Source organism: Hordeum vulgare, chromosome 1H, assembly GCF_904849725.1.
Source record: "Hordeum vulgare subsp. vulgare chromosome 1H, MorexV3_pseudomolecules_assembly, whole genome shotgun sequence".
NCBI lineage: Eukaryota > Viridiplantae > Streptophyta > Magnoliopsida > Poales > Poaceae > Hordeum > Hordeum vulgare.
The window spans coordinates 137,531,010-137,603,098 of record NC_058518.1 but is presented as its reverse complement, the minus strand read 5'-3'; the positions used below and the strand labels follow the sequence as shown (position 1 = coordinate 137,603,098).

Here is a 72,089-nt window from a genome sequence, read left to right as displayed (position 1 = left end):
CTCTCCACTTCCCTTCTCCACCCGCGGTCAAACCTGCGGCCAAATCCTTATCCACTTTCCCCAAACGACTCGCGACAACGCCCGACGACGGCGGCGATGCGCGGAGCGGCTACTGACGACGGCGACGACGCGGGGCGGCTACTGACGACGGTGACGATGACTTTGCGGGGAGACGACGCGGGGAGACGACGCGAGGCGGCTACTCACGATGGCGACGACGCGCGGAGCAGCTCTCGTAAACGGCGACACCTTCTTCCTCAAGATCTTCCCAGGTCTTCTCTCGGTTGGTCACTCAGCCTTCAGCTCTCGATCATGGCGTTAGGGTTAGGGTTTGGGTCATGGCGTTAGGGTTAAGGTCAGGGTCATGGTGTTAGGGTTAGGGTCAGGCTCATGGCGTTAGGGTTAGGGTCAGGATCATGGCGTTAGGGTTAGGCTGGGGGATGAGGAGTCTTCCTCACGGCGTTAGGGTTAGGCAGGGTCGTGTGGCACGAAAATAGAGAAAAACAGAGGGTGTGTGGAACTTTTTACTATTGTGGCTGCTTCACTTTTGGTTTTGCCTCAAGTGTTTGAGTGCTTCACTTTCGGTTTTGACACAACAGAATGACTCATGTGATGTGGCCTAATGTGGCAATTGATACATACACTTGAGTAGATCCATGAAACTGTATACAGTACTCTGGTATTACTTGCTGTGGATGTTAGTGTTCAGTTTGGTTCGTTAAAATTTGGTTCTTATATGATGCTTTAGTCTTCCTCAAGACTCTGACTGATTCACTTTCATTTTAACCAAATGAGTAATTAGAGCTTCTTTTTAAGCTTGCAAGTATCATTCCAGTAGTATTTAAATCACTTGAGTTGCTGCTGTGAAGCTATGTGCCATGGGAGTTGTGTTACTGCTGTGAAGTTCCTTCTCCTGTTCCGCTATGAAGCTCAAGTTCCTTTTTCCAAAAAAAAAACATTTGCCTCTGGTTATGTTTTGCTCTTGCCTTGCACTGTCATGCTGCTGCTACTGGAATTCTATATGCGCTTGCCATATATTATATTGTAATAAATTTTGCAAGTCTGACGTTAGTTTGGGATATGACGAAGGATAATTGCTCCATGTTTCTGATAATCATGTGATGATCTCCATTGAAACACCTTGTACTTCTGATTCTATAAAAGCATAGGATTGAGTTACTCTCCATTCTGTTTATTTTATCAGGCCTTGCTGTTGTGTTCTCCATGTGCACACAACATTTCTGTGTACTGATGAGCCAATTGCTCACTTAATTCAGTACTGCTTTAGATTCCTAGCATGGGATGTGCCTTAGATATGTAAAGTGTTGTGATAGTGTATATTAGGCCACTACTCTTATTTTGAGAAGACGGAATGGATAGCTCATCGTGTCAGTCAAGTCTAATTTAGTTTTCATTCTGTGTTAGATCGACTATAGTTTGTATTCATGCATCTTTAAAATATGTCATCTTAAGCTGCACATGACATCTTAAAATATGTCATCTTAAGCAACAAGTTTTCATTCTGCGTATTATATATAGCAGCTATTTTGGGAACCTCCGATCTTTTTATTGATGCTTAAGAATTAAATCTGCAAATGATTGCTTGCATTCTCAGTTGAATGTAGCTTGAGTTTTTGCTGTCAACTACTAGCCATTTTATTCCCTGAATGCTTAATAATAATGCTTAAACAAATTGTTTGTGGACATTTTTTGCAGCTGGGTACTTAGTAATATTTCTTATTCCATTGCAGGTGCCAAGTTTTGGAGTCAAGCTGATGTGACCGTGTGATATTGTGGTTATCTAGCTTCCCTAATTTATGTTACTTGTGATTCTGTAAAATTTATGGTGTGGAACACTTATGTAAAGTTGTGAACTTATATGGTAGTCTATGCTGTATACGGTAGTGCTCATTGCCATTGCTCATCACCTTGCAAATAATAAAATCCTGCGCGTAATTTTTTTGTTGTAGGTTTTGATTTGTGCATCTACTAATTCTTGTCGATCTGAACACAATTGTGGATCTGAAGCAAGTGGTCATGTGGCTGGTAGGCTGGTAGTTTTAGTTAATCTAAAGAAAGTGTATATGGTTGTTGGTTTGTTATTAACTATTAATGTAAATAGTCTATTGTTAGTAACTCATCTTTTACTTTAATCTATATTTTGCACGGCATCACTAGCCTGTTATTGCATCAAGCTTGATTGGCCCTATTGTATAAGCTTGTTATATAAGTGCTTCTTCCTAGATATACTGTTAATTGAATCTGTTGAGTTCTTGGCCCTGTTTATGGTGGTTTTGTTCCTAAAATTGATTGATAAAATATTAGTTCATTGGAGGATCATTCTACTTTATCCCCATTGTATCTCATTCGTGTTCATTCTGTTTTGCAAGCTATTAGGGCAACCTGATACCATCAGCACAATCAGCACATATACTGCCCCTCGAGATCAGCCTACAGCCCCTCAAGATCAGCCATGACAAGGACGAAGCAGCCGTCGTCTGGTATACAACTTGCTACTTATTGTACCGCTTGTATTATCAGCCATGTTAAGCTACCAGGATGCATGGGACATTGGGTGCAATACTGTTTGTTTGTAAGTTTCACACAAAATATAGTATTATGTGCCTCGGTGTGTCTATGTACTAACTATAGAAATGTGCCTAGCTCATGCTTGTAATCTGGTAATTGAAATGTATTGTTTTAGTCCAAATAATTGGTTTATATTTTGCTTGTGCCATTAATGTACTAGGATTAAATAAAACTAAGATCTTATAGGATACCTTAGTTGTTTGAGTTGTCTTGCTTCCCTATGCATTTCAACCATTCATCTAATGGTTATGTTTTCTTATTCATGTAAAGAAGAACCCCTGACTGAGATTGAGAAGATTAGGGCTAGAACTATGATGAGGAACAACCGCATGTTCCAATCGCTAGGTATTGGTGCGATAGTATCAATGATTAGGAAGTCAAATGCACGTGAAGACGGTAGTCCAACTACTTGTGATGAATCGGCATCTGCCATAACACAAGGTGGAAGCTCAGACTACAACCCTAAAGATGATGAAGTTATTGATGGAGAGGAAGTTGATGACAAATTAGTGAAGAAGAAAGGAAAGGTGCAAACTCTATCTTGTTTGGGGTGGGAGTTGTATGTTGTGTGCTTTCTTTTTTCGTACATTGCAGAATTTTCTTGTGATCTAATTCTACCGTCCTTGCCTTTTATACGACACCCTACAGGTTTCTAGGAAGAAGAAGTGTGCTAACAGAAACAGGAGGAAAGTTTTAGAAACATCTAGTCCAATGGCTCCAGGAAGGGTGTTAGATCTATCTCCAGAAGGATCAAAGAGGCTTCTGACACCTGATGAACCAGTTGTGGCTAGACTCACTAGGCAGAAAGTAAGGGAGGATGTTGACAAGAGCCTGATGCACAAGGGTCAAGGACCACTGCGAACTGATGATGAGTTGGCCTCCATGGAAGAAGGAAGCGGGATGTGCATGGACCTCAGCCCCGTTGCACCTTCTGTGGTCAGCAATCATGGCCATGAGTTGAACTTGGCAGTCCTTTCTAGAGAACCTGAGCAGCCAATGGGCGATGAAGGCATGTTCATCTAGTTTTCTTTTCTTACTAGTTCATTTTCTAAATGTAAGCAATGCATGTATGGGTGACTACTAGTCTTGACTAATGTTTGAATGTATCCTTTTCAGGCGGTGTTGATGTGATCAAGAGTTCTAGGAATGGCAAAGGGCTAGAAAAGTTGACACGTGCAATGGGAGCAAAGGTGAGAATTGAAATCGCTAAAGGGATGAGGCGTCCGGAGAAGCCCGTGCAGGCTGCAAAGCTAGCATCTGAGGGTGGCCTCATTGTGAGAGCTCATATGCCGCTGCTTCCTCACTTCAAGGAGTATAAAAAGAACCCAAGTCTTGTGCAAAATTATATAGGAAAAGTATTTGTAAGCTAAATATCTTGCTGCTGAATGTGGTCTTTATTCCCTATTATTATACATCTCATATGATGGTTAATCTTGGTACTCATCTTGTTTGCTGCCTTTGTAGGGAAATTTTGAGATAGTCACAGAATCAAGTGTCATTGAGTATGCATGCACTGATATCTTGAAGAATTCGTTGAGGAACAGACGCCATCATGTCAAGAAGGACTACTTTGACAATGTCGAAGCAAGCAAGGTTAGCATCAAGTCCCCTATTTCTGACATAACGGATACTGAATGGCAAAGGCTGGTCGAGCTGTGGTCAACTCCAAGACACAAGGTATGTAAATGCTTGACGGTTGCTTTACCATGCCCATGCAAACTATGTGATTTGCTTTATTGTATGGAAATGATGATCTGATGTGCACATATGTAGGAGACATGTGCCAATAACAAGGTTAATCGAACAAAAGTCAAGTTTGCGCAGAAAACTGGTTCAAGATGCTATGTTGCTCATGTGCATGCAACTGTAAGATCAACATTGTTGTTCCTTTAGTTGTTTTCCTTTAGACATAAGCATCAATTTGTTGCAAAAGCTAATGGTTGGGTTGTTGTTGAAAAACATTTCAGCAAGAGCAAAGAAAGGGTGAAGTGTTATCTGCATTCGACGTTTTCAAGGCGACACACAACATCACCAAACATGGATTCTCAGAGGATGTTCAAGTTTCTATAGTAAGTAATCTTCCTTGGATTTGTTTCTGGCCTCATGTGCTATACCGTTGTATGCACTAGGAGTGAAAAACATGGATTTGTTTCTGGATGAGCCACTATAAGTAGTATATGCATCAGCTCCTTTTGTGTCCAGAATTTTATTGTAACAACCAGTAAAATGCATGTTTGACTTTGTATTATTATCCTGCTTTGTGCTGATACATGCTTATACATGTAGTTTGCTGAGTCTAAAATAACAACCAGTATATGGATGAGTCTAAAATATCTTGATTGCTCGGCTTATCAGAATATGGAATACCACACTTTTTCTGTGTTGATACATGCTCCTCTCCCTGGTTCTATTAATATGAACCAAGTATTGCTGATACATGCTTGATTTGAGGAAAATATGTTCCTATCTTAGTTTCTAGAAGCATATGTATATCATTATTCTTCATTAATTTCTGTATAAGTAGTTTCTGTATGTAGTTTCATTATTTCATTAGTTTCTGGTTTTATGTAGTTTCTAGTTTCATTAGTTTCTGTATGTAATTTCTGTATAAGTAGTTTCCTCTCCCTAGTTCTATTAACATGAAACAAGTATGTCTGCTTATGTTCCTATCTTAGTTTCTGTATAAGTATTGTCGATACATGCTTTCCTCATTATTGGGTGCTTATTTTGCTTTCTTTCTCATGGATTTAAACTGTTTCTCAATGCATTCATTATCTTTCAGTCTGAGATGGAAGAGAAGATGACTGCTCCTGTACAAGAAGACGAAGAGCAAAAGTCTTCTGTTTCAGTTGTTGCGGAAGTTCTGACCAAGCATCGCCCATCAAGCAAATTCTTGAAGAATGTTGGTCTGCAGCCAAACTCTACTGACAAGTCCATCATGTCGGGACCCCGATCCTAAGTCATAGGAATCCAGCCTGTAACACATCGCATCTCTTTGCGGTCTCACGCACGGTTAACTCCACGGTTGCAGCCTTACCTTAGCCGGGACCGTTTGCGTCTTTTGACTCACGTATGCAATAGTGTCGCTAGCATTCCAATGTCAAAGAACCCGGATCGACAAGTCTAGTCACAAACCAAAGTGGCAGTACCGCACAAGGACAGGCATACATGACCCAACAAAGCAGGTGTCGGTCACCAGCAAGTGTAGACGAGTCGTAGCAAGCTACAAGGACTCCATTACATCGCGTGACATTTCCCCAAAGGGGACAGACACAACAGCTAAGAAGGACACATGCCGGTCAACCAATGTGTCCGGAGCAGTAGCGAACTACCAAGGCTCGTTGAATCACAAAGGGGCATTTCCTTGTAAGGAGTGCTACTAAAGTTCACGACTAGGTAACCGAACCCCATACATATCCAGTACGTCACACGTACGCATGGCATACCGATATGTATAGATACATCGATGGCATCACAACATAACCATAAACATACAAGCTTTATTTAAGAGGCTCGGAAGAGCCACACACATAATATTACACATTAAGGGTCTCACGACCCATAATAGCAGTCATTCAGTTACAAGCCAGCGGAAGAGTTTAAACTGTCTGAGTACAGACAGGGCAACTAGAAGGCACATGGCCTGACTATACTACAGACCCAATGCAGGGCCAGATCGTAGCTGGGACACCAGCTACTCGTCGTCGTCGATGTCTACGAAGAACCCTCCATTAGGGTTATTAGCAACCTCTGCAACATTTATTAGGCAAACATGAGTACGAAGGTACTCAGCAAGACTTTAGGATAACTAACTACTCATGCAATGTATCAACAAGGTATGGTGGGGTTTCATGCGGAAAGCCAGCATTTGACTCGTGGCTAGACAACTTGCATTTTTTAAATAATTTTGACAACTTGATTTCTCGCACACGAGTCCACTAACACCACAACAATACACCATCGTGGAATCATCCCGTCTCCATACGGAAATGTCATCCACGACACTCACGCTTATCTGGACAATTTTATGAGTAGCTATTGAAGTTATCTATGAACAACGTATGTCTCCAAGTAGTCCATATCCGCGGACAAGGCTATTCGAATAGACCATAACCCTGCAGGGGTGTACTTCGTCACACACGCTCTCGCCACTTATCGCCATGTGCACGTCATGCACCTCGGCAACCTTCAAGCGGAAGCCTAGCGAGGGAGTCGGCCACGACCGTTAACCACACTAGTACCTAGTCTAGGTTTATCGCCTATGTGACAGTAACCCGTACGGAAGTCCGGCTGAGGTTTCCGCCACGACCTCAAACGATGTGCGCAGGGTTCCCAAGCCCACCATCCGGGTGCCACTTGGTATACCGTGCCACTGCCTACCGCATCACGGCCCACCTCTCAGGTCAGCACCATGCACGGCCTCCAGCATGACTATAAACACCAGAAACTACTTGCAACTCCTGGACCGAGTACTAAGCGATTAAAAGGCCGAGCGGGGTCATATTTCAGGGCCCAGCATGTGGTAGTATCTAGTCTTGGATTACATACACGGAACTCAGTTCCCAAGGATGGTTCCAATGAAACAACCCGCCATGTACTCCTACACAGCCTTTCACCGATACCTTTACCAAATCAGATTCAACACACAACCTTTGCTTACCGAACGCATTCTCACAATTCTGTTCATCTGCCAGATGACAGACCATACACAACTCTAAGCATAGCATGCATAGCAGGATAAGTCACATCATAGCTCAAGCAACTACCAGGTATGCTAGGTTGCAAGGTTCGGCTATTTACTGTGACAAGGTTAGGTCATGCAAAGGAAGTGGGTTCAACTAACGTGGCAAAAGCATTTGAAGCATTTGATCCTAATGCAATAAATAAGTGCAGGAGCAAGAACATGGGATTTATCGGGATGATCAAAAGGGTTGCTTGCCTTGTTGCTCAGAGGAGGGACAATACCCGCCAGACGGATATTCGGTGGAATCCGGGGGAGCGGAGCCTACCGAAGGAATGACAACAATAAATAACAAACATATGCAATCAAGATGATGCATGAGCATGGCATGAGAATGCAAGGTGATAAACTAATATAGCTAGCATGTATTAGGTTTGAAGTTGATTTGAATCAAATTCAAATATCACTTCAAACGAGGTATTCTCGGATACCGATTTAATTGATTCGACCTGATGCTCAGATCAACTTGATGTTAACATGCATGGGATGACATGTTAAGTTGCTGGTTTGTATTTGGAACAGTGTTTGACCATGTCATTCATAATGAAATTTGAATATTTTCCAAATTCCATTTATAAAATAATTATAAGAATTGACTTATTCATTAATATACATGTTTGGGCTCTTTAACTTTTTCAAACATGATTGAAAATAGCATATTCAGATTCCTTGAATTTTTCTGATACTTTTTCATATATAAATTATTTTCATTGGAGTTACAGATTAATTTCTATGAATTTTGGAAGTTTTAAACATTTCTGAAATTATTTTTATACTGGAAAATCCTTTTACTGCATCAGCATGACATCAGCAGGTCCAACTGGTCGTTGAAAGTCAAACCTAACCAGTGGGACCTACTGGTCAGTGTCTCTGGTCAGTTTTAGATTAAGATTAAACTTAATTAGCTGATTAATCTTACTGGACCCACATGTCAATGACTTATTAACTTATCTAATTTATTTTTATTATTTCTAAACTGTCCAGAGGCTGGCCCCACCCGTCAGTGGCTCAGGCCAGCTGAGATCCACCGGCGGCGAGGTCGTCCTCGCCGGCGGGGAGCCTCCGGCGAGCACCAGAACGTCGGGGGGGCTCGGAATCGGCGCACAGAGGGCCAAACGCTGCGCGGAGAGCACCAGAAGAACGACACTTCTCCCGTGGTTCCATTTCTGCACTTAGCCGGGGCTGATCTGGCCGGAGATGACGTCGGCGACGAGCTTGGCGGCGGCCAAGGTTCGGGCGTCATCGGGGTCTTTGATATAGAGGGAACTACGCACGGTTCTTAGCTCCTACAGCATCTACGCGACGGCCTGAAGCTGCTGGTGCCCTCGGAAGGACGAGCTGATCACCGGAGGGCTACCGGCGATGAGCTGCAGCGGCGGATCTTGCCGGGCTCCAGTGGAACTAGGCCTAGAGGAGGGGGTCGACGGGGAGATCTTAGGGGAAATGACCGCATGCTCACGGGGAGTGCAGTGGTGGCGCTAGTTTGCTCGGGGACGGCCTGGAGAGGGAGAACGCCGGCGACGATCTTCGGTGACCCGAGGAAGAAGACGACTGTTGCTTGTCGTTTCACTGCATCTGGGCGTCGGGCTCGTGGCTAGGGAGCTTCAGGGGGATGCGGCGGACCTACTGCGTGGCTCAGGAGGGAGAAGGGTCGGCTAGATCGACGGCGAGCTCGAGCTCTGCTCGGGCTCCAATGGCGGCAGAAGGAGGGAGGAGAGATCCGAGAGGAGGGGGGAACTGGCGCTGGGAATGGATAGCCACGGGCTCGGGGAGCTTATCCCCGGGCTTGGCAGCGCGAGGCGGCGGCCAGGCAGGCGCACAGGTGCGTGGCCGCGCCGGAGTATGCGGCGGCCACCTCCTGCTGCCCACTGGCGGGGAAGGAAGACGACAGGAATTGCTGGGCCGGGCCAGGTTAGGCGACATGTAACTTCTTTTCTCTTTTTTCTGTTTTTGTTTCTGTTTTGCTATTTCATTGGTTTTCTATTTATTTCAACTCCCAAATAGTTTGTAAAAACTATTTTAAACACACCAGAATATTTGTTGGAATATTTCCAACCATTCCTAAAGTTTTCAACATTTTTGAAAGTTTAAAGTTTCTGATTTCAAATTTAAAACTTGAAACCAGTAGCTTTTTGCATTTATTTAAAATGCTTAAAGTGTCAAGAAAATGGTTTTCTTCATTGCTCATTTACTTTCACGATTTATCAGAAAGTTTGAACTTTTCTTGAGGCCATTTTGGGTTCATTGATTTTGGCTAGTTTGAATTTTCCCTTACTTTAAGAAGTGGCTAGGGTTTTAGCATTTTCCTTCATCTCTTTCTTTGTTCTTGTTGAAAGTTTCTTAGATGCAATGCAAAGAAAACATGAGCACAAGACTAACTTGCTTAAGGTGTCAGGGATGTGACACAACAAGTCAAATGCTGCTGTCAATGCTCGTGTGCTGGATCTACAAGAGCAGCTCGAGATGTCGCGTCAAAGAAGTGAAGTCATGCGTGAAGAGATGGATGCTATGAAGAGGAAGGCAGCAGAAGCTGAAGCTGCACAAGCTGAACGCGACAAGTCCTATGAGGTGCTTCTCAACAAGGCGGAAGAAAACGATGCGAAGTACGCTCAGTTGATGGCATTGCTTGGAGCCAAAACAGGAAACTAGTTGGTTTTAGAATTATATTTTGGTAGCAGTTCTTGTGCACTTGATAACTATGGTGCGGGCTGAAATTTATTTTGGTTGTGCTACATATTTTGGTAGCAATTCTTGTGATATAGATTTATGGTGTGGGCTGAAATTTGTGGTTGTGCTACATACTTTGTGATGTGGGCTATATAATATCAGATTTTGGTTGTGCTTCATACTTTGTGATGTGGGCTGAGATGTTTCAGAATCTGTGTATGGGCTTCAAAGTTCCATGGGCTCAGATTTATGTGTATGGGCTTCGAATCTCTATGAGCTCAGATTTATTTGGACATAAAATAAAATAAAATTTGCTGAATTCAAAAATAAAAAAAAGGCCAAAACTGAAACTGGATCAAATGTATTTGGGCATGAAAAGGCCAGGGCCCAAATTAGAATGATAAAAAATTCGAAAAAACTAAAGTGGCTGTAAATAGGCCAAGGCCCCAAAAGAAGCCCAATAAGAAAAGCCAAAAAAAAAAAAACGAGCCCATGTGATCAATTGAAATGGGTTGGGCTGATTTCAACCATGACGTTTTGATTTTGTCGTAATTTTGCCACGTATGACTGCCACTTAGGACTGGGTTTGATTGTCAGCGACGATTTAGGATCATCGTAAAAGTTACGACAATCCAGGAATCGTCGTAAAAGGTACGACGATTTTGATCAAAACGTCGTTGCTGTTCATTTGTGACGCTCCGTTTTCGACGCTTGGTTTTTCGTCGTGAGATCGTCGTAAATGAAAAACCGTGACGATGTAGCGACGAAAAAATAGCGTCGTGTATTAGCATATTCCTTGTAGTGACTTCGTGCCATATTGCACTCGATTAAGGAGTGACGCCAAGAATCCTGGGATCCACATAACCCACATGTTGATTGTGTTGAGATGTTTTATGATGCAGTAAATCAGTCGTCGACAACGATTGTTGAGCCAACCTCCATAGTGACACTTTTACCTTCGAAGGGACGTCAACTTTCCAGAGCCTGGTCCATGCCTTCTTCTCTTCCTCCAAGTTTGAATTATCCTCCCTACCTTCGAGCCATGCCTCATGTCTCATTTTTGTAGCAACGAGCATACGGTAGGCCGATCGGACGGAGAAGTTTCTATTACATTCATGCGGCCATGACCACAAATCCTCAACATGGGAGTTGCACAAGGGGATGTTTAGAATGACATCTATATCACTGCGTAGGAAAACTTCCTCAAGCCTTGTTTGATCCCACTCCCGCGAAGGAAGGATCAATTCGTTGACCAGCTACGGGGGGTCTTGAACCAACGATGTTATGGGTCACATATTGTGCTCACGAGGAAGCTAAGTATCCCGCCATATGGAGGTAGTACTTCCATCGCCGATTCGGCGTATCATCCCTTGTACCATTGTGTCTCGTTGTTCCATAATTGACCTCCAGATTTAGGAAAGGGAGCTCCCAAGTTCAGCTTGTAGAAGATCAATGGATGGAAAATATTTTGCCTTGAGGACTCTCGCGCTCACTGTTTGTGGCTCCGTAAGGACTCGCCAAGCATGAGAAAATAAATTAAAAAAATGCTAGTGAAAAATAGGAAAATGATTATTGTCCTAGTATTTGTCGGCATCATGAATTTATAGGAGTGATTCTTTTGGAGAGAAAGATGGAATTTGAGGCGTGCAATTAATCCCATCGGCACGGGAAAAAACCCAGAAAGAGACGGTAAAAGGTGAGAAGGCTGGAGCCACACAAAAATACAGGCCCAGAAAGCCCACGCACGGAGCCGAATCGGAGAAGTTCTTTGGAAGGCCACAATGGCGATGAGGTGCCTCTCTTCTCTCCCTCTCCTCTCCGCATCCGGCTCCGGAAAGGCCTGCGCTGTGGTCAGAACGCATCACACTCCCTCTGCCGCCGCGCACCGCCGGATCCGGACCCACATGTCGGTGGCCACCGGCAGTGAGCAGGCCCTGACGGCCAAGGAGCAGTCCCAGGGTGAGTTTTTTTTGTTCCTGTCTAGTACTGATAGCACATCTGTGTAGACAAGATGTAATTTAGGCTGTATGGAGTGCAGAAATTGTTTCTTTGTTATTTTAATTTCTGCGCTACCGCTACTAAATCTGCGGAGTGAAAATATTGGCGACGTTTCGTCGTGGAGGAAAAATGTTTTGCTGCCTCAGTTTGGGCCTGGACTGTCCAAGAAATTCTCTGTCCGCACTTACATCGATACGACTAGCACTAGTTAGATCAGTACCATTGTCCAAAAGAATTTAAATCTAGTTCTAGTTAGTACTAATTCTAAGGTTGTAGATCCAATCCTAGAGGCTACCTGTGTTTGTCTTTTTTAGTGGAGGTCTGGAGGAGCATTTGGGAGTAGAGTATACAACTACACAAGCAACAGCTTTAGAATTTGTTCTCTGGAAGGAGAAGTATATTAATATGTTAGGCATTAAAACCCAAACCGCAACATGATTTTAGTAGCTGGTACTGAACTGCTCCCTCCCTTCCCTAATATAAGACCTTTTAGCTATTTCAAAATAGGGAAATTTTTGTTTTTGTCACTCTAGCTTTTGCGAAATTTCCTTATGCCACTCTAGATTTTGACATTTCACTTTTGCCACACTTAGCTTTTGATAATTATCACATTTGCCATTCCGTGGCATAAATAAAAGTTTCAGAGTGGCAATTTTGATATATTTTCAAAAGCTAAGAGTGGCAAAAGTGAAAAAAAATTATTTTGCTTTTGCCACGGAATGGTAATTGTGATAACTGTCAAAACCTAGGAGTGGCAAAACTGAAATGCCAAAATCTAGAGTGGCATAAGAAAAATTGGCAAAAGCTAGAGTGACGAAACAAAATTTTCCCACAAAATAATGACTACATACATACTAAAATGAGTGAACATACATACTAAAATGTGTCTAGATAGATAGGGATCAAGAAAAAGCTAAAAGGTTTTATATTAGGGAACAGAGGGAGTAGCAAAACTGTAACTAGGCAGATTTTTGGCTTAACAATCAAAACGAGCCAGGGTTGCTAACCAGACCAACCAGACCAACCTTGGTCGATATTTGCATTCACAGTGTTCATTTTTCCTGAAATTATAGGTGCTCACTAGATTTTGCTTGCATGTCATAGAATAATATGTTAGTGCATGCAGCATCAAAATATAAGTGGCAGGTAGGTCTTGATCTTTATGTGCGATGAAAATTGCCAAGAGCTTAATTCGCATAACGTCATAAGGGTATTCTGCATTCCTATCGTTGATAACCAAGTTTTTGTGTCAAAGTCATTTCTTCTTTCATATGACTTAGAAAGGCTGGGTTCCACTACCTGAAGATAACAGAGCAACACATTTTGGGTCAAAGTTCCATGATTATTCCTCAGTGTCTAAATGAAATCATTTCTGATGTCCACCGCAGAACCTGACTATGGAGTTGTTAGTATGCACCATGTTGGAATACTATGTGAAAATCTTGAAAGGTCGATGGCATTCTACCAGGACATCCTTGGTGAGTTATCTGCGAGTTGTATATGTTTCACATGTATATGCACTGCTTATAAATTGAAATGATACTGTTGATCATTAGGTCTAAAGGTGAATCCTGCTAGGCCAAATGACAAGCTTCCTTACAGAGGTGCTTGGCTCTGGGTTGGTTCTGAGATGATCCACTTGATGGAGCTGCCAAATCCGGATCCACTGACAGGACGCCCAGAGCATGGCGGGCGTGATCGTCATACCTGTATAGCAATCAGAGATGTCTTGAAGTTGAAAGAAATCTTTGACAAAGCGGGTATATCTGAATTATAACTCTGTTTGTTTCCTGCTGTGTACAACAAACACTGGCTACAGTGCGTGGTAGAAACTAGGGTTCTACCGGGTCTTGGCCGGAGGTTGTAGGAGAAGGAGGGGATCGGCCGTGGTCGCCGGCGCAGGGGCGCCGTCTCGCACGGATGGGGGCGGCGGCGCGATGGAAGAGGTGGCTAGGGTTAGGGCACCGGCTCCTAGTTGGAGCTGATCAAAATAGATTGATCTTTGCTTAATCTCAAAAGTGCTGATTACATGACTATATATAAGTTCCCTAGGCTATAATAAACTGGGCTAAGCCCCTAATATTATTACGATAACTGGGCCAGTTTGGCTAACTGGGCCTCTGGTCATAACATTTCTCCCCGCCTGCGCAAACAGCTCATCCTCGAGCTGGACATCTAGAAAATGTTGGGGAACTCCTTGAGCTGCTCCCAAGGTGCCTTCGGAGGGTTTAGCTGGTCCGAAGTACGTCGTGCATCAAGGCCTGGAATGTCGCCGGCGCATTGGAGAGACCGGAAGGCAGAACGCAAATTGAGCGTAGGGAATAAGCGTGGCCCTGGCGGCTCTTCCCGGAGCTCCTGCACGACCGATATAGGAAAATTGACAACTTGGCAGTGAGAGCACGGTAATCGAGGTAGAAATGCCATGAGCCCTTGGGCTTGTGAACAAGGAGCACCGGTAAAAGGTCGTCGTGCCGCTGTAGGGGATGAGCCAACAGGGGCGGCTTGGAGTCTGCTATGGCGGTCGACAGTTGAGAGGGAACTGCTGGAGAAGTGCCACCCTCGCCCTTCCACTGCACCATGCGCCCTTGACGCCAGAAAGTCATGGTTAGTGCGTCGAAGTCCGAAAGGATGGGTCCGAGCATCTGCAAGAAGTCGACACCGAGGATGAAGTCGTAGTCGCCCAAGTCGATGCCGACGCACGTGATGGCGAAGGACTCGTTGCCTGCCGATGAGGATGGGAACCTGCTGCGCAATTCCGTGGCAGCGAAGATGGTCAACATTAGCCACGGTAACTCGGGGCTGCTCGCCGCCCGTCGGCTGGAGGGCCAGGCGACACATAGTAGACGCGGGCAGGAAGTTGTGTGTAGAGCCCGTGTCCAGGAGAGCTAAGAGGCGCTCCCCATTAACCATCACTGACAACAACATCGTTGTTTCCGCTCGTATGCCGGCAAGGGCATGCAGGGAGACCACGAGAGCGGTGGCTGACGCCGGGGCTGCCCCCTCGGCAAGCTCGGAGGGAGCTGTATCCTCCGCGACATAGTCGTCCGCCTCCAGGTAGAAGAGGCGCGGACAGACGTGTCCTGGCACGTAGGGCTCATCGTAGTTGAAACATAACCCCTGGCGACGACACTCTTTTTGTTCGACCGGGGTTAGCCGACGGAACGGTCGAGTTGCTGCTGTGGCGGGCTTCCCTGTCACCGGCTGGGCAGGTCGGCTGGGTGCAGACATAGCCGGCTGAGGGGGTGGGCGAGGTGCCTGGGCCGGGAACGCCTGCTGCATAGCCACCGTCCGCTGCTCGAACGCGCGGGCATAGTACATGACCGTCTGGATGTCCTGCGGTCCCCGAAGCTCCACGTCCACGCGGATATGATCCGGCAGACCGCCGACGAAGAGCTCGGCCCGCTGACGGGCCGTCACGCCGGGCGCGTGGCACGCCAGGGCTTGGAAGCGGTCGGCGAAGTCCTGCACCGTGGAGGTGAAGGGGAGTCGGCCTAGCTCCGCCAGCCAGCTCCCGCGTATCGGCGGCCCGAAGCGAAAGAGACAGAGCTCGCGAAAGCGCTCCCATGGGGGCATGCCGCCCTCGTCCTGCTCGAGGGCGTAGTACCACGTATGCGCGGCACCTCGGAGGTGATATGAGGTGAGCCAGGTGCGGTCCGATGCGAGCGTGCGTTGCCCCCGAAAGAACTGCTCACACTGATTAAGCCAGTTGAGGGGGCCCTCGGTGCCGTCGAAGGTGGCGAAGTCGAGTTTGGCAAAGCGTGGCGGTGTATGAGTATGACCGCCGTGGCCGTACGGGTCGGCGGTGTGGAGCAGCATGGGGGGCGGCGCCGGGTCGGTGGACGCACGGGTCCCCCGTGAAACGGCTGCCCGTCGAGGCCGGCGTAGGGACCCACGGAGCTGGAGGGCCCGCCGTACTGCAGGGCGGGCGCCGGCTGCGGTGACGACCCGGCCAACCAGGCCGGAAGCGGTGACGGCGAAGGCGGGAACCGGACCTGGTGGATCGGGACTCCCACCGACGCGGTCGTAGCCGGCCCGGAGTGGATCGGCGGGGGGGGCCTGCAGCGGCTGCTGCAGGGGAGAAACGGGCGCGGCGGAGGCCGCGAGGGTCGGCGACGGCCACTGCGGCCAGGGCGGGTTGGAGGCGGCTGCAGCTGGGGCTGCAGCGGCCCAGCGAACGCCGCGGAGGCCGTCGGGTGCGGCGGTTGCCACGGCAGGAGCAGCGGCCCGTAGGGCCCAGCCAAGTAGAGGCGGATGCCCTGGACCGCGGTGGCGAGATCACGGAGCGCTGCGGTGACTTCCTCCGGTGTGAAGACGGTGGGAACCGGCGCGGCGGAGGTGACCGACACCGGTAGAGAAGGGGTGTCGGCCGTGGTGGCCAGCGGGGCGGTGGTGGTGGTCAGCAGCAGGAGGGTTGAGGTGGGCGGCGGCGAAGACATGAGCGCACCGAAGCTACCTGATACCAAACTGGTAGAAACTAGGTTTCTACCGGGTCTTGGCCGGAGGTTGTAGGGGAAGGAGGGGATTGGCCGTGGTCGCCGGCGCAGGGGCGCCGTCTCGCACGGATGGGGGCGGCGGCGCGATGGAAGAGGCGGCTAGGGTTAGGGCACCGGCTCCTAGTTGGAGCCGATCAAAATAGATTGATCTTTGCTTAATCTCAAAAGTGCTGATTACATGACTATATATAAGTTCCCTAGGTTATAATAAACTGGGCTAAGCCCCTAATATTATTACGATAACTGGACTAGTTTGGCTAACTGGTTTGGCTAAGTGGGCCTCTGGTCATAACAGTGCGCACATACCTTTTTGCTCTACTTGCCACCAACAACAGTAATAGCTAGTAGAGCATTTAACCTTACATTACCGGGGGGAGTAGCACAAAGTGTCAAGAATTCAACAACTAAATACACAAGCTCCAAAAGGATCTGTATTTACTCATGGATCAAACAACTAATTAAATTTTAAGGTGACCCACGAAAACCCATGGATTCGTAGTACAAATTACTAAAAATCAAACTTATAAAACTGCAGGATGGCGTTTACAATGGTAGATATGGTTGCAGAGATATACGTATTCATTGTTTCAACTATATCTATAAATTACTGTTAATAGAGCGAAGTTATTCATAGTATGTTATGGTTCTGCCTGAATTGGTAACTGTAGCTGTAGTCAGCTATTTGTGTGACAGACATGGCAAACAAAACCTCTGAGGGGGTAAAGTTAGAAGTGTCTTGACTGTGGAAAAACATGTCCTGGGTTTAAAATAACCATTCTGTAGAAATTGCTGCGAGGTGTCAAAAAGGGAGGTCTGATGTTATAGTTGATTCAACACTTGAACAGTGATGTTGATCAAATAATCTTCAAATAATCTTTTAAAAGACTGGCCAATCGATTTCTAAGAATCTCGAGCATATTACGTCCACATGACTTTAGCACCCACATTCCCATCTCTTTGACATGAGAACCAAAAAAAAAACTCACTGTTCCGTGTTTTATGTTAGAACTTAATTCTCTCAGTTGACATTACCGTGTCACCTACTATGACTTTATAATGTTAATTAGTCTGCACTGCACTTTTGTAATTCATTATGCTGGATTCTAATTAGCCTCACACAATTTCTCTATCGTCCACTGTCCGACAACACGATGACCTTTTACGGCTTGACTGTGATGCAGAAATCAGCTACACACTCAGCAAATCTGGGCGTCCAGCGATCTTTGCACGAGACCCGGATGGAAACGCGTTGGAATTTACACAAGTGTAGCAAGTGAGAGTCAGATTTCCAACCAGAACACCTCACAGAATGGTGCTTGTAAGATTACTGTACGCAAGACCTTGTTGCAGGTCTTACTGTCTAGCAAACAAGATCTGGCTAGGGCAATTCTGCTTGTGCCTTGTACATACTACCAGTCAAGAAAACGAGGTGTATCACATGATGATAGACTGGCAGTATTGGGGCACAGAAAATGTTGCCAATGACATGGATATGGACAAATGAATATTGTAAATTCCTTCCAAATTATGATACTGTACTTACATCTGACTTGAATGCGCTACATTTTCTGATATCATTGTCAGTGCCTCTTGGAATAAGCATGAAAAGAAAGAAAGAAAATCCTTATCCTATCTAAAATCTGAACTGGGATTCTTCCTATGCTTTCATGGAAGATCAGTAGTTCGTCGCATTACAGTAGCCCGAGTTTTGATATGATGAGGCAGACCCCTAGAAGAATGTAACGCTGGGGTGGCCGCCGTGGAGGAGGTCGTGAGAAATCCTGTCCCGCTCCTTGTCGGCCGTTGAGGACAGCACTGGATTGGCAGCGGTGACCACGTCATCCTCGTCCTGCTGGGAGAGTTCGGACTGGAGGTCGGCGTCGAGCTCCTCGCCGCTGCGTTCGCAGAAATTGTGCAGCACGCAGCAGGCGCCGATCATGTTGTGGAGGTCCGGCAGCTTGGGCTCGGTGCGGCGCTGCAGGCAGCGCCACCGCCCCTTGAGCCTCTGGAAGGCGCCCCGCGCTGCTGCGCGCGCGGCAGCGATGCGCTCGTTGAAGGCGTGCTGCGCCCATGTCAGGTTCTGGTGCGCGTACGGCACGAGCATCCAGTCCGTGAGCGGGTAGCTCGCGCCGCCCACCAGCCGGCGCTGGTCGTCTCCGAGCATGCCGGTCTCGCAGCGGGCGTGCAGCGCGGACCTCTCGAGCACGGCGGCGTCGGACAGCGAGCCAGGGAGGCCGATGCACACGTCCGTGAAGGCTCCGTCAGCGTCCACGACGGCCTGCACGGCGACGGAGTAGGAGGCCTTGTTGTTCCGCTCCGTGAGGCGGCGGTTGTAGTACTCGGCCACGTTGTCCTTGGGCGGGCCGATGGGGATGTGGTCGGTGTACACGGAGCCGACGACGCCGGGGATCCCGGACAGGGCCTGGAACCTGGAGGCGGGGGACTCCAGCGGCCAGCGGACGGCCTTGGGCAGGAGGACGGCGGTGAGGGCGGCGCAGACCTGGAGGACGATGTTGTGGCAGGTGGAGATGCCGAGGCCGAAGCGGCGGGAGACCTCGCGGAGGGGCTCCCCGGTGGCTAGGCGCCAGAGGCAGACAGCAACGCGCTGGTGCACGGGTATGGCAGCGCGCAGCGCGGTGTCCTCCTTGGCGACGGCGGCGCTAAGCTCGTCGCAGAGCACGTCGAACGTGGCGCGCGACATGCGGAAGGCCTGGCGGAACTCGGCGTCCGGGCACGCCGGGCTGCTGAGGCGGTCCCACCATTCCGTGCTTCGCTCCCTGACCCACACCCGCCGCCCCCCGCCCCTCGCCGCCGGCGCCGCGTCGCCGCCGCTGTGGGCAGGCGAGGTGGGCGGCGAGCCCTGCACCTTCCTCCTGACCGCCGCCGCCCGCGACGAGCCGTCGTCTCGCGCGGGGGCGAAGCCGCGCTTCCTTCCTTGACCAGTCATTTCCGCTGGCGGTGGCAACGGCGCGGCGGCGTGCCCGAAGAAGGCTGGCCCGGCCAGATTACTGTCGTCGCCGCCGTAGTGAGGGAAGGCGCCGGGCGCCGCGGCAAAGTCGTCGTTCATGAGGAAGGCGAGGAGGGAGGAGTGGTCGTCGGCAGCTGCTGGTCCGTCGAAGAGCGATGGGAGAGGGGTGAAGGGCGTGAGGTAGGTGCTCATGATCTGATAGTCTCGAGTCTCGGCTGGCGGGGCTAGCTCGATCGGCGGCGGCACTCCGATGTACTGTGCTGCTTCAGTGAGACGCGGGAGGAGGATGATTGAGGAGGAGGAGGAGGAGGAGATGGCTGAGGTGTGATGGAGCGCGGGGGCGAAGTCATATATAGGTATGGGGCCGCGGGGGGAGCTGGGGACGCGGTATGCGTGACGGGAGACTAAAATGATGGGGGCGGAGAAGGCGCGCGGAAGGGCCCGTCGCTCGCCCGCGTGTGTGGCGTTGTACCGCGGCGTACGCGGGTGCGGAGAACGGACGGAAAGCGAGTAGCCGAGACGAGTAGAGTTGCTCGAGTGGTGGGCCGCGATTCGCTGCCGGGTCCCGCCGCAAACAGGTAGAGGGGAAATTGGAAAAAGGAAAATATCGTCTGTGGTGTGTGTGTGTGTTTTTTTTCTTTTTGAGGGGATCGTCTGTGGTGTGTTGGCCTGATTTGGGGGCTCGTCGTGCCCGCCTGGCCGTACCACCGTGTGGAGTGGTGGACTGACCGGTCCGTGACGGCTTCTTTCTCTTTCCGCGGGTTTCTTTTGTCGCGACCCGACCCCTGTATGGCCGGCCAGTCTTTTTCTATGGGTGCCTACGCGTCAACCGGATCGCCAACGTGCGAACCTTTGTTGGATGTTCAGAGCGGAAATTGTTTTCGAGACCGAGCTCCATGAAGGCTTTCAAATTCAAACTTTAAACTTTGTGAAAATTCGTATTTTAATATTTTTTAAAATTATAAAAAAATACATAGATAGACGAAGGTATAATATACAAGTGTGTAAATTTTCAGAACTAAATACGTTGAAATGAGTGTTATGAAAAAAAAATCTAAAACTTTTTAACATATAACACTATTCATCTTTTAGACCATGATTTTGTCTTTTTTATACATGTCGCGTCTCAAAATATATTGACCTGAAATTTTACACACATACATGGATTACACGCTTGTTTACTTATACAATTTTTTCAGATTTTTTGAAATTAATTTTTATGAATTTTGTTTTTTTGAAAAATTTCGGCCTTCATGGCTCCAGGTGCCAAAACGCATGCTCTAGAGCGGTGGTGGTGGTGGAGAGGGGGGACTATATCCCTAACCTAGAGGGTTGGATGCTTAGAGGGACTCGTATTTGTTATTGAATTTATTTATATTCTTCAGCTATGCGCATTAGTGAAATGAGATATTTTCATCGACGACGTGGTGTGTAAGATGACTTCATAAATCTCAAAATAATATGATGGTTCGGACTTTTAAAGATGTTTATAGAGATGGGATATATGTGTATATAAGAATGAATGTATGCAAAAGGATCGCCAACGTTGCAATACAAAACTACGCCTATATGGAACGGGGGCTTGGTGACGTGTGTTTCTAGACAAAAGTGGATTGCCGTAATATTTTACGCTCAAATATTTGTGACCACACGCTCTTCTTTTGGATGGCAATAAGAAAGAAGTATTCATGTACCGTGATGCGTAGGTTCACCGATTTAACTGTGTACGGGTGAGAGGCAATACTAGTTAAGTGCATGTGCATGACAACGGCACAACAACTTAAACATAGAGACATTTATTAAAACACGATTGTAATGGTAAAAAGATAAAGACATGCATGGGTCAAAACTTAAAAGCATCAATTAGCCAAACAACATCCTTTGCCAAGGCTTACGTCAAGAATGTGTGGTCATTCATTGATGGCTTCCTCATGGCGTTCATATATTCCGCTTGGGATGGGATTACTAGTCAACCTAGTAAGCTGGAACTCAGTCTTTCGCTAGCTTACGCCTCTCCTAAAATAATATAACAACATCCACAACATAGTTTTAGAATTATGTTGACCTTGATTCTTGATGAGGAAGTTGCCTCATATCGCTCTACGTTCTTTGAATATGAGGAAAATTTTCATGCAAATTCACTCCATTTTGTTCTCTATCACCATTGGTCTCCTTTAACAAGCATTTTCATCATTAGTTTCAACCCTAAATCATCTCTGCAGCCCGACACATGCAAAACTAAGTGTCAAACATACATCTCATTATTACACCATATTATGTATCACACAAACATAAACAAAATTTTCTGTATCAATTATTCCTTTGTGTGTGCCATTTGCATATGAATATAAGTTAAACTTCTATGTTATTAAAACACATACTCGAATTCAGGACACAACGGAGCGTAGAACTGAAAATGTAAGTCCACGAACATATATATGCTAAAAACCAATGCAAATAGTAAAGAAAAGCTACAGAATGCACACAAGTATAACAATAAAATATGCAAAGGAAAGACACACCATGATCACCCAAATAATTTGGCATGCAAATATCACTTTGTATAATATACATCTTTTCAAATAATCTGATATGCAAATATACTCCAAGCTCACAAGCCAGCAAAGACCAATGAACTACTGGGAACATGGATGCCCTTAGGGTTGGTTAAACAAAAGTTACAATGATACATACCTGAAAAATACATTTCACTATGTCAAACATTCAATTTAGAATCATTGGGATTCAGATGGCCTCTCCCTCTTCCCTCCCCTCCCTCCCGGGGACCAAGCCCACGATGACTAAAAATCCCGATCGCACCCAACCCCCACAACATTCTCCCCCTTTCTTGGTCCTTTCGTATGACACGGGCGCGTCGTCCATGGTTTCGGGTTCGACGGCTAACTCCGGTGATGCGAGTGGCAGAGCCGGTGGCGCCATCATCCCCGGCGGTTGACCCACTGCCTCTGATCGATCCCAACTAGCTAGAGGCGCGCAGGGAGATGAGACGGGTGCTGCATCAGAATCATCAGATACACGACGTTCGCCAAGTCCTGTGTGTAAGGGCATATTTATCCCCTAGTAGTTTTGGTGATTGATGACAATACAAGTGCGGACTACTCGTGTGTGATAAGCCTTTCAGGTAGTTCCTCGGTTTTCACAAGGGCGATTCTTGCCCCTCGGTGTATTGATGTGAAGTCGGTTTTCTCTCTTACGCTTCGTTGTCGATGGACCTGAGTCTTAGGAAAAACCGTACTATTAAGAGGGGATCCTCTTTGGAAAAGTATGGGTGGAATCATCACATACACTTTCCTCTCACCATCTTTTCTGCTTCGATGGAGCTATCTTCTCTCCCAGATCCCTGCCCTGAAAATTCCAAGTGGTAGTATCGCTCCTAGGAGCGGTACTACCTCTTATCACCGGTAGTACCACCCGGTTCGGCGGTATTATCGCTCACAGTGGTAGTGCTCGTGTTGGTACTGCTGCTCAGAAGTGCGAACATTTTTGTGGGCGGACTTTGCGGTAGTGATGGGCGGTAGTACGCCCATAGGGCGGTAATACCGCTTGTTACTACCGCTTAGAGCGGTACTAGCGGCCCTGCCTCTTCTCTGGTCCGGCCTCCCTCTATGCGGGCGTTAGTACCGCTCCCGTTAGCGGTACTACCTCTTATCATCTGTAGTACCGCTCCCAAGAGTGGCAATACCGCTCTGGCTCATGCACAGGGGGTGGGTAACGGGCAGATTCCTTCCCCCACTATATAAAGGGGTTCTGCTTCCCTAAGAACCCTACCTTTTGCCCCCAAAGCTCCATTTTTGCTCCAATCTCCATTTGAGCCCGATCTCTCTCCCTAGCCAACAAAACTTGTTGATATTCTAGGGTTTGGTTGAGAGGGCCTTGATCTACACTTCCACCAAGAGAAATTTGATTCCCCCCACTAATCCCTCGCGGATCTTGTTACTCTTGGGTGTTTGAGCACCCTAGACGGTTGAGGTCACCTCGAAGCCATATTCCATTGTGGTGAAGCTTCGTGGTTTTGTTGGGATCCACCAATTAAGTTGTGGAGATTGCTCCAACCTTGTTTGTAAAGGTTCGGTCACCGCCTTCAAAGGCACCACTTAGTGGAATCACGACACCTCGCATCGTGTGAGGGCGTGAGGAGAATACGGTGGCTTTTGTGGCATCTTGGGGAGCATTGTGCCTCCACACCGCTCCAACGGAGACACACTTCCCCTCAAAGGGAATGAACTTCGGAAACACATCCTCGTCTTCATCGGTTCAACTTGTGGTTATTTCTTACCTTTACTTGTATTTACTTCTTGCTTATTATTGTTGTTGTTAGCATCTTATATGTTGCTCACTTAATTGCATATCTAGACAACCTATTTGTTGCTAAACCTAATTTGCTTAAAGAAAAGTTTAAAATTTGTTAGTTTCCTATTCGCCCCCCTCTAGTCAACCACATCGATCCTTTCAATTGGTATCAGAGCCACGTCTCTTTATTAAGGGTTTTACCACCCAAAGAGTATGGCTAACGATGGGGGTAGTCCGAGAGTGTTTCCGGAGGCATGTGTTGCGAACTCGGTCTCCCGCGCGGATCTAAATGAGGCCATGTCCACATTTAGATCCTCAATGACGATCGAGGTTAAGAACGTGCTTAAATATTTCCTTGATAATTACAAACCGTCTAACGACTCATTGTTTGTGGCTATTCCCACAACTTTGGATACGGGGGCCAATTCCGACAAGGAAAATGCTAGTAGTGAAAAAGATAAATTGCCTCAAGGAACGAGTGGGGCAAATACCTTTGCCTCTGTTCCTCCTCCCATGGTCTATGGAGGACCGGTTCCCCCATCGCATATTATTAATCTCGGTCCTCCGCCTAAGCTTCTTAAGAATGAATTTGCTAACTAGGTTTTTCGTATAAAGGCCCATTTGAATCACAACTCAAAAACTTTGGAGAATCATCGAGCAAGGCTACTACCCTTATGATCCAAGAAACCTCACTCCAAGAGAAGAGGTTGACAATCAACTCAACCATTCAGCCCTGTTCATCCTTCAAGCGGGTGTTCCTATTAAAGATCTTGCTCATTTGCATCCCTTCGGTCGTGCCAAAGATTGTTGGGAGCACATTATTTCCATGTACAAGGGAAGTTCTAGTATTCAACGGTCAAACTATGAAGTGATACTTGATCAGGCCGATGAATTTGTTATGATTGAGGAAGAAGATCCTCTTGAGCTATACCGAAGGGTGACGACTCTTGTTGTCGCTCTTCAAGATCATGGAAGCAAGGATGTGGATGATAATTGTATCAAGCGTAAGTTTCTCAAGGCTATTATGCCCTTCAACAAATCCATGTCATGTGTCATCCGTGAGAGGCCAGACATTCACTCCTTGTCTTCAAGCGATGTGTTGGATGAGTTTATTGCCATGAACATATTGGACAAGACCGTTGACAATGCTCTTGCTCATGTTCAACGGACAAGAAAAGACTCTGCCAACCTTGCCTTGAAGGCCAAGGTTGAATTGGAGAAAGATGAGGAAGAAGAAGAGGACTTGTGCCCCAAGACACCAAGTATGCTTATCACGAGCATATGGCTCTTGCATCAAGACAATTTTGGGGAAACAAGAGAAAATCAAAGCCAAATTTCTCCAACAAGAAGAACTTCTTCAAGAACAAGCCCCAAAAGGTGTTGGTGGCTCAAGAGGAGTACCTCTCCGATGAGGATGAGGACGATGATGCAAGTGGTGAAGTGATGAGGATGGCCACTATGGCCATTGCATCCTCTTCTCCAAGCAAGGTGTCCCTCTTCAACGCCCCCAACGAGAACCTAATTGCCAAGTGCCTTATGGCCAAGGCATCCAACAAGGTAACCTCCAACATTAAAACTTCCAACCTCAATGCTACCATTTCCACTACCTCTGTTAGTGGTGATGAAAAGGAAGAGGTAGAGGATGAGGAAAACCCCTTTGATAATTTCATGAGAAAAATCAAGGGCAAATCCAAGAAGCAATTTGTTGCTCTCTTGGAACAACTAGGAGAGGCTAATGACCTCATTGAATCTCTCACAAGCATCCGCAACTACGAAAGAAGAATTAAGATAAATCTAACCATAACATTAAACATATGGATCCAAATTAGCCCCTTATGAAGCAACACATAAAATAGGGTTTAAGCTTCTGTCACTCTAGCAACCCATCATCTACTTATTACTTCCCAATGCCTTCCTCTAGGCCCTAATAATGGTAAAGTGTCATGTAGTCGACGTTCACATGACACCACTAGAGGAGAGACAACATACATCTTATCAAAATATCGAACGGATACCAAATTCACATGATTACTTATAACAAGACTTATCCCATGTTCTCGGGAACAAACGTAACTACTCAGAAAGCATATTCATGTTCATAATCAGAGGAGTATTAATAAGCATTCAGGATCTGAACATATAATCTTCCACCAAATAAACCAACTAGCATCAACTACAAGGAATAATCAACACTACTAGCAACCCACAGGTACCAATGCAGGCTCTTTGCTAGTATCGACCAAAGTAATCAACAAAGCCTCGTCCCATAAGGGGTATCGTGGTTGCACATGTAAGGTTGGGATGGTCGACACGTCTTAAATATCTCCTTGTTTTCGAAACCACACACACACACACAAACCTTCTTCTGGTACACCAGTTCTTTCTCAAGTGGTCACCATCTCAACCCATCACCCTCAAGCATTAGTGGCAGCCGACGGGGTTTTCGAAAAGCATTTGGAATCACCTCCGTGTTACCATCACCATGCAAATGCTCATCCTATGCATATCGTTACTATCAATCTATTAACTTTTTATCTGCATGACCCTCATAGATGGTAGAGTCATGCTTAAATGCAAGTGCTATCGAGGAACCGTCGGAAACACCATATCGAGGATTTTACCGATCCAATCCTGATCATATGCATCGGAATGAAATAATAAACATGGCATGCATGAAATATTTTTCTTAGACATGGTCAAAGGGCTGCTTGCCTTGCTCAAATAGGTCTCTCGGGTCTTCAAGGTCTTCCGGTCCAACATCGTGTACTCAGTCTATTTCGCCAACTATCATCGGAAACAACCACAGTAAGCCACATAGCAAGAAGAAACAAAAGTGTCCCAAAAATAGGAGTTTTATTTTTATTGGACATCTCTGGTCATAAGAAAAATGCCTAAAGTTGTTCTAAGGGACTTGGATCATCACAAAATTTTGAATGGTGGAAATGGAGGCATTACTAGCCCCACAAGAAGTCTACAGAAAATATACTGCTAAAAATGAGTGGAGGCAGTCATTTAATAGGGCATTATTTTAGAAATATTTAGGAAGTGGTTCCACTAGATTTGGAGTTGGTATGAATATTCTAGGGTTTTACAAAATGGAATAAATAGGAATAGGTGTTATTTAATTGATGCAATAGAAATATCGCAGATAAAAATGTTGACTAAGGCTGGAAAAATAGTGATGGATATTTAAAGTCTCTGGAAATTGGAATTACTCCATTTGGAGTTGATTTGAGCTCTCTAGGAATTTTACAAGGTGGAGTTCTAATCAAATTTGAATTTGAATAATAACACCACGAAAAGTTTCTTTGGAAAAATGTGCAATGCACATATTTGGATAGGCCTGGATTTTTGGAGCATCTAGGAATTTAAATTATTGAATTTGGGGCTAGGATGATTTTTCTAGAGTTTTTACAAGTCTCTGTAAAAATAATAAAAACAAGGTTTTACCTATGGGCCAGCCTCGCCTGAGCGCGTCTTAGTGATTACTAGACTACTCCGGTGTGACAGCCCAATGCAATTCCTTCCCCCCTTGTAATTCTTCCTTGTATGGCAACCTTGATATGGTATGATATGTGGTGTGAGCCCATCTTTGTATCATCATTTCATGTGCATCATGCCTTCATGCATTGCATCTTTTCCTTTTGTTTTTGTTTGTGTTGTTGAGTGTGAACCTAGATGTGTGAGTGCATGTGTGGAGATGCTTTTGTGTTTGTTGAGGTGGGGTGCAACAAGTGCATGTCAAAACTAACTAGTTGCACCATGGGATAAAAAACCTTTCTCGTATTTCTTTTGAGACAGATTTTTAAGTTTCTGTTTTACCCCAATAAAAATGTTCATCTTTTCCTATAAATCTTCTTATTAATTGTGGAGGCAGCCTTGTGGTTTTATTTTATTTTCCCCTTTTGATTTATTTTAAAAACAAAGCCTATTTTAAATAAAAAGGTTTTATTTGAACTCTTCAAAAATGCCCAATTTATTTTTATAAATTGGAGCATGATTTTACAAGCCCAAATATATTTTTATTTTTGTTTTGTCCTTTTATTTTGACCTATGGCTATTTGATTTAAAACATGTGTTTGTTTTATTGTCAAGAGTGCGAGAGAGTTAAAGTGGCCGAGTAGTGAATACTTTGGGTCCCAACCCACCATCCCTCTTCTCCCTCCTCCCGACGTCATCTCTGTACGAAGCCATGGCAGCCACCAGATCGAGCCCCGCTCGCATCCAGTGGCCACCCAACGCCTCACGGGCTGATAAGAACCGCCCCAGCGCCTCCCTAACCCTAGCCGCACCTCCATATCCCCTCCTCACCCCTCCTAGCGCCGTAAGGGCGAGGCCCAGAACTACACCACGCCATGGCCGGCTCTGGCAAGAGCTTGGGGCCGTTGTGATCTGACACCCTCGACCTCCCATGCAGCACCAGGAGCCTACAAAGGGCCGTGGGGTTCCATTCCCGCGACAACCGTACGTCAAGGACTCCTTCCCCGACGTCCATGACGGCGACTCCTTCCTCACCTCCGACGAGCAAGAGTGTGTGAGTCTGATCAGACCAAGTTCATCTCCTTGGGGTTGTGGAGTTCTTTTTGTCAAGAAGAAGGATGGCACGGATCGAATCTGTGTCGATTATCGTCCATTGAATAAGAAGACAATCAGAAACAAGTATCCACTTCCCAACATCAATGAATTGTTCGAGCAATTGAAAGGGGCCAAGATTTTCTCTAAGCTTGATCTTCGGATGGGCCATCATCAGATCCGCATTCGCGAAGAAGACATTCCCAAGACTGCTTTCAGGACAAGCTTTGGCTCTTATGAGTACACAGTGATGTCTTTTGGTCTCGCCAATGCTTCGCCGACCTTTTCTTGGATGATGAATTATATCTTCTCCCCATTCAAGAATGAATTTGTCTTGCTGTATCTTGATGACATTCTGGTCTTTTCTGAAACTGAGGAAGAACATGAAGAACATCTCCGGCTTGTGCTTGATAAGCTAAGAGAGCATAAGTTCTATGCTAAGTTTTCGAAATGTGAGTTCTGGTTGAAGGAAGTTGTGTACCTTGGGCACATCATCTCTGCCGAGGGCATCAAAGTTGACCCTTCAAAGGTGCAGACCATTGTTGAGTGGGAACCTCCTCAGAATGTGAAGCAGCTTCGAAGCTTTCTCGGGCTTGCAAGGTATTGCAGAAGGTTCATTGAGAACTTCTCAAAGATTGCTAAGACTCTGTCCAACCTTCTTCAGAAGAGTGTGAAGTTTGTCTGGTCTCCAGAGTGTCAGTTGTCCTTTGACACACTCAAAGGGAAGCTCACATCAACTCCAGTCTTGACTCCTCCTGATGACTCCAAGCCTTACCAAGTGTTCTGTGATGCCTCTCTTCAAGGTCTTGGTGCAGTTCTGATGCAAGAGAATAAAGTGGTAGCTTATACCTCGAGGCAATTGAAGCGAAGTTAGAAGAACTATCCCGCTCATGATCTTGAGTTGGCGGCAGCGGTCCATGCTTTGATGACTTGGAGACATATCTTGTTGGGAAGACATGTTGAAGTCTACACCGATCACAAGAGTCTGAAATACATCTTCACCCAACCTAGTCTCAATCTTCGGCAAACTCGTTGGGTGGAAATGATAAAATATTACAATCCGAGCATTGACTTCACTCCAGGCAAAGCAAATGTCATTGCAGATGCTTTGAGCAGAAAGGCTTACTGCAACAGTCTCACTCTGAAGCCTCTACAGCCTGATCTTTGTGAATCTTTCAAGAAGCTCAACCTTTAGATAGTACCTCAGGGATTTCTTGCTAATCTCCAGATTTCTCCTACCTTGGAAGACCAAGTACGACAAGCTCAACTTCTTAATGTGATGGTTAAGAAAGTTAAGATTGGCTTGGCAAAGAGCATTCCAAAAATAGAAGTGCTTCTATCTTGATGACAGAGATACCTTGTTCTTCGAGGACCGCCTTGTCGTTCCAAAAGGAGAGCTCGGGAAAGTTATCATGGATTAAGCCCATAATTCCCTCCTCCCGATACATCCAGGAAGCTCGAAAATGTATCAGGATTTGAAGCAGACCTTCTGGTGGACAAGCATGAAACGTGAGATTGTTCAGTTTGTGAAAGAGTGTGATGTGTGTCGCAGAGTCAAGGTGGAGCATCAATGTCCAGTAGGTCTCCTACATCCCTTGCCTATACCAAGTGGAAATTTGATCATGTGGAAATGGATTTTTTCACTGGGTTTCTGAAGTCCAAGAGAGGCAACGATGCCATCTTCGTCGTCATCGACAAGTTGACCAAAGTTGCTCATTTCCTACCGGTTAAAGAGTTTATCTCGGCAGCTTAGCTTGTAGAGTTGTATACGTCAATGATAGTCTCATTGCATGATGTTCCTATGTTCATTTCTTCAGATCGTGGAAGCATCTTTACTTCCAAGTTCTGGGACTCCTTTCAGACCGCGATGGGTACTAAAACCCGTTTCAGTACAACTTTCCATCCTCAGACAAGTGGGCAAGTTGAGAGAGTCAATCATATCCTTGAAGATATGCTCAGAGCTTGTGTGATTTCTTTTGGCATGAAGTGGGAAGATTGCCTACCGTTTGCCGAGTTCTCATACAACAACAACTTTCAGGCAAGCTCAGGCAAGGCCCCATTCGAGATTCCATATGGCAGGAAGTGTCATACCCCGCTCAATTGGTCAGAGACTGGTGAGTGTTAGATTCTTGGGAATGACATGATAGCTGAAGAAGAAGAAATGTGCCGTGTCATTTGGGATAATCTCAAAGCAGCTCAGTCCCGTCAGAAGAGCTACTATGATAGCAAGCATCATGACATGACTTTTCAGCTCGATGATTTTTTGTATCTCAAAGTTTCTCCCATGAAGGGCACTCAGCGCTTTGGCATCAAAGGAAAGCTCGCTCCTCGCTTTGTTGGTCCTTTCAAAGTTGTTGGCAAGAGAGGTGATATTGCATATCAGTTAGAGCTTCCATCCAACTTCTCCAACGTCCATGATGTGTTTCACGTCTCTCAGCTCTGGAGATGCTTCAAGACTCACGAGCTCATAGTTGATCCCCAGGATATCGGTCTCCAGCCCGACCTATCATACCATGAGCATCCAATAGCAATACTTGAAGAGACTGAGCGCAAGACCCGCAATAAGTCAATCAAGTTCCTCAAAGTGCAATGGTCACATCATTCATACAAAGAAGCCACTTGGGAATGCGAGGACCACCTCCGTTCCGATTACCCGGAGTTCTTCCAGTCCTAGATCTCGGGTCGAGATCATATTGTAGTGTGGGAGAGTTGTGACAGCCCCAATGCAATTCCTTCCCCCCTTGCAATTTTCCTTGTATGGCGACCTTGATATGGTATGATATGTGGTGTGAGCCCATCTTTGTGTCATCATTTCATGTGCATCATGCCTTCATGCATTGCATCTTTTCTTTTGTTTTTATTTGTGTTGATGAGGGTGAACCTTGATGTGTGAGTGCATGTGTGGAGATGCTTTTGTGTTTGTCGAGGTGGGGTGCAACAAGTGCATGTCAAAACCAACTAGTTGCCCCATGGGATAAAAAACCTTTCTCTTATTTCTTTTGAGACAGATTTTTAAGTTTCTGTTTTGCCCCAATAAAAATGTTCATCTCTTCCTATAAATCTTATTAATTGTGGAGGCACCATTGAGGTTTTATTTTATTTTCCCCTTTTGGTTTATTTTAAAAATAGAGCCTATTTTAAATAAAAGGTTTTATTTGAACTCTTGAAAAATGCCCAATTTATTTTTATAAATTGGAGCATGATTTTACAAGCCCAAATATATTTTTATTTTTGTTTTCTCCTTTTCTTTTGACCTTTGGCTATTTGATATAAAACATGTGTTTGTTTTATTGTCAAGAGTTCCAGAGATTTAAAGTGGCCGAGTAGTGGATACTTTCGGCCCAAACCCACCTCGCGTCCCTCTTCTCCCTCCTCCCGTCGTCATCTGTGTACGAGGCCATGGCAGCCACCAGATCGAGCCCCGTGATACGTCTCCAACGTATCTATAATTTTTGATAGTTCCATGCTATTATCTTGTCAAACTTTGGATGTTTTGTATGCCTTTTATATCTTTTTTGGGACTAACTTATTAACTCAGTGCCAAGTGCCAGTTCCTGTTTTTTTCCGTGTTTTTGAGCCTTTTCAGAGGAGGATTTTAAACGGTGTCCAAACGGAATAAAACTTCCGAAAAGATTTTTTCCGGAACAGAAGATACGCGCCAGACTTGAGAACCAAGGCAGGGGCCAGCACGGGACCCCACAAGCCCCCTAGGCACGGCCAGGGGGGCGCCTAGTAGGCTTGTGGGCCCCCTGTGGAACGTCTGCCCTACCTCTTCCGCCTATAAATCTAGAAAAATTCCAAAATTTCGGGAGAGATCCACGAAAATACTTTTCCGCCGTCGCAAGCTTTTGTCTCCGCAAGATCCAATCTAGGGCACGTTCTGGTGCCCTGCCGGAGGGGGATTCAGATACGGAGGGCTTCTTCATCAACACCATGACCTCTCCGATGATGCATGAGTAGTTCACCATCGACCTTCGGGTCCATAGCTAGTAGCTAGATGTCTTCTTCTCTCTCTTGGATCTTCAATACAAAGTTCTCCATGATCTTCATGGAGATCTATCCGATGTAATCTTCTTTTGTGGTGTGTTTGTCGAGATTCGATGAATTGTGCATTTATGATCAGATTATCTATGAATCTTATTTGAGTTTCTTCTGATCTCTTATATGCATGATTTCATATCCTTGTAATTCTCTTCGAGTTGTGGGTTTTGTTTGGCCAACTTGATCTATGATTCTTGCAATGGAAGAAGTGCTTGGTTTTGGGTTCATACCATGCGGTGAACTCACCCAGTGACAAAAGGGGTAGCGAGGCACGCATCATGTTGTTGCCATCAAGGGTAAAAAGATGGGGTTTTCATCATTGGTTTGAGTTTATCCCTCTACATCATGGCATCTTGCTTAAAGCATTACTCTGTTTTTCATGAACTCAATACACTAGATGCATGCTGGATAGCGGTCGATGTGTGGAGTAATAGTAGTAGATGCAGAAAGTATCGGTCTACCTGTCTCGGACGTGATGCCTATATGTATGATCATTGCCTTAGATATCGTCATGACTTTGCGCGGTTCTATCAATTGCTCGACAATAATTTGTTCACCCACCGTAATATTTGCTATTTTGAGAGAAGCCTCTAGTGAACACTATGGCCCCCGAGTCTACTTCACACCATATTTTCAGCCTTACTCTTTTACTTTGTTTCACTTTCTGCCTTCATATCTCACTTTGCAATCAATCTTGAAGGGATTGACAACCCCTTTATAGCGTTGGGTGCAAGCTCTTTTGTGTTTGCTCAGGTACTTTGGGCTTGACGCGATTCTCCTACTGGATTGATACCTTGGTTCTCAAACTAAGGGAAATACTTACTTCTCCTGTGCTGCATCACCCTTTCCTCTTCAAGGGAAAAACCAACGCAAGCTCAAGAGGCAGCAAAAGGATTTCTGGCGCCGTTGCCGGGGAGGATCAAGTCAAGAACTCATCCAAGTAAGTGTCACAAACTTATCTATTGCATTTACTTTTTTGCCTCTCGTTTTCCTCTCCCCCACTTCTGAAAAACAAAAATTTACAAAAAATATTTGCCTTTTTCGTTTGCCCTTTTCTCTCACTTGCTTTTAGTTCGCTTGTGTGCTTTCTTGCTTGCTGAAGTCACCATGACTGAAAACACCAAACTTTGTGACTTCTCGAATACTAATAATAATGATTTTATTAGTACTCCGATTGCTCCCGCCACTAGTGCGGAATCATACGAAATCAATGCTTCTTTGCTGAATATTTTCATGAAAGAGCAATTCTCCGACCTTCCTAGTGAAGATGCCGCATCCCATCTTAATACCTTCATTGAGCTTTGCGATATGCAAAATAATAAAGATGTGGATAATGATGTGATTAAATTGCGAGATCAAGCAAAAACTTGGTTTTTGTCTTTGCCCAAAAATAGTATTGATTCTTGGAATAAGTGCAAAGATGCTTACATATCCAAGTATTTTCCGTCGGCTAAGATTATCTCTCTTTGTAATGATATTATGAATTTTAAGCAACTTGATCATGAACATGTTGCACAATCTTGGGAGAGAATGAAATTGATGATTAGAAATTGTCCCGCTCATGGCTTGAGTCTTTGGATAATTATACAAATATTTTATGCTGGCTTGAATTTCGCTTCTAGAAATATCTTGGACTCCGCCTCCGGTGGAATGTTCATGGAAATCACGTTAGGAGAATCCACAAAACTTCTAGACAATATTATGACGAACTACTCTCAGTGGCACACTGAAAGGTCACCTACTAGTAAAAAGGTACACCCTATAGAAGAAATTAACTCGTTAAGTGCTAAGATGGATGAGTTAATGAATTTGGTTGCTAGTAGAAGTGCTCCTTTATATCCTAATGATATGCCCTTGTCTTCCTTGATTGAGAGTAGCAACACTAGCTTGGACGTTAATTTTGTTGGTAGGAATAATTTTGGCAACAACAATGCTTTTAGAGAAAACTATGTTCCTAGGCCTTTTCCTAGTAACCCCTCTAATAACTTTGGCAACTCCTACAACAATACTCATGGAAATTACAATAGATTACCCTCTGATCTAGAGAGTAATATCAAAGAGTTTATCAACTCACAAAAGATTTTCAATGCGTCCATAGAGGAAAAACTACTCAAGATTGACGATTTGGATAGGAGCGTTGATAGAATGTCTAGTGATATTGATGCTTTGAAAGTTAGATGTGCTCCTCCAAAGATCAATATGGATGAAACTTTGAAAGCTATGCGTGTTTCCATGAGTGAGAGCAAAGAAAGAACCGCCCAAATTTGTGCTAGACATGAATGGCTTAAAAAGGCATGTTCTCGTGATAAGAATCACGAAGATCTTAAAGTGCTTGGTGTGACTCCCATTGAATCTTTGTTTTCTTGTGTCAAACCTAATGATGATGGGGCTGGATATGCATCCACTTTGGTTGAAAAACGTCCCAATGATTCGGAGTCCATCTATCTTGATGCTAAAAGCATTGAAAGTGGAGTAGAAGATATTAAAACCTTGAGTAGTAATGAAATTACTACTTTGGATTTCAAGGAATTCAATTATGATAGTTTCTCCTTGATTGAATGCATTTCCTTGATGCAATCCATGCTAAACTCTCCACACGCTTATAGCCAAAACAAGGCCTTTACCGATCAGATCGTCGAAGCTATGATAAAATCTCTTGAAGATAAACTTGAATTGGAAGTTTCTATCCCTAGAAAGCTTCATGATGAGTGGTAACCTACTATCAAAATCAAAATCAAAAACTATGAATGCAATGCTTTGTGTGATTTGGGTGCTAGTGTTTCCGCGATTCCAAAGTCTTTATGTGATGTTCTGGGTTTTAATGAGATTAAGGAGTGTTCTCTTAATTTGCATCTTGCGGATTCTACTGTCAAGAAACCCATGGGAAGGATCAATGATGTTCTTATTATTGCAAATAGGAACTATGTACCCGTGTATTTCATTGTGCTTGACATTGATTGCAATCCTACATGCCCTATCATTCTTCGTAGGCCTTTCCTAAGGACTATCGGTGCTATCATCGATATCAAGGAAGGGAATATTAGATTTCAATTTCCTTTAAAGAAGGGCATGGAGCGTTTTCCTAGAAAGAAAATAAGATTGCCTTATGAATCTATGATGAGGGCTACTTATGGTTTGAGCACCAAAGATGACGATACGTGATTCTATCGCTTTATGCCTAGTTAAGGGCGTTAAACAATAGCGCTTGTTGGGAGGCAACCCAATGAATTTATATTTTTTCTTTCTGTTTTGTTGCATATGCACCATCATAATTCTGTTATGATAGTGTCTTTTGTGTTTATTTTTGTGTTTGAGCCAAGCAAAACCTTTATGACTAGTCTTGGTGATGGTTGTTTGATCCTGCTGGAAAAAGGCAGAAACTTTTCGCTCACGAGATTATTTTTCATTTTTATTCAGAAAGAGCTTTTGAGTTGATTCTTTTTGTTGCTGGTTGATATGCCTTTTTCCCAGGCAGTCATAATGTTTCAGAATTTTGAGGTACGAGAAGTATACAAAGTATATAGATTGCTACAGACTGGTCTGTTTTTGATAGATTCAGTTTTTATTGAGCTGGTTGCTTGTTTTGATGAAACTATGGATAGTATCGGGGGGGGGGGGGGGGTACTAGCCATGTAAAAGTGAGAATACAGTAATCTAACACCAATATAAATAGAAATCAAGATTGCTATAGTACCTAAAGAGGTGGTAGTTTGTTTTCTTGTGCTAATGATATCACGAGTTTCTGTTTAAGTTTTGTGTTGTGAAGTTTTCAAGTTTTGGGTGATGTTCTCATGGACAAAGGGATAAAGAGTAGAAAGAGCTCAAGCTTGGGGATGACCAATGCATCCCAAGACAAATTCAAGGACACCAAAAACCCTAAGCTTGGGGATGCCCCGGGAAGGCATCCCCTCTTTCGTCTTCAATCCATCGCTAACATTACTTGGAGCTATATTTTTATTCACCACATGATATGTGTTTTGCTTGGAGCGTCTTGTATCGTAGGAGTCTTTTCTTTTTGTTGTCTCACAATCATCCTTGTTGCACAACTTTTGAGAGAGACATGCACTCATCGTGAATTTGCTAGAATGCTCATTATGCTTCACTTATATCTTTTGAGCTAGATAATTTTGCTCTATGTGCTTCACTTAGATCTTTTAGAGCACGGCGGCGTGTAACTTGGTAGTTGGCTTGTGCTATGAAAGTAGTCCCAAAGGTGATAGGTACCCAAAGAGGATACAAAAACCTCCATCTTCATGTGCATTGAGTAGAAAGAGAAGTTTGATTCCTTTCAATTAGTTTTGATACGTGGATTTGGTAATATTAAGAGTTATGTTAGTAGGGTGTTGTGAATCTAGAAGTACTTGTGTTGAGGTTAGTGATTCCCATAACATGCACGTATGGTGAACCTCTATGTTAGGAAGTCGGAGCATAATTGATCTATTGATTGTCATCCTTTGTGTTGCGGTCGGGATCGCGCGATGGTTTACACCTACCAACGCTTCCCCTAGGAGTATGCGTTTAGCACTTTGTTTCGATTACTAATAAAAACTTTCGCAATAAGTATGTGAGTTCTTCATGACTAATGTGAGTCCATGGTATAGATGCACTTTCACCTTCCACCATTGCTAGCCTCTCTAGTTCCACGCAATTTTCGCCGGTGCACAAACCCACCATATGCCTTCCTCAAAACAGCCACCATACCTACCTACTACGACATTTTCATAGCCATTTCGAGATATATTGCCATGCAACTCCCACTGTTCTGTCTCATGACTTGTGCCGTCACTCTCATATTGCCATCGCATGATCGTAAGATAGATAGCAAGATGTTTCAACGTCATACGCCAAGCTAGATCGTTGCACATCCCTGTAGACTGCCGGAGACATTTCCTATAGAGTCATCATCGTTCTAAGCTTTGAGCCATGAGTAAATAAAAGTGTGATGATCATCATTATTAGATCATTGTCCCATGTGAGGAAATTAAAAAAAGAGAGGCCAAAGAGCCCAAATAAAAAAGAGAGAAAAAAGAGGCCCAAGAGCCCAAATAAAAAAAGAGAGAAGGGACAATGCTACTATCTTTTTCCACACTTCTGCTTCATAATAACACCATGTTCTTCATGATTGAGAGCTTCTTGCTTTGTCACCACCATATACTAGTGGGAATCTTTATTATATAACTTGGCTTGTATATTCCAAGGATGGGCTTCCTCAAATTGCCCTAGGTCTTCGTGAGCAAGCAAGTTGGATGCACACCCACTAGTTCTCCTTTTGAGCTTTCACATACTTATAGCTCTAGTGCATCCTTTGTATGGCAATCCTTACTCATTCACATTGATATCTATTAATGGGCATCTCCATAGTCCTTTGATACGCCGAGTCAATGTGACCATCTCCTCCTTTTTTGTCTCACAACCACCACCACACTCTATTCCACCTATAGTGCTATATCCATGGCTCACGCTCATGTATTGCGTGATAGTTGAAAAAGGTTTGAGAAAGTAAGAGTGCGAAAACAATTACTTGGCCAATACCGGGGTTGTGCATGATTTACATTAGTTGTGTGAGGATGATGGAGCATAGCCAAACTATATGATTTTGTAGGGATAACTTTCTTTGGCCTTGTTATTTCGAAAGTTCATGATTACCTTGCTAGTTTGCTTGAAGTATTATTGTTTTCATGTCAATAGCAAACTATTGTTTTGAATCATACGGATCTGAACATTCAGGTCACATGAAAGAAGTTACGAAGGACAACTATGCTAGGTAGCATTCCACATCAAAAATTCAGTCTTTATCACTTCCCTACTCGAGGACGAGCAGAAGTTAAGCTTGGGGATGCTTGATACGTCTCCAACGTATCTATAATTTTTGATAGTTCCATGCTATTATCTTGTCAAACTTTGGATGTTTTGTATGCCTTTTATATCTTTTTTGGGACTAACTTATTAACTCAGTGCCAAGTGCCAGTTCCTATTTTTTTCCGTGTTTTTGACCCTTTTCTAAGGAGGATTTTAAATGGTGTCCAAATGGAATAAAACTTCTGAAAAGATTTTTTTTGGAATAGAAGATACGCGCCAGACTTGAGAACCAAGGCAGGGGCCAGCAGGGGACCCCACAAGCCCCCTAGGCACGACCAGGGGGGCCCGCGCCTAGCAGGCTTGTGGGCCCCCAGTGGCACATCTGCCCTACCTATTCCGCCTATAAATCCAGAAAAATTCCAAAACTGCGGGAGAGATCCACGAAAATACTTTTCCGCCGTCGCAAGCTTCTTTCTCCGCAAGATCCCATCTGGGGCACGTTCTGGTGCCCTGCCGGAGGGGGGATTCGGATATGGAGGGCTTCTTCATCAACATCATGACCTCTCCGATGATGCGTGAGTAGTTCACCATAGACCTTCGGGTCCATAGCTAGTAGCTAGATGGCTTCTTCTCTCTCTTGGATCTTCAATACAAAGTTCTCCATGATCTTCATGGAGATCTATCCGATGTAATCTTCTTTTGCGGTGTGTTTGTCGAGATCCGATGAATTGTGGATTTATGATCAGATTATCTATGAATCTTATTTGAGTTTCTTCTGATCTCTTATATGCATGATTTCATATCCTTGTAATTCTCTTCGAGTTGTGGGTTTTGTTTGGCCAACTTGATCTATGATTCTTGCAATGGAAGAAGTGCTTGGTTTTGGGTTCATACCATGTGGTGAACTCACCCAGTGACAGAAGGGGTAGCGAGGCACGTATCGTGTTGTTGCCATCAAGGGTAAAAAGATGGGGTTTTCATCATTGGTTTGAGTTTATCCGTCTACGTAATGTCATCTTGCTTAAAGCGTTACTCTGTTTGTCATGAACTCAATACACTAGATGCATGCTGGATAGCGGTCGATGTGTGGAGTAATAGTAGTAGATGCAGAAAGTATCGGTCTACTTGTCTCGGACGTGATGCCTATATGTATGATCATTGCCTTATATATCGTCATGACTTTGCGTGGTTCTATCAATTGCTCGACAGTAATTTGTTCACCCACCGTAATATTTGCTATTTTGAGAGAAGCCTCTAGTGAACACTATGGCCCCCGGGTCTACTTCACACCATATTTTCAGCCTTACTCTTTTACTTCGTTGGACTTTACGCCTTCAGATCTCACTTTGCAATCAATCTTGAAGGGATTGACAACCCCTTTATAGCGTTGGGTGCAAGCTCTTTTGTGTTTGCGCAGGTACTCTGGGCTTGACGCGATTCTCCTACTGATTGATACCTTGGTTCTCAAACTGAGCGAAATACTTACTGCTCCTGTGCTGCATCACCCTTTCCTCTTGAAGGAAAAAACCAACTCAAGCTCAAGAGGCAGCACCCCGCTCGCATCCAGTGGCCACCAAACGCCTCGCGGGCTTATAAGAACCGCTCAAGTGCCTCCCTAACCCTAGCCGCACCTCCATCTCCCCCCTCTCTGCTCCTAGCACCATTAGAACAAGGTCCAGAACTACACCACGCCATGGCCGGCTCTCGCAAGAGTTCAGGGCTGTGGTGATCTGACGCCCTCCACCTCCCCTGCAGCACCAGGAGCTTGCGGAGGGCCGTGGGGTTCCATTCTAGCTGCACCCGGGCGTTAAGGCCTCCTTCCCCGACTTCCACGATGGCGAGTCCTTCCTCACCTCCGACGAGCACCTCCTGCACCACTCGCCTATGCTTCCTCTCTGTCGTGCCAAAACCTCTACCCTGCATCGTCGGTGAGCGCATCCCTGCATCTCTGTGCTTCCCTCTGTGTCATAGCCGTCACCGGGAGGCCGTTGCGTGCGCTGGAGTGCACTGGTGCTAGGCGCTCGCATGTAGCCCGTATGCACACTGCAGTTGCGTAGGCAAGGCAGTTGTTCTCTTCTTCTTAGACCCGTAGACGTGCACCGTAGCCCCCGCGTAGCCGGGACGTGCGTTGTAGGTAATTGCACTGGCGAGCAGTGTCAGCCGGTGCCTCTTTGTGGATCAAAGAAGGTGGCTCCTTTTTCGGTGTCGACTAGGGTTGATACCCTCTTGGATCAGATCCACCCACATAGCCTACTGGTTAGAGTGCAGCGCATGCGACCCAGAGGTCACGGGTTCGAGACCCGACGCTCCCCCTTTTTGTTTCGGTAATTTTCGGTGGTGTTACTGCGAGCAGGGAAGGATCAACCTTCCGGCTGCTCTCTTTGGGGCAGCTTGCAAACGCTAGCGCAGTGGCAACAACGCCGTGACGACTCAGTAGCTCGTGGGTTCGAGTCCCCCTAGTACTCCCCCTTTCTGTTGTGCATTTTCGTGGGGGTAGGCATTGCAGTTGCACTTAGTGTATTTTTCCCTGTGTTGTGCAACTGTCGAGTGGTAGTGGGTTGTGTGCGTTGTGTGGGTGTGTGGGGTGGTGGGTACGAACCCCCACCATGCCCTTTTATTTTCTCTCTGTGTGTTGTGCTGTGTGTGCCAGTGACAGTGGGCCCAGGGCCCACATGTCATGCAATAGGGCCCCTCGTATCTATGACCACTCGCCCCCTGGCTGTTTAGGTTTAGTGATATTTTTATTTTAATTTATTTATTTCTGTTAGGATGATAAATTCCACCTTTGGAATAATTCCTAAAATGGAATTTTCCTATTCTGCCATATGCCAAATTTGGCAGGTTCAGGAACAAGTCCTGTTCTTTACTATAGTGTAGTTTGATTCTGTGCAATATTTCTTCTGATGTTTGTGGTATTTTTATGGACGCAAATATGGCAGTGTGATATATGGATTTGGGGTAGAAAATCCCAAGGAATCCAATGGTGGAACTGGAATTCAGTTTTGAGCATTTCTGTAAAAGTGGCACTTTGTGGCGAGGTGGCACTTGGTTATCTAAGTAGGTTTGTTTTTGTGCACGTTTGGAGCTGTGCGTACATGCATCATATTTTTGGTTGCATCATCAATTCCTGGTGTTTATTTCTTGTTTGTTTCTTTTGGGTAGCTACTGGGGCCGTAAACGAGATCGATGAGTCCGGCGAGTTCGTGCAGGAAGATCGGGAACAGTTCCACTCTGAAGAAATCACACGCAAGATGAACGTGACCTTAACACCGTTTCTAGCTTTGTTTTGCTTAGTGATTCGTTTATATCGTTACATCTCTGCTGCTTACCACGTGATATATAGGCCATCAAACATTGCCATGAAACCTCAAACACCTTCCCTCCTAGCAAATATTGTTTGGCTAAGTTAGGCTGCTCAACCACTAATTTATTAGTGTTGCTACTTGCAGGTGCCAGCTGGTCCATGTGATAACATGGGCATTTGATATCATCCTATTTAATTTATATTTAATTAATGCACATATATACTTGGTAAATAGCAGAGGGCCTAGCCTTTGGTCAGGTGATTTGTTCCGCTGTTGCAGCCTTAGTTTCGGCTACCGGTGTTTTATTCCATAAATGAGCGCTCCTAACACGTTCGGGGTTGTAATGGGGACCCGCTTGATAAATCGTTTAGTGTTAAGGCTTGTCTGGCAAGACCCAACTTTGGTGTTAATTTGCTAACCACTTAATATTAAAAGCATAGGGAATAGCTACCACGAGGAATTAATCAAGAACCCGAGCCAGTGCTCCTAATGAGTGTTGGTCCAAACTAGATGCACTTGCGAGGGCCACCTGGGGCAACTCGGGGGATTTTATGCGCCACTGTACGTACTGCTCATCTGTCGTGCCCTGAGAACAAGATACATGGTTCCTATCGGGATCGTCAACACGTTAGGAGGTCTTGCTAGACTTGTCTTACCTTAGCGATATATCTTGCGCATTAGGATTCCGGTGAGACTTTGGGTCTTCTCAGAGTTGAGGTTTTCCACTAAGGAATCCGAGGAGATCACAAGTTTCCTGGTAGAGGATTACTATGCGGCTTGTGGTAATTTGTGATGGACCAATTGGAGCACCCCTGCAGGGTTAAATCTTTCGGAAAGCCGTGCCCTCGGTTATGTGGCAAACATGGATATTTTGTTAACATCCGGTTCTAGACAACTTAAAGTAACTTAAATAAAACCTGCCAACTGTGTGTGTAACCATTACTGTTTCTTTCAGAGCTCCTTCTCTGATCGAGAACACGGTGGGGTTATGAATGACGTAAGTAGGTGTTCAGGATCACTTCATGATCATTCTTAGATCTCAGCCGTCTCACGTAGACCACCATAACTTATTTCTATTATTCGTAAGTTAGCCACCATATATGCTTAGGATGCTGCAAACTCAAACACTTAACCCTATCTCACCCATTAACTTAGTTAGACTCGATACCAAGGTCATGAGATTGCTGAGTCCTCGTGGCTTACAGTTTACTACAACCACCCACAGGTACATGTACTCCAGAAGCAGACGTTCCCGAGGATACTCAGCTAAGGTGGGAGTTCGACGAAGACAGTGGCAGACTGTACATGACGTATCCCAAGGATTAGAGGCGCTTGGTCGTGATCGTGGCCATCGCAGAGTGGGATATCATGATTTTGCCATTTATCTTGTCTGTAGTCGGACCGTGTCTTATGTATGAATAGTGAATGCTTGTGTGGATTGTAATCTAGCATGTGGCGAGTGTAAGCCGAATCTTATACTCATCTCTCTATTTATGTAATGGCAATGTTATCCTGCTTGTGATACGCTTAGATGCGACCCTTTCCCCTTTTGAGGCCTTGCCCCCAAATAAGGAAAGTGTCACATCTTAGTCCTTACATCCGGCCCATCGACTCAGACGCACACACGAAGGGCCACGTCGGAGGCGCATTCTCCGAATGTGCCTTCGATGAGGGGCGACACAATGCGCCAGAGGCGCCTCCACTTAAGCCGGGTCCGATCGGTGGGAGGCTAATGCGGGGGCCCGCTGGCCAGGTTCTCCTGCTACCTCCCGCTCGCACGCAAGAGAGGGAGGGGAGGCTGACCCAGCTGGAGCTAGCGCTTGCTCCGGTGGCTCCGGCGACCTAGGCGATGTCCCGGCCACCAGCGTGCTCGGGGAGTTGAGCCGCACTCGCTTGGGGCTCCAGTTCCGCTGGAGAGCGCCTCGGGAGAGGGGCCCCTCGGTCGTGGCAGAGGCTGGCGATGAAAGCTATGGTGGGACGGTGTCTCGGCCACCGAAAGGCTTAAGGAGGGCACGGGGGTGCTGGCGGCACGGAGGAGAGCACCCTCGTGCATCTCAATGGGGGGGAAACATGCTCGGAGGAGCCCGAATTGGAGCGGGGCCGAAACGACGACCTCGCGACCATGGGAGCATTGCAGGGCATGGGAGGAGGGAGGGATGGGCTCGGGGTGTCTCCAGGAGGGAGAGGAGGAGATAGGAGGTAGGAGGGGCTCGGGGAGAGGTGCATATGGAGGAGGCGCCCGAGGGGAATCTCGGGTCTGCCTCGGGTGCTCCAGGCATGGCAGCCACACGCGACAGAGATGACTTGGCGTGTTCTTGGCGTTAGGGAGGGGCTTGGACGACCAAAGGAGGCTCTGCGGCGCGCTGGGACAGTGCTACGACAACAAAAGTCCTTCCCCGGCAACGCGAGGAATTCTTCTTTCTACTTCTCTTGTTTGCGTCGGTTTTTCCCTTGAAGAGGAAAGGGTGATGCAACACAGGAGCAGTAAGTATTTCCCTCAGTTTGAGAACCAAGGTATCGATCCAGTAGGAGGGTCTTGTCAAGTCCAGATTACCTACGCAAGCACAAACGAGCCTGCGCCCAACGCTTCAAAGGGGTTGTGAATCCCTTCAAGATTGTTTGCAAAGTGAGATCTGAAGACGGAAAGTGCAACGAAGTAAAAAGTGTAAGGCTGAAAATATGGTGTGGAGTAGACCCGGGGGCCATAGTGTTCACTAGAGGCTTCTCTCAGAATAGCAAATATCACGATGGGTGAACAAATTACTGTCGAGCAATTGATAGAACCGCACAAAGTCATGACGATATCTAAGGCAATGATCATACATATAGGCATCACCTCCGAGACAAGTAGACCGATACTTTCTGCATCTAATACTATTACTCCACACATTGATCGCTATCTAGCATGCATCTAGTGTAGTGAGTTCATGATGAACAGAGTAACGCCTTAAGCAAGATGACATGATGTAGAGGGATAATCTCAAACCAATGATGAAAACCCCATCTTTTTACCCTTGATGGCAACAACACGATGCGTGCCTCGCTACCCCTTCTGTCACTGGGTGAGGTCATCGCACGGTGTGAACCCAAAACCAAGAACTTCTCCCATTGCAAGAATCATAGATCTAGTTGGCCAAACAAAACCCACAACTCGAAGAGAATTACAAGGATATGAAATCATGCATAAGGGAGATGAGAAGAAACTCAAATAAGATTCATCGATAATCTGATCATAAATCCACAATTCATCGGATCTCGACAAACACACCGCAAAAGAAGATTACATCGGATAGATCTCCATGAAGATCATGGAGAACTTTGTATTGAAGATCCAAGCGAGAGAAGAAGCCATCTAGTTACAAGCTATGGACCCGTAGGTGTATGGTGAACTACTCATGCATCATCGGATAGGTCATGGTGTTGATGAAGAAGCCCTCCATATCCGAACCCCCCCTCCGGCAGGGCACCAGAACGTGCCCGAGATGGGATCTTGCGGAGATAGAAGCTTGCTGCGGCGGAAAAGTACTTTTGATGATCTCTTGATTTTTTGTGGAATTTTTGGGGATATATAGGTGCAAAACCTAGGGCAAAGGAGGTCCAGGGGGCCCACAAGCCTGGGGCCGCGGCCTCCCCCTGGCCGCGGGGAGGGGGCTTGTGGGGCCCCTGGGGACCCCCTGCCTTGGCTCACAAGTATCCTGATCTTCTTCCGTTATGGAAAAAAATCTTTTCGGGGATTTTATTCCGTTTGGACACCGTTTCAAATTCTCCTCTGAAAGGGGTCAAAAACTTGGAAAAAAACATGAACTGGCACTTGGCAGTGAGTGAATAAGTTAGTCCCAAAAAATATATAAAAGGCATGCAAAACATCCAAAGTTTGACAAGATAATAACATGAAACCATAAAAAATTATAGATACGTTGGAGATGTATCAAGCATCCGCAAGCTTAACTCCTGCTCGTCCTCGAGTAGGGAAGTGATAAAGAATGAATTTTTGATGTGGAATGCTACCTAGCATAGTTATCCTTTGCAACTTCTTTCATGTGACATGAATGTTCAGATCCATAAGATTCGAAACAATAGTTTGCTATTGACATGAAAAAAATAATACTTCAAGCAAACTAGCAAGGTAATCATGAACTTTCAAAACAGCAAGGCCAAGGAAAGTTATCCCTACAAAATCATATAGTCTGGCTATGCTCCATCATCCTCACACGACTAATGTAAATCATGCACAACACCGGTATTGGCCAAGTAATTGTTTTCGCACTCTTACTTTCTCGAACTTTTTGTAACTATCATGCAATACATGAGCGCGAGCCATGGATATAGCACTATAAGTGGAATAGAGTGTGGTGGTGGTTGTGAGACAAAAAGGAGGAGATGGTCACATTGACTCGGCGTATCAAAAGGCTATGGAGATGGCTATTAATAGATATCAATGTGAATGAGTAGGGATTTCCATACAAGAGATGCACTAGAGCTATAAGTATGTGAAAGTTCAAAAGGAGAACTAGTGGATGTGCATCCAACTTGCTTGCTCACGAAGACCTAGGGAAATTTTGAGGAAGCCCATCATTGGAATATACAAGCCAAGTTATCTAATGAAGATTCCCAGTAACATATGGTAGTGAAAAAGCAAGAAGCTCTGAATCATGAAGAACATGGTGCTATTATGAAGCACAAGTGTGGAAAAGGATAGTAGCATTGTCCCTTCTCTCGTTGTCTATCTTATCTTTTTTTATTTTGGGCTCTTAGGCCTCTTTTTTTCTCATTTTTTGGGCTCTTTGGCCTTTTTTTTATTTCCTCACATAGGACAATGCTCTAATAATGATGATCATCACACTTTTATTTACTCACAGCTCAAAGCTCAAAATGATGATGACTCTATAGGAAATGCCTCCGGTAGTGTACCGGGATGTGCAACGATCTAGCATGGCGTATGCCGTTGAAACATCTCGCTAGCTATCTTACGATCACGCAATGGCAATATGAGAGTGACGGCACAAGTCATGAGATGGAACGGTGGTATTTGCAAGGCAATATATCTCGGAATGGCTATAAAAATGCCATAGTAGGTAGGTATGGTGGCTGTTTTGAGGAAGGCATATGGTGGGTTTGTGCACCGGCGAGAATTGCGCGGCACTAAAGAGGCTAGCAATGGTGGAAGGTGAAAGTGCATCTATACCATGGACTCACATTAGTCATGAAGAACTCACATACTTGTTGCGAAAGTTTTTATTAATAATCGAAACTAAGTGCTAAACGCATACTCCTAGGGGAAGAGTTGGTAGATGTTTAACCATCGCGCGATCCCGACCTCAACACAAAGGATGACAATCAATAGATCAATTATTCTCCGACTTTCTAACATAGCGGTTCACCATACGTGCATGCTATGGGAATCACTAACTTCAACACAAGTATTTCTAGATTCACATCACCCTAGTAACATAGCTCTTAATATTACCAAATCCACGTCTCAAAACTAATTGAGAGGAATCAAGACTTCCCTTTCTACTCAATGCACATGAAGATGGAGGTTTTTGCATCCTCTTTGGGCACCTATCACCTTTGGGACTACTTTCATAGCATAAGCCAACTACCAAGTCACGCACCGCCGTGCTCTAAAAGATATAAGTGAAGGACACAGAGCAAAATTATCTAGCTCAAAAGATATAAGTGAAGCACTATGAGCATTCTAGAAAAATCACGATGAGTGCATGTCTCTCTCTCTCAAAAAGGTGTGTAGCAAGGATGATTGTGACACAACAAAAATAAAAGACTCCTAAGATACAAGACGCTCCAAGCAAAACACATATCATGTGGTGAATAAAAATATAGCTCCAAGTAATGTTACCGATGGATTGAAGACGAAAGAGGGGATGCCTTCCCGGGGCATCCCCAAGCTTAGGCTTTTTGGTGTCCTTGAATTTGGCTTGGGATGCCTTGGGCATACCCAAGCTTGAGCTATTTCCACTCCTTATCTCTTTGTCCATGAGAACATCACCCAAAACTTGAAAACTTCACAACACAAAACTTAAACAGAAACTTGTGATAACATTAGCACAAGAAAACAAACTACCACTTCTTTTGTTACTGTAGCAAACTTGAATTATATCTATAATGGTGTTGGGCTACTGTATTCTCACTTTTCTATGGCTAGTACCCCCGATACTAAGCATAGTTTCATCAAAACAAGCAACCAACTCAACAAAAAGATAATCTGTCAAAAACAGACCAGTCTGTAGCAATCTGTATACTTCGTATACTTCTGGTACCTCCAAAAATCTGAAAAGTTACGACTGCCTGGGCAAAAGGCATATCAACAAGCAGAAAAAGGAATCAACTCAAAAGCTCTTTCTGAATTAAAATGAAAAATAGTCTCGTGAGCAAAAAGTTTCTGTCTTTTTCCAGCAGGATCAAACAACCATTACCAAGACTAGTCATAAAGGTTTTGCTTTGCTCAAACACAAAAAGAAACACAAAAAACACAATCACAACAGAATTATGATGGTGTGGACGCAACAAAACAGAAAGAAAAATATAAATTCATTGGGTTGCCTCCCAACAAGCGCTATTGTTTAACGCCCTTAGCTAGGCATAAAAGCGATAGAATCACGTATCGTCGTCTTTGGTGCTCAAACCATAAGTGGCCCTCATCATGGATTCATAAGGCAATCTTATTTTATTTCTAGGGATGTGTTCCATGCCCTTACTTAAAGGAAATTGAAATCTAATATTCCCTTCCTTCATATCGATGATAGCACCGATAGTCCTTAGGAAAGGTCTACCAACAATAATAGGGTATGTAGGATTGCAATCAATGTCAAGCACAATGAAATCCATGGATACATAGTTCCTATTTGCAATAATAATAACATCATTGATCCTTCCCATGGGTTTCTTGACAGTAGAATCAACAAGATGTAAATTAAGAGAACACTCTTCAATCTCATTAAAACCCAGAACATCACATAAAGACTTTGGAATCGCAGAAACACTAGCACCCAAATCACACAAAGCATTGCATTCATAGTTTTTGATTTTGATTTTGATTGTAGGTTCCCACTCATCATGAAGCTTTCTAGGTATAGAGACTTCCAATTCAAGTTTCTCTTGAAGAGATTTTATCATAGCTTCGACGATATGATCGGTAAAGGCCTTGTTTTGGCTATAAGCATGTGGAGAGTTTAACATGGATTGCATCAAAGAAATGCATTCAGTCAAGGAGCAACTATCATAATTGAATTCCTTGAAATCCACGGTAGTAATTTCATTACTACTCAAAGTTTTAACATCTTCTACTCCACTTTCAATGCTTTTAGCATCAAGAGAGATGGACTCCGAATTATTGGGGCACTTTTCAACCAAAGTGGATTCATATCCAGCCCCATAATCATTAGGTTTGACACAAGAAAACAAATATTCAATGAGAGTCACACCAAGCACTTTAAGATCTTCGTGATTCTCATGACGAAAACACGCCTTTTTAAGCCATTCATGTCTAGCACGAATTTAGGCGGTTCTTTCTTGGCTCTCAATCATGGAAACAAGCATAGCTTTCAAAGTTTCATCCATGTTGATTTTTGGAGGAGCACATCTAACTTTCAAAGCATCAACATCACTAGACATTCTATCAACGCTCTTAGCCAAATCGTCAATTTTGAGTAGCTTTTCCTCTATGGATGCATTGAAAATCTTTTGAGAGTTGATGAACTCTTTGATATTACTCTCTAGATCAGAGGGTAATCTATTGTAATTTCCATGAGTATTGTTGTAGGAGTTGCCAAAATTATTAGAGGAGTTACTAGGAAAAGGCCTAGGAACATAGTTTCCTCTAAAAGCATTATTGTTGCCAAAGTTATTCCTACCAACAAAATTAACGTACAAGCTAGCGTTGCTACTCTCAATCAAAGAAGACAAGGGCTTATCAATAGGATCTAAAGGAGCACTTCTACTAGCAACCAAATTCATTAGCTCATCCATCTTAGCACTCAACGAGTTAATTTCTTCTATAGCGTGTATCTTCTTACTAGTAGGTGACCTTTCAGTGTGCCACTGAGAGTAGTTCATCATGTTGTTGTCTAGGAGCTTTGTGGCCTCACCTAACATGATTTCCATGAACGTTCCACCTGAGGCGGAGTCCAAGATATTTCTAGAAGCGAAATTCAAGCCAACATAAAAGATTTGAATAATCATCCAAAGACTCAAGCCATAAGCGGGACAATTTCTAATCATTAATTTCATTCCCTCCCAAGATTGTGCAACATGTTCATGATCAAGTTGCTGGAAATTCATGATATCATTACGGAGAGAGATAATCTAAGTCGTCGGAAAATACTTGGATATATAAGCATCTTTGCACTTATCCCAAGAATCGATACTATTCTTGGGCAAAGAAGAAAACCAAGTTTTTGCGCGATCTCGCAACGAGAAAGGAAACAACTTCAATTTAATCACGTCATTATCCACATCTTTCTTATTTTGCATATCGCAAAGCTCAATGAAGGTATTGAGATGGGATGTGGCATCTTCACTAGGAAGGCCGGAGAATTCCTCTTTCGTAACAAGATTCAATAAAGCGGCATTGATTTTATATGACTCCGCACTAGTGGCGGGAGCAATCGGAGTACTAATAAAATCATTATTATTAGTATTCTAGAAGTCACAAAGTTTGGTGTTTTCATTCATGGTGACTTCGGCAAGAAAGCAAGCACACAAGCGAACAAAGAGCAAGCGAGAAAAAAGCGAACGAAAAGGCAAACGAAAAAGGCAAATTGGTGAAGTGGGGGAGAGGAAAACGAGAAGCAACTGGCAAACAAAGTAAATGCAAGAGATGAGTTGGCAACACCTACTTGGATGAGCTCTTGACTGGATCTTCCTCCCTGGCAACGGTGCCAGAAATTGGCAAGTTGACGGGAGGCTATTCTTGACTTGATTCTGCCCGACAACAGCGCCAGAAATTCTTCTGCTACGGCAACAAAAGTCCTTCCCCGGCAATGCCAGGAATTCTTCTTGCTACTTCTCTTGCTTGCGTTGGATTTTCCCCTGAAGAGGAAAGGGTGATGCAGCACAGGAGCAGTAAGTATTTCCCTCAGTTTGAGAACCAAGGTATCGATCCAGTAGGAGGGTCTCGTCAAGTCCAGAGTACCTGCGCAGACACAAACGAGCTTGCACCCAACGCTTCAAAGGGGTTGTCAATCCCTTCAAGATTGTTTGCAAAGTGAGATCTGAAGGCGGGAAGTGCAACGAAGTAAAAAGTGTAAGGCTGAAAATATGGTGTGGAGTAGACCCGGGGGCCATAGTGTTCACTAGAGGCTTCTCTCAAAATAGCAAATATCACGGTGGGTGAACAAATTACTGTCGAGCAATTGATAGAACCGCGCAAAGTCATGACAATTTCTAAGGCAATGATCATACATATAGGCATCACATCTGAGACAAGTAGACCGATACTTTCTGCATCTAATACTATTACTCCACACATCGATCGCTATCCAACATGCATCTAGTGTATTGAGTTCATGATGAACAGAGTAACTCCTTAAGCAAGATGACATGATGTAGAGGGATAATCTCAAACCAATGATGAAAACCCCATCTTTTTACCCTTGATGGAAACAACACGATGCGTGCCTCGCTACCCCTTCTGTCACTGGGTGAGGTCACCGCACGGTATGAACCCAAAACCAAGCACTTCTCCCATTGCAAGAATCATAGATCTAGGTGGCCAAACAAAACCCACAAATCGAAGAGAATTACAAGGATATGAAATCATGCATAAGAGAGATCAGAAGAAACTCAAATAAGATTCATAGATAATCTTATCATAAATGCACAATTCATCGGATCTCGAAAAACACACCGCAAAAGAAGATTACATTGGATAGATCTCCATGAAGATCATGGAGAACTTTGTATTGAAGATCTAAGAGAGAAAAGAAGCCATCTAGTTACTAGCTATGGACCCGTAGGTCTATGGTGAACTACTCACACATCATCGGAGAGGTCATGGTGTTGATGAAGAAGCCCTCTATATCCGAATCCCCCCTCCGGCAGGGCACCAAAACATGCCCCAGATGGGATCTTGCGGAGACAGAAGCTTGCAGCGGTGGAAAAGTACTTTCGATGATCTCCTGATTTTTTGTGGAATTTTTGGGGATATATAGGCGCAAAACCTAGGGCAATGGAGGTCCAGGGGGCCCGCAAGCCTGGGGGCCACGGCCTCCCCTGGCCGCGGGGAGGGGGCTTGTGGGGCCCCTGGGGACCCCCTGCATTGGCTCTCAAGTCTCCTGATCTTCTTCCGTTACAGAAAAAATCTTTTCGGGGATTTTATTCCGTTTGGACTCCGTTTCAAATTCTCCTCTAAAAGGGGTCAAAAACATGGAAAAAACAGGAACTGGCACTTCGCACTGAGTTAATAAGTTAGTCCCAAAAAATATATAAAAGGCATGCAAAACATCCAAAGTTTGACAAGTTAATAGCATGAAACCATCAAAAATTATAGATACGTTGGAGACGTATCAGACACCCTGCGACTGCAGGACACGGGGTGCAGGACAAGAACAAGGCACAGAGCACGAGTATTGCATGCTTCCTGCATGGTCACCATGCTGCAACGTGTCCAGAGCCAGCCCTTGGCCAGGTCAAGGTGTTAAGAATGCAAGGCATGCATGCCATAGAACACTAGTGAAGTTCGGACTTGAATGGAGCAAGTTAGGCAGGGTTTCAGCTCCGCTTAAGTTTGCAACAACAAACTTGGGTGTAGCAAAAGTGGTTTCCAGAGGAGGGGTCTTGGTATGAAACTATGTCTAGTAGGATTAGGTATGGAAGGACTACATGACTGCAAAGTTTTAGACCAAGGAGAGGTGTGTAGCTAGCAGTTGCAGTTCAAGGTCAATTTTCTGCCAAAAACAAGTTTCAGAAGGGATGCTCATATTTCCCACATGAGCATGCCATATATTTGTTTGGAATGATGCATTAGCATACTAGAGGTTCTCTCGAAAGATGTGGGGGCATTGGCTTGAGTAGAAGTATAGCAAGAGGGGTAAAATATGTGTTGCCAAGGTTAAAAGGAGAGGTAAAGACAGAGAGTTACCTTCCAATAATTAATTAGGGGCCATGGCAAGGTTACTAGAGGTAAAGGGGGTACTAGGAAATGTTGTGGTAAAAATTTGAGCTCTAGGGAAATAGTGGATGGGGCCAAAGCACCAATTTTGGTAAATGAACATAAGGTGTTTGATGGGTGCTAGGGCTAGCAAATGGATTCCAATTGCTAAAAGTTAACAGGATCACATGATAGGTCAAAATAAGCTTGGACACCAAATTTAGGATTTGTTGGAGAAATTTTCCAATGTAGACTTGAAAAACCCAAGAAATGGGCAGAAATGGCGTTTTGGATATGAATCCATGCAAATCAGTTCCCACTAATCCACAATTTGGTTTGGTGGCATTATTTGAGCATTAGTGCATGACCAAAAAGTTTTGGATCAATTGGAGAAACTTCACAATGTAAAGTTTTCCAAATCTAGAAATCAACACAGAAGGTTTTGAGATTCTTGGGGCAAGTTCCTTTGTTCTCCTTGATGCACCACTTGGTGTTGATACATTATTGGACTATTAGAACATGTCCACAAAATTTCAGCACAATTCAAGACACTTGGCAATGTAGAGTTGCTCAAATTTGCATCTGGACACATAGAGTTTTGGGATATTTAGGTGAATCAAATCAAGTTAGATTGAGATGAAACTTGGCAAGATCATCACATATATCATGTGCGACATGCTAGAAGTTTACTAGGATTTATTGAGAATACCAAAATCTTGAAATAGGCAGATAGGGTTTTGAAGCTTTTTTCCAATATTTTGAACATGACCATGTGTTGAAAGTCTTAGATATGGAATATATATATTCACTGAGTTTCCCTAAATTTTATCAAGTATTCTGAAACCAAGAAAAATAATCTTTCTTTGTAAAAGATCATTTCTAGCCTGAGATAGAGGTATTTAAATAAAATAGGAAAATAACTTTTAAAATAATAATTTTGTCGCTTTGGGAAGTCTTTTTGATAATAGGATTTGAATAAAGTATTTCGGGCAAAACACCTCCCCTAATTTGAGGACTTGTAGTACAACCCTCAACTCAGGGCTTTTTGAAAAGATAAATTAAATAAATGCTCTTTGGTAAAAATAATATTTTATATAAATTGCCTTAGGTTCTATGCACATGGTATGGTCATTGGACTAAGGTGTGGGACAAGGAGATGGGTCTAGAGGGATAGGAAAGAGTTTTGTGATTTAAACACAAGCACACAAGCAAGCAAGCAACAATCACACAAGCATCATGAGCATTCACAAAAAAATTAACTCCTCCTAATTTTTGAGCAATGTTAGTTTAGACACGAGAGTTAAAACACAAGGTGTGACAGTTGGACTATAATTGCATGATTCGAATGAAACTAACCCGGACTGACACTATTTTCAGCATAACTACCATGGTGTTGTTTTTGTGCAAAAATAGAAGTTCTCAAAATTGGACAAAACTTTCTCGAGATTTTCTTTGGAATAAAAGAAAAATACTGGAACCAATTCCCACTGGAGGGGAGGCCTACGCGCCCACTAGGCACCAAGGTGCGCCAGCCCCCCCCCCCCAAGTGCGGCCTGGTGGGTAGTGGGGCTTTCGAGGCTCGACTGACCCTACCTCCAGCACTATAAAATTCTATTTTTGGACAAAAAAATAGTAGAGGAAGTTTCATCGCGTTTCATAATACGGAGCCACTGCCACCTCCTGTTCTTCGTCGGGAGGCCAAATTTGGTGTCCGTTTGGGGCTCCGGAGAGGGGAATCTTGGGTCTTCATCATCACCAACCCTCCTTCATCGCCAATTCCATGACACTCCCCACCAAGAGTGAGCAATTCCTTCATAGGCTTGCTTGTCGGTGAGGAGCTGGAAGAGATTCATCATGCAATCGAGTTAGTTTTGTCAGGGTTTGATCCCTAGTATCCACTATGTTCGAAGATTGATGTTGCTATGACTTTGCCATGCTTAATGCTTGTCACTAGGGCCCGAGTGCCATGATTTCAGATCTAAACTGTTTATGTTTTCACCATTATATCTATGTTCTTGATCCGATCTTGCAAGTTATATGCACATACTACGTCTTAGGATCCGCATACCCCAAAGTGACAATAATTGGGATTCTTTCCGGCGATTACCGTAGTATGACTAGTTCATGTATTCACTACATGTTAATGCTTTGTTTCAGTTCTCTATTAAAAGGAGGCCTTAATATCCCTTAGTTTCCTTATGGACCCCGCCGCCATGGGAGGGTGGGACAAAAGATGTCATGCAAGTTATTTTCCATAAGCACGTATGATTATTTACGGAATACATCCCTACAGTATATCGATGAACGAGAGCTAGTTCTATGTTGCCCTATGTTATGACTGATACATGATAAATACCATCCAACAATATCACCGATCCAGTGCCGACGAGTTCTCCACATATTGTTCTTGCTAAGTTACTAGTGTTGCTACTACTGTTACAACTGTTACAAAATTACTATCACTATTACCGTTAGTGTTTCTACTGTTATCACTACTATCAAAACTATGATATTACTGTGCTGGTGATCACTGTGCTGCAGATACTAAATATCCAAGTGTTGTTGAATTTACAACTCAACTGTTGTACTAGAAAATATTCTCAGGCTCCCCTTGTGTCGAATCTATAAATTTGGGTTGAATACTCTATCCTCGAAAACTATTGCAATCCCATATACTTGTGGGTTATCAGGGAACATTATGAGTATTCTGCTTCTTCAACACCATCAACAGCAGAAAAGATTTACAATTTTCTCTTCACCTTTACCGCCTCTAGTACTATATACTGTGGTTCATCATATTTAATCTTTTGTCGAACAATGTAACCATCGAATATGTGCTGAGCTTTTGATTTATTCATTATTGGCTGTTGAACCATTGTAATTAGGGCACATATTGATGGATGTGAAATCCACATTTCATTATTAAAAATTTTAAATTTCCAATTCTAATAATAAATTCAGGAAAATAAGCTATTAGGTAATGAATTATAGTGCACATAGTTAGAACGAATAAACCGTGTGCGATGATGTCATACATTACACACGATTGACGAAGAAAAGCATGCGTGATTATCTGCTTTACAACACATGGTCACATATTTTGTCGGTGTGGGATGTGCGCAATGCCACACATGCGTTTGCAAGCCGTAACTGTGTGCGATTGGAGTCAACAGAACAAACGGTTCCAATCCTGAGTGCGTGTATAATGTAGGACGAGAAGAAGACGGTGGACATACGAAGCGCGTATGCGATCACAACAACTACCGCACATGATTATTAACTAGGCACGTTGACAATAGTAGAGCCACCGCACACAGTTAAAATTTCTGGACTCTGTGTCATAATGTACCTATTGCAAACAGCTCAAGGAATTAAATGTTTGTGATGTCCATATTTTGCACATGAATATATTTGCACCATCGTCTTGGATATGTTGTTGATCACAAACGTAACATCAAAGTGTGGCATGTGGGATAGGCTACGACTTGGCATATGCTTACGTTAGGCAAATCGTGAGCTGGCACTCGCCCCATCACAAACGATGTTTCGATGTCGTGTGGGAAGGGGCCTCCTATCGCCCACACATGCAAGGCGACGTTTTGGAACTACGTCACCGTAAAAACCGTTTGTTTGGCATGTGTTGCATCAGTGCTTGTAACTCTCATTTGACTCTTGCATGTGTGATTATCATTCATATGATGGGGCGACCCGAAATGCACCTTTATCTTTGAGCAATTGCAAAGCCTTCTTGGATCTAGGACCGCATCCTGGGTGTTTCACATTATTATGAACATTTGGCTCAATATTGGCATTGTTATCACCATTTAAATTATTCTCGACATCAACATTATTATCAACATTGCCATTGTTCTTGGCATTAGCTTTCTCCTCGGCGCATGCTTGGTGAGTTCTTCTTCGACGGGTAGGAGAATCATTATCAAATAAATCTGAAGCATTTTCTTTGAAATGTTTGACTCTCCCAATAGCCATGGAACGAATAACTTCATTAACCGGTGGTTCATCTATCACAGTAGGCAAGTTCTCTTTTTGTGAGCCGTTAGATTCATCAAACCACACATTTACCCTCTCCATGAATTTTCGATGGTGAGAGTTATAGATCCAATAAGTATACGAGTTTGATCCATTAATACATCCCAAACGTATCTAATTTTCCAAACACTTTTCTCTTGTTTTAGACTCTAATTTGCATAATTTGAATGAAACTAACCGAACTGATGTTGTTTTCAACAAAACTACCATGATGTTGTTTTTGTGTAGAAGTAAAGGTTCTTGGATTGAATAGAAAATTTACAGAAAATATTTTCGGAATTAATAAAAAATATCAGCATCGAGATCCACCAGAGGGGGTCCACCCAAGAGTCACAAGCCTGGAGCCCCCTAGGTTGCACCATCTGATCTCTTGGGACCCTCACGGCCTTGGTTGTCCTAATTCCTATGTTATAAGTTCCTTTTCATGGATAAAACAATCAGAGAGAAGTTTCCATCGCATTTTACGAGAAAGATCCGCCACCACCTCTTCTTCATCCTCGGGAGGCCTGATCTAGAGTCTATTTGGAGCTCCAGAGAGGGTGATTCGTTGTCATCATCATCACCAACACTTTTCCATGATGCTCACTACCAGGAGTGAGTAATTCCTTCATAAGCTTGCTCGATGGTGATGGGATTGGATGGTATTTTTCATGTAATTGAGTTATTTGAATACGGCTTGATCCCTAGTACCTACTATGGTCTGAGATTGATGTTGCTATAACTTTGATATGCTTAATGCTTGCCACTAGGGCCCGAATGCCATGATTTCACATCTAAACACATTATGTTTTCACGAATATGAGAGTGTTTTGGATCCTATCTTTCAAGTTGTATGCACCTATTATGTGTTATGATCCGTAGACCCTAAAGTGACAGTAGTTGGGATCATCTCCGGTGATGACCGTAGTATGAGGAGTTCATGTATTCATCATGTATTAATGCTTTGTTATGGTTCTCTAGTAAAAGGAGGCCTTAATATCCCTTAGATTTCCTATGGACCCCGCTGCCACGGGAGGGTAGGACAAAAGATTCCATGCAAGTTCTTATTATAAGCATGTATGACTATATAAGGAATACATGCCTACATTACATTAATGAATTGGAGCTAGTTTTGTGTCGTTCTAGTGCGTAACTATTAGTGATGAATGTCATCCAACACAATTATCCATCACCGATCCAGTTCCTATGCTTTTCACATATTGATCTCCATTAAATTTCTGCTGTTGTTATTGTTGTTACAATCATCACAATCGCTACTATTACTTTTTCTATTACAATTGCTACTTTGCTACAAAACCTCAGCTGCAGAAAGAATTCTAGGTGTGGTTGCATTGATAACTCAAATTATAATACCAATAAATATTCTTTGGATCCCCTTGTGTATAATCAATAAATTTCGGTGAAATACTACCCACGAAGACTATTGCGATACCCTATACTTGTGGGTTATCAAGACATTTTTCTGGCGCCATTTTCGGGGAGCATAGCTCTATTTATTGACTTCACTTGGAAATCCCATTTATCATGATGAAGAAACTAAAAGGCCCAAAGACTAAGATCATTCCCTCTAAGACGAGGGGAGGTAAGGAACTGCCATCTAGCTGTCCATTTGATTCACCTTATGTTTAAGTAGACTTGTGACACCACCACCTCCTATTCATTCTGATATGTCACAAGTAATTGATGATGCTACTTATCTATTTGATGAATTATACATCCATTTTGAATCATGTTTTGTTACTGTTATTTATAGTGTTTTTATGCATTTTGCCACTTGTTGGAGTAACTCTAATGCCTTTTCTCTCATTTTACTGTTATCAAGTGGGAGAATACCGGGAGATGGAATTCTGGACGTGAAAAAGCTATGTCCGATATACCTATTCTTCAAATCTCCAACTGGGCTGAAACTTTTTAGAGATTTATTTTATAATAAATTAAAAAATACTCGAGCGAGGAAGTATCGGAGGGAGACCACCAAGCGGCCACTAGACACCAGGGCGCGCCACACACCCTTGGCGCGACTGATGTATAGTGGGACACCTGACCCACCTCTAGAGCTCATCTTCTGGTATAAATTCACCTTCACCCTAAAAAAGTTAAGGAGGACTTCAGGACGAAGGGATGCCGTCTCATGGTGGAACCTCGACAGGAGCACTTTTGTGTAACAGCTTGATTTTGGCAACTTTTTCTTTCTAGAATCTTTTGGGTTTTTACGTGCAAACCTGGTTGATTTGCAAATCTTTTCAACTGATTTGGATCTGTGAATCTCTGATTTTTTTCAAAGTAACCCAAAATCCTGATCATCTTGCCAAAACCTTTCCCCACCTCTCTTGGATCAATTTCCAATATTTAATCCTTTCCAATAATTCTTTTCTTTATTTGGGGAATTATGCCATCAGTATGGGTTGTGAAGAAATCTATAGTTTGGGTGATCAATAAATTCCCAAACTTTTTCCACATCTTCTTATCATCATATGATTCGAAAATCTCCAAAAATATTCCATTGCCCAATGCAAAATTTTGGCCAAAATAATTATTTCTTCTCTGGCCAGAATTGCCCCATTGTGAAGCAACACCATTTTTGCTATCCCAGAAAATTCCCAATAAATTCCCCAAGCTCCCAGGCTAGCCACAATATCCAAAAACATCATCTGGTCCAGTACAAATTTTGAACAGAAGAATCCTGTCAAGTTTCTGCTGATTCTGAACCTTTGTGAAGGAAGTACGAGCTAGGGGTGCACAAATGATCTGCAATAGTTATGGCATGTGTGCACTACCAAATAACTTCCCTCCACCAAGTTTCATCCTCAGCAGAGCATTCATGTGAGTGCCTCGAGCTCATTTCTATTCTGGACCAGAATAGTGATTTCCAAAGGAGCTATGTTCATTTCTTCTTCAAACTTTATCAAACTTTTCCAGTTTGAAGTCCTTCCAAGATAGATAACCCTAGACATATCCACTAGCTCCATCTCTATCTCTTTTTCCCTCCAGAACCTCCCCAAGTTTGGAGTCACGGACTGTTGGTGAAGCTACCTCTCGTCTTAGTGGCTTACTGGGGACGACAGTGCCACACGGAGATTCTAGAGTGCACACACGACGCTCCACACAAGGTGTGGTAGGCCAGCGTGCGCCAACAGTGCTGGTACACACGGTGACCGCATGGCCAACCTGCCAAAATCTCACTTTGGGCGCCGCAAGGCTCGGGCTTCGTCGGAGCGAGACACCCGCATCGCCGTACTTCGTTGGCTAGTGCCGGCTAGCTCCCCGACAGCCACCTAGACCCTCCAGACTCTTCCCCCTCACCGAAGAAGCCCTCGCCAGCCGCCACCGCAGCACCGCACTGTGAGACCCGTGCGGGCACAGTGGCATCCCCGTCGTCGTCGTCCACGCAAGCTGTCCCTTTGCGCATTGAATGCCTCTGCCCTCTCCCGTCCCTTCGCACCACGTTGCGACGACCAGCTCGACATCTTTGCTCCAGTGGCGTAGCCATGTCGCCTCCGTTCTAGAGAGGTCGCTGTCCTCGCCTCCTACCTATATAAGGCCCTGCCCAGCCCCTCTGAGCTCCTCACCTCTCCCCCTCCACCTCCAATCGGCCTCCCGAGAAACAAGCCATGTCTGAGAGGCCCTCTGGCCTCAAAATCTCACCGGAGCTCCGTCGCCTGTAGCCACCTCATTGCGAGCATCAGCACTCCAGCCCGAGCCCAATCAACCTCATCCCTCGAGCTCAGGGCATCCCCCTGGTGCTCCCCGACCCCTCGCCCAAGCCAATCATCGTCAGAATCGTCTTCTCTGACGACCACCTGAACGCCACCGCTGCCAGAGAGGAAGGGGACGACGCTATCCGACTATCTCGTGTCACACTACGGGTACGTGCGTGTTCGTCTTGGAGCAGCCGATCCATTTTCCCCAACTCCGAGCACCGCCGCCGTCTCTATCGCCGGCGACCGTCGCTGGAGCCCCGCCCAACCTCTGTCTTCTCCTCCCTATGTGTGTTTTAAGCAGACATGCCCCACATGTCGGTGATAGGAGCCCGTGCCCGGAGCGGTAAGTGGAGGCACCTTTATTTTCTGATTTCCTAATTAAATTCAGATTTTTGACCAAACTTTGACCACTCCTAACTTTTTATTTATAAGTCCAATTCAGTTGATTCTTTTACATTGAGTTGGTACTGAGCCCCTTTTTTCTGAAACTTTGGTATTTTTCCTATATTCACATAATTTATGGTTAATAAAAATGCATTATATGACATTTCCTCTTTGCAATTCAAAACTATTTTCAGAAGGAAACTTTGGTGATTTTGAAGACGAGGAGTGTTTAAACAACCCAACTGAGCAAGGCTAGCCATGATACCCATGTTATGTAGTATTTCCATAGCATTGCATACTTTCATACATTATACCTATTTATTTGCTATAGGATAATTCATAGTAAATTATTTAAAATACTTAGTTGCTCATTGTTGTGAACCACTATATTTGAAATAACTTAATGGTTGATCTAGGGTCATCTGTCCGGGCTTAACCGTGCAACCACATTTGCCGGTATGGGACGACTATGACTTGGGCTGGTCGTGTGCTCTTTCACCAGTACCTCCAAAGAGGGAGGGTTATGTACACGCGCTACCCTGATCAGGTAGGCGGTGATAACCCTGTGAGCCCAATTGAGTTGTTTGGGCCCATCCCCATTTGGAATAGTTTAGTTTGGCCACGACGATGGAAGGTGTCATGAGGACACAGGGGCCACCGAGGGCAGGACTCCGGGGGAGGATGAATGCCGGTGGTACGATGAAAGAGTCACGGGTCAGGCTGGTTTCGTTGAAGCAACGCTGGTCCACCCGAATGGGATCGCGAGGCTAGGTGCTTCATGGTGTGGGTAAAGTGTGTGCTACGGCAACAAAATACCTTCCCTGGCAACGGCGCCAGGAATCCTTCTGCTACGGGCTACGCCTATAGGGACTTCCTTGACAAATATGCAAAGGATTCCCCCGTGGCCTTGGAGCCTTGCATTGGTGTTCCCTTGAAGAGGAAAGGGTGATGTAGCACAGCGGCGGTAAGTATTTCCCTCAGTTTGAGAACCAAGGTATCAATCCAGTAGGAGGATCGCATCAAGTCACAAGTACCTGCACAAACACAAAGAGCTTGCACCCGACGCTATGAAGGGGTTGTCAATCCCTTATTGATTGTTTGCAAAGTGAGAACTGAAAGCAAAAAGTAAACAAAGCAAAGTAAAAGTAAAAAATGGAGACGATAGTTGTGAATAGACCCGGGGGCCGTAGTGTTCACTAGTGGCTTCTCTCATGAAAGCAAGTAAATGGTGGGTGAACGAATTACTGTCGAGCAATGGATAGAACCACGCAAAGTCATGACGTTGTCTATGGCAATTATCATATCTATAGGCATCACGTCCAAAACAAGTAGATCAATACTTTCTGCATCTACTACTATTACTCCACACGTCGACTGCTATCCAGCATGCATCTAGTGTATTGAGTTCAAAAGAACAGAGTAACGCCTTAAGAAAGATGACATGATGTAGATGGACAATCTCAAATCTATGATGAAAGCCTATCTTGTTACCCCTGATGGCAACAACACGATGCTTGCCTTGCTTCCTCTTCTGTCACTGGGAAAGGTCACCGCACGGTATGAACCCAAAACCAAGCACTTCTCCCATTGCAAGAATCATAGATCTAGTTGGCCAAACAAAACCCAAGACTCGGAGAGGCTTACAAGGATATCAAATCATGCATATAAGAAATCAGCAAAGACCCAAATATAATTCATAGATAATCTGATCACAAATCCACAATTCATCGGATCTCGACAAACACACCTCCAAAGAGGATTACATCGGATAGATCTCCATGAAGATCATGGAGAACTTTGTATTGAAGATCCAAGAGAGAGAAGAAGCCATCTAGCTACTAACAACGGACCCGTAGGTGTGAAGTAGACTACTCACGAGTCATTGGAGAGGCGATGATGTTGATGTAAAAGCCCTCCAGATCGAAAGTCCCCTCCGGCAGGGCACCGGGAAGGGTCTCCAGATGAGATCTCGCGGAAACGGAAGCTTGTGGCGGCGGAAAAGTGGTTTCGTGGACGCCCTGATTTTTTCTGGGACTTTAGGGAATATATAGGCCAAAGAGCTAGGGCAGGGGAGCGCCAGGGAGGCCACAAGCCTGGTCGCCGCAGCCCCCCTGGCCAGAGCGTCAGGGTTTGTGGGCTCCCTGTGGGCCTCCTGCCTTGGCCCTCAAGTCCCCCGATCTTCTTCTGTTCTGGAAAAGTTTATTTCGGGGATTTTATTCCGTTTGGACTCCGTTCCAAAATCAGATCTGAAAAGAGTCAAAAACACAGAAAAAACAAGAACTCACACTTGGCACTGAATTAATAAGTTAGTCCCAAAAAATATATAAAAGGTATATAAAACATCCAATGTTGACAAGATAACAACATGAAACCATCAAAAATTATAAATACGTTTGAGACGTATCAGTGTGCAACCTCTGCAGAGTGTCAAATCTATTCGAATAGCCGCGTCCACGGTATTGGACAGCCCGTCCAGACCTCACTAGATGGTCAACCAATCAGTGTTAGTAACGGTGGAAGAACTCTTTGCATGATTGGAGATGTTCGATGAGTATTTCGGGTGTTGTGAAACAACCCAGATAAGAGTAAGTTGGTAATTGGTACAGTTAGTAAGTTGCTTTAGAAATTAACATATTGATTGCCATGCTATTGTTTACTTCATTACTTGGTTGTCGTGAGCTTGCGAGTACATTTAAAGTACTCACCTAGCGTCTCATGCCAGATGCAGGAGAAACCGAGGACGGAGGTCCTGATGGTTCGTACTAGGATGTGTCCACAACAGTGTCCCTGTGGATGGAGTTGCGGCTATGTTCCGCTACGCCCTAGAAGTACTTAGTAGTTTCAAGGCCGAGCTATGTTTCATAAATAATGTAGATACTATCGCAGCACCGAGGGTGCCTTTGGCCTCGCTATCATTGTAAAATATGAGCTTGTACCTGAAAGCTATCAATAAAGTCAGTTCAGTTCTGTTGCAAGTTGTTGTCTGTTTCCAGAAGACATGATCTCTGGGCTGGAAACACTGGTAATCCGGTTCTCTTAGCCGGGGTGCCACAACGCTTGGTATTAGAGCCACACTAACTGTAGGACACCCTAGTTAACCCGCATTATCACCACGAGTAGTATATGGCCTTGAGTGTGCATTTGATTGCCGCATTTTGTTGCTGCATTTGATTACTGCATGGCATGCATCATGATTCATTGTTTGACTAACCCTTGTCCTTGTGAGGGTAGATGGCACCAGTTCCATACCACTTCCATTTCGAGCCTGCACCATCCACCTTTCCAGTACTGATCGTGAACGTCTGGCTTCAATTGTACCCTCACGACGAAGATCCAGTGTACCAATTGTTTCGGGAGCAGATTACTGAGTCCTTGTACGAGTACCACACAGAGTCTTACCTGGTTGCAAGCTTGGACATTGGTAGCTATTCTCGCTCTACTAAGGGCGGAACAACTTCTACTCCGGAGTTGGCAATCCAGTTTGCATGATGGAGTCTCTCACTGACTTGCGCTTCCACGAGGTCGAGATGCAGACTCATCCAGGTTTCTTCCACTACCCCACCCTGTCGCCTACGATAGGGCGAGTCATCTTTGCTCCCGTGGACCAAGCATGTGATCGTGCGACTGCTGTGCTGTCTCGCTATCTGAACGCCAGCTATCGTACGATTGTATCCCTGGTTGAGGAGTTGTCTCGTGTCTAGATGGAATTTGCTGCCGCGACTTCGGTGCCACCTTCACCTCAACCTATCTTTCCACCAATATATCCACCACCAGTTCCACCTCCACGCAGGTTTGATGTTTCTTCTAGTTCTACGGTGCCACCAGGCTCTTCGTCTGGCAGCCGCCGTGATACTCCCTCACAGTGGGCCTCACTCCTAGCCACTCCAGCTGCTCCGATGCTGAGGCATCGTGCTCCTTCTTCCTTGGAAGGAGATCCATCCCAACAACGTCGTCATGTTTCCTATAATCTGGAGGATGAGTTCCATATCATCAGTTTCGACTCCGACTCGAGATCAGATGATGATGAGTCTTCAATCTATCAGTGTTCGTGCCATCCACGCCACTAGAGTAGAGGCTGGAGTTGTTGGGCATGCATCTTTGCATATGTCAATTGCCGTATGAGCAGTCTAGTCATGATATCCCCCCTACTAGCTTGCCATGTAAAATGTGGGTTATCTTGTATAATTATGTTGTTTGCTTATTCGCTTTTTGTGTATTCTCTTCTGGTGTTTTATTACTATGTTCCCTTATGGATGTTGCTCATTGATTTGGTATTTTGCAATGGGAACAAATTTAAGATGAAGAGAAGCTGTAGCCAAGGCGGCGATGGAACCCCCGTCCGTCAATCCGCCAGACAGGAAGGACAACAACCAGAAGATTTACCACCTCCACCACCCCAAGCACCGACTACTAATCAGATTATGAGGATGTTTGAGGAAACGAGGAACCAGGATCTTATGGAATTCCTGAAAAGCATGCAAGCTATGGTGGGTCACAATCACAACCAGAATGGGACACGTTCCAAGTCGTCTGACTTCCTGCGCACTAAGCCACCCAACTTTGGTCAAGCTGTGGATCCTATAGAAGGTGACGACTGGGTGAGGACCATTGAAAAGAAGCTAGAAATTGCCCGTTGCGAAGAATCAGATAAGGTTCCTTTTGCCACTCACTACTTAGAAGGGCCAACAGCTATATGGTGGGATAAAACAATGGCAACATGGCCCTGTGGAGAAGAGATTTCCTGGGAAAAGTTCAAGGAGGCATTCCGCGAATATCATATCCCTACAGGCATAATGAAGGTGAAGCAAAGGGAGTTCCTTGCTCTCACACAAGGAAATATGTCAGTGACAGAGTATCTGAACAAATTCAACAATCTGGCACGGTACTCTACCTATGACGTATCCACACAGGAAAGGAAGATAGATAGGTTCCTAGGAGGACTGAATCACACCCTCCGTTGTCAGCTCTGTATGCTGGATTTTCCAGACTTTCAGACCCTAGTGAACAAGGCTTTCATAGCCGAACGAGAGCATAAGATCGGATAGATGACCGCAAGCAGAAGTTTGAACCTAAGAAGGACAACATGGAACAGATTGTGCAGAAGCCACGCACATGGCAGTCAGACCTATTTGAATACAAGCCTACCTGGAGCAATGGTAACACCAACAATAAGGCAGTGAATCAGAATAAGACCTTCGGTAAACAACCAATGCTAGAGGATTGTCACCACAATAACACTTGCTTCACTTGCGGCCAAAGTGGACACTACTCCAAGAAGTGCCCCGCCAACAACGGGAAGCCATCCTCTGACGTCAAGCCGTAGGTCAACACCATTGGACTTCGCCCTAACCACAACTTTAGTCAGGGACGCGTCTATCATATCTCTACCGAGGAAGCCTGCGAAGCTCCAGAAGTTGTCCTTCGTATGTTCTCTATTAACGACATACCCGCAGTAATTTTATTTGCTTTTGGGGCTTCCCACTCATTTATTTCACGGAGTTTTTCCACCTTGGACAAACTTCCTCCTTCGATTTTGGACAAGATCATGGTGGTACAATCCCCTGGCTCCCTACTCAGAACAAATCTCGTATACAGAGATCTAGAAATTTTGATACATGGAGTTAAGTTTCCAACTGCACTGATTGCTATTGAGTGTTCGGGATTGCATGTAATATTGGGGATGGACTGGTTGACACCCCATCAGGTGTGCGTCAACTGTGCCACCAGAACAGTGACGCTGGTTAACACGGCCGGACAAACTGTACAATTTCTTGCCAGTAAAATGATGTCAAGGAAAGGAATGGCATATCAGGCTAACGTCACGGATATGAACTTGATTCCTGTAGTATGCAAATTTCCGGATGTATTTCTCGAGGAATTACCAGGAATGCCACATGACTGGGAATTGGAGTTTGCAATCGAAGTAGTCCCCGGTACCGCTCCAATTTACAAGAAATACTACCGTATGCCGGGTTCAGAGTTGGCAGAACTAAAGAGGCAGTTGGACGAATTGTTGCAAAAAGGGTATATTCGCCCAAGCATCTCGCCATGGGGATCACCTGGACTATTTGTCAAGAAGAAGGATGGAAGTGCGCGAATGTGCATAAACTACCACCAGTTGAATGAAGTCACTATCAAAAATAAGTACCCGCTCCCTCGCATTGACGATTTATTCGACCAGTTGAATGGAGGACGGGTATTCTCCAAGATTGACCTCAGAACCGGGTATCAGCAGCTGAAAGTCAGAAAGGAAGATATACCCAAGACAACTTTCACCACCCGATATGGCCTATGTGAGTTTATGATCATGTCATTCGGACTGAAAAATGCTCCATCCTATTTCATGAGCATGATGAACAAAGTTTTCATGGATTTCCTGGACAAATTTGTGGTGGTGTTCATTGATGATATCCTGATATATTCCAAGAATGAAGAAGAGCACAAGCAACACCTCCGTGTTGTCTTAGAAAGGTTGAGAACCCATCGGTTGTACGCCAAGTTCAGTAAGTGCTAATTTTGGCTAAAAGAGGTGGGATTTCTGGGGCACATCCTGTCCGAACAAGGTGTAGCCATCGACCCAACAAGGTAACATCAGTATCAAACTGGAAGACACCAGTCTCGGTGACTGAAGTCCGTAGCTTCCTGGGATTGGCAGGCTACTACCGTCGTTTCATAGAAGGCTTCTCCAAAATAGCTAAGCCGCTGACGAATTTCTCAAGAAAAATCAGGGATTCGTCTGAACAACAGAGTGTGACAACAGTTTTCTGGAGCTGAAGACAAGGCTAATGACAACACCTATCCTAGTCCTTCCAGACATCCACAAGAGCTTTGATATTTACTGTGATTCTTCCAGACGAGAAATCGGCTGCGTACTAATGCAGGAATGAAGGGTTGTAGTGTATGCATCCCGACAGCTACAACCTCATTATGAGAACTACCCCACGCATGACTTGGAATTAGCAGCCGTAGTTCATGCCCGGAAGATTTGGAGGCATTACCTTATCGGACAACGTTGCAAAATATACACAGACCATAAAAGTCTCAAGTATATTTTCACCCAACCTGACCTGAATCTCAGGCAACGAAGATGGCTTGAACTAGCCAAAGACTATGACATTGGGATTAACTATCATCCGGGTAAAGCTAATGTGGTCGCAGACGCTCTCAGCAGAAATCCAGGCACTGTGAATGCACTGATGGGAAGCGTGCATCCAAGGCTACAAGAAGAATCCGCGGACTTCAACATGGTGCTGTGCGGCCCAACTACCCGGGATACATTGGAAATTACCCCCACCCTTATGGAAGAAATCAAGAAGGCCCAAGAGCCAGATGAAGGGACCAAAAAGATCAAGGAGTTGATTCCGAAAGGGAAGGCCAAGTCCTTCCGTATAGATGACCAAGGCACCTTATGGTTTAAGAAACGAATATGTGTGCCCGACTAGAATAACCTGAGGCAGCAAATACTCACAGAAGCCCAAGCTTCCGCATACTCGATCCACCCGGGAGGCAAAAAGATGTACCAGGATCTGAGAAAGATGTTTTGGTGGCCAGGAATGCCAAGGGCATAGCATATTATGTCACCTGCTGTGACATCTATAACAAGGTCAAAGCGGAACACCAGAAACCCGCTGGGCTACTACAACCTTTACCGGTTCCCCAGTGGAAGTGGGACGACATATGCATGGACTTCATTGTTGGATTACCGAAGTCAACAAGAGGCAATGATGCTATCTGGTTCGTTCTGGATACACTCATGAAAGTAGCTCACTTTATCCCGGTATAGACCACGTTCAATGCAAATCAGCTAGCATAGCTTTATATGTCCCGGATAGTCAGTCTTCATGGAGTACCCAAGTCCATCACCTTAGATAGAGGCTCCCTATTCACCTCGGCATTCTAGCTACGACTACACCAAGGTTTGGGGACCATGCTGAAGCATAGCACTACGTACCATCTGCAGACCGATGGACAAACAGAGAGAGTGAACCAGATACTGGAGGATATGCTTCGGTCATGTGCTCTCACCATGGACCCAAATGGGAAGATAGCCTACTGATACGTCTGAAATGTATCTATAATTTTTGATGGTTTCAGGCTGTTATCTTGTCTTCTTTGGTTGTTTTATGTACCTTTTATATCTTTTTTGGGACTAACTTATTAATTCAGTGCCAAGTGCCAGTTCCTGTTTTTTCCATATTTTTGACTCTTTTCAGATCTGATTTTGGAACGGAGTCCAAACGGAAGAAAAACCCCGAAATGATTTTTTCCCGAACGGAAGAAGACCAGGGGGCTTTTGGGCCAAGCCAGGTGGGCTCCAGGGAGCCCACAAGCCCCCACTCCACCACCAGGGGGAGGCGGCGGTGGGCAGGCTTGTGGCCTCCCTGACCGCCCCCTGACCTAGGTCTTTGGCCTATAAATTTCCCAATATTCCGCAAAAAATCAGGGGAGCCTCGAAAATACTTTTCCGCCGCCGCAAGCTTCTGTTTCCACGAGATCTCATCTGGAGACCCTTCCCGGCGCCCTGCCGGAGGGGACTTTGGAGTTGGAGGGCTTCTTCATCATCATCATCACCCCTCCAATGACTTGTGAGTAGTTCACTTCAGACCTACAGGTCCGTAGTTAGTAGCTAGATGGCTTCTTCTCTCTCTTGGATCTTCAATACAAAGTTCTCCATGATCTTCATGGAGAACTATCCGATGTAATCTTCTTTTGCGGTGTGTTTGTCGAGATCCGAGGAATTGTGGATTTGTGATCAGATTACCTATGATATATATTTGAGTCTTTGCTGATTTCTTATATGCATGATTTGATATCCTTGCAAGTCTCTCCGAGTCTTGGGTTTTGTTTGGCCAACTAGATCTATGATTCTTGCAATGGGAGAAGTGCTTGGTTTTGGGTTCTACCATGTGGTGACCTTTCCCAGTGACAGTAGGGGCAGCAAGGCACACATCAAGTAGTTGCCATCAAGGGTAAAAAGATGGGGTTTTATCATTGGTTTGAGATTATCCCTCTACATCATGTCATCTTGCTTAAGGCGTTACTCTGTTCTTATGGACTTAATACACTAGATGCATGCTCGATAGCGGTTGACGTGTGGAGTAATAGTAGTAGATGCAGAAAGTATCGGTCTACTTGTTTTGGACGTGATGCCTATAGATATAATCATTGCATAGATATCGTCATGACTTTGCGCGGTTCTATCAATTGCTCGACAGTAATTTGTTCACCCACCGTCTACTTGCTTTCATGAGAGAAGCCTCTAGTAAACACTACGGCCCCCGGGTCTATTCACATCCATCGTTTACACCTTCGCTTTTACTTTGCTTTGTTACTTTGTTGCTTTCAATTCTCAATTGGCAAACAATCTATAAGGGATTGACAACCCCTTCATAGAGTTGGGAGCAAGCTTTTGTGTTTGTGCAGGATCTTGAGATACTCCTCCAGTGGATTGATACCTTGGTTCTCAAACTGAGGGAAATACTTACCACCGCTACGCTACATCACCCTTTCCGCGTCGAGGGAACACCAACGCAAGGCTCCAAGGCCACGGGGGAAATCCTTTGCATACTTGCCTAGGAAGTCCCTTAAGGCGTAGCCGCAACAGAAAGATCAAACCAAGTATTCTCCCGTCGATGTGCCTATTTCGGGCGCTGTTGGAAGGTCTTTTGTTGCAGTAGCAGAAGTATTTGTGGTGCTGTTGCCGGGGAGGAGGATTGCTTGCCGAGGAGATCAAGACAAGAGTAATCTCCCATCAACACGCCTATTTCTGGCACTGTTGCCGGGGAGGAGAAATCAAGATCTATCCAAGTAGGTCGCACAAACTCTTCTCTTGCATTTACTTTTGTTGCCAGTTGCCTCTCGTTTTCCTCTCCCCCACTTTACATTTTCCGTTTTCATTCGCCTTTCTCCTTCGCCGTTTTCTTTTGCCTTTTTGCAGTCTTGTTTTGCCCGTTTCACTCTCTCTTCCTGCTCGTTTGTGTGTGAGATAGCCATCAATGGATAGACCCACCACTCCAAACGACACCCCTGAAAATGGAGTTCTCAATTTCAGGCAGAATGAGGAAGAAAATTTGAAGGACGCATGGGACAGGATTTTCAATGCTCCAAGTAGATCTACTCGTAAGCAATCCACTACCGTCCTCCTTCGCAGTTTCTATGTTGGAATTTCTCCTTGGAATAGGTATATCCTTGATACCATTGTAGGCGGGAATTTTTTGGGGAGCCAAACTGTTGACTCCTATAGAGCTATCATTAATTTGGTTGGCTCACCCTCGCTCATGGTTAATGGAACTATCTTGAGCTTGGAACACGTGATGCAAAGGCTTGACGCTATTGAAAACAAAATCGCCACAGTTGAACTTATTGAGGGTTTGGATAGAAAGATCCACAATCAAATTTCTCAGTACGGATCCAAAGTGGGAAACTTTTTGAAAAATTTAAAGGAGAAGGAACTTATAGTTAATGATTCTTCTAGAATTGGCAAATTAGAAGATGTCATAACCAACTTGGGTTCCGCTTTTGCCGCTGTGCAAAATACTCCAAATCTTACTCTCAAAAAGACCGTCAAGCCTGTTTTTGTTCCTAAAGCTAGTGGTGAGTCATCTAATAAATATGAAAATCTTAAGATGATAAATGATCAGACTACCTATGGTTTGAGCACCAAAGACGACTATACGTGATTCCATCACTTTCGCCTAGCTAAGGGCGTTAAACAAAAGCGCTTGTTGGGAGGCAACCCAACGAATCTATCCTTTTTCTTTCTGTTTTGTGTTTTCCAAACTTTCATAATTCTGTTATGATTGTGTTTTTTGTGTTTTTTTTTGCGTTTGTGCCAAGCAAAACCGTAATGATTAGTCTTGGGGATGATCGTTTGGTCATGCTGGAAAAGACAGGAACTTTCTGCTCACGAAAAGAATTCTCATTTAATTCCTATAAGAGGTTTTGAGTTGATTCTTTTTGCTGATGATTTCTACGCAAAGTCTTCAGACTGTCGTAATTTTTTAGAATTTGTGAAGTACCATAGGTATACGAAGTATACAGATTCCTACAGGCTGGTCTGCTGTTAACAGATTCTGTTTTTGTTGTGTTGGTTGCTTATTTTGATGAAACTATGGATAGTATCGGGGGGTATTAGCCATGGAAGACTGAAAGTACAGTAACCCAACATCAGCACAAGTAAAATATAAGTTTGCTACAGTACCTAAGGAAGTGGTGGTTTGCTTTCTTGTACTAATGTTATCACAAGTTTCTGTTTAAGTTTCGTGTTGTGAAGTTTTGAAGTTTTGGGTGAAGTTCTTATGGACAAAGAGATAAAGAGTGGCAAGAGCTCAAGCTTGGGGATGCCCAAGGCACCCTAAGAGATT

At 44.6% G+C, this 72,089-nt stretch overlaps 2 protein-coding genes across 2 annotated transcripts; one reads left to right on the top strand and one right to left on the bottom strand.

Moving 5' to 3' along the window:
• Positions 1 to 11,703: 11,703 nt before the first annotated feature.
• On the top strand, positions 11,704 to 18,037 carry LOC123427188 (uncharacterized protein YwkD). Its single transcript, XM_045111172.1, has 4 exons — positions 11,704 to 11,956; positions 13,384 to 13,473; positions 13,552 to 13,755; positions 17,670 to 18,037. The coding sequence occupies exons 1-4, from the start codon at positions 11,779 to 11,781 to the stop codon at positions 17,756 to 17,758; spliced, it is 561 nt and encodes a 186-aa protein (XP_044967107.1). The 5' UTR covers positions 11,704 to 11,778; the 3' UTR covers positions 17,759 to 18,037.
• On the bottom strand, positions 17,914 to 40,117 carry LOC123397604. Its single transcript, XM_045092142.1, has 2 exons — positions 39,800 to 40,117; positions 17,914 to 20,011 (listed from the first exon to the last, which is right to left on the bottom strand). Exons 1-2 carry the CDS (start codon positions 40,115 to 40,117, stop codon positions 18,218 to 18,220), a joined length of 2,112 nt encoding a protein of 703 aa, XP_044948077.1. The 3' UTR covers positions 17,914 to 18,217.
• Between the last annotated feature and the right edge of the window lie 31,972 nt (positions 40,118 to 72,089).

Excerpts from the sequence above, each read along its gene's own strand:
- LOC123427188 (XM_045111172.1), top strand. The coding sequence starts at position 11,779 with ATGGCGATGAGGTGCCTCTCTTCTCTCCCTCTCCTCTCCGCATCCGGC. Across the intron at positions 13,474-13,551 it reads ATTCTACCAGGACATCCTTG|GTCTAAAGGTGAATCCTGCT; the intron begins GTGAGTTATCTG and ends GTTGATCATTAG. Across the intron at positions 13,756-17,669 it reads AGAAATCTTTGACAAAGCGG|AAATCAGCTACACACTCAGC; the intron begins GTATATCTGAAT and ends ACTGTGATGCAG.
- LOC123397604 (XM_045092142.1), bottom strand. The coding sequence starts at position 40,117 with ATGCGCTCACCGACGATGCAGGGTAGAGGTTTTGGCACGACAGAGAGG. Across the intron at positions 20,012-39,799 it reads GAGATGGAGGTGCGGCTAGG|CGAATCGCGGCCCACCACTC; the intron begins GTTAGGGAGGCA and ends GGGACCCGGCAG.